Below are 72,089 nucleotides of genomic sequence, written 5' to 3' on the forward strand. Positions count from 1 at the left end.
TTTTCATGGTGAGAACAGAAACACACTGGGAAATAATGTTACGGAAGTCCTAAGTCAGAGATCTGACTCCAGGGGTCTCAACAAATCAGGTCTGGCCACTCACCCCACCCCCAAATCAACCAAAAAGTAATGGTGAAAAGCACTAAAGGAACTTTAATTGATATGGCCACATCTCAGTCTTGTCTTTGGGGTACTGGCATAAGCTTCAGTTTCAAATAGAAGACTCAGTAAAGGAGCAAGAGCTATGTCCAAGTACTCTTGGTCAAACTGTAGTCCGTTTGATCATGATCTCAGTTCTGATTCTGTGAGTTGCCTCCAGAGAAGTTCTTATTGCTTCAAGAGGAAATGCAGAGTAAATCTGCATTTACGGCTCAGGATATTTATCTCTCAGACCTGTGGTCCTGGAAGGGGGCGCTTTGGTTCCTATGAGATGATTGCTCCTGCTTAGGAGGGCAGTCTCATTATGGATCAATCTGCTCCTGGGAGATGTAGGACATGACTGGAGACTTCTAGGTGCCCCTATGGGGGAATAGGACATTGTTAAAGTTGGCAGCGTAATGTCCTTGGAAATATTTTAGTTACTCTTATCTTGGTGTCCTCAGACTAGAAGGGGGAGGATATAGGTTAGATAAATTTAGGGTTAATAAACTTTGTATTACCCATTTTTGGATGAACACTCCCTGATTCACCATGACTATGTGCAGACTATAGCAAGAATCTGATTCAAGGTTTAAGGTACTAAAGGAGATAGATAGAAAATGAAGGCAGAGATGCTAAGGTTGATCCTGCTTTTAGTTACATATCTGGCATTTACTCTTACTAGTAAAAAGAATCAGTGCTTCTGGCAAATGAATCTTTTAATTTTATGTTATAATGATGATAGGATTTTGGCTTCTGGTCAATGCATTGAAAACATTCTTTAGAAAAGCAGCAATACGTGGGGCACCATAATATGCCTGTAATCCCAGTGGTTCGGGAGGCTGAAGAGGATTGCAAGTTCAAGGGCAGCCTCAGCACTATCCAGGCCCTGCCTCAAAATAAAAAATAAAAAAGGGATGGGTATTTGGCTCAGTCATAAGTGTCCCTGGGTTCAATCCCTGGTACACACACACACACACACACACACACACACACACACACATGAGCACCAATAAAGGTGATAAAAATATTTAAGAATGAAAATGGGAAATATTCATTTAAATTCACTGGTGAGATTTCAACACAGTAAGGACTTGCTAGTGGCTGACATCCAAGATGAGAAAGGAAATTGAGCAATAGCATGTGTCACAAACCTCTGGGGTGGGAATTGTCAATAGAATAAAAAGGATTGCGTTGGAAGCATGCTGACAATGGGACCAGAGCTTTGAGCATGAAAAGACAGAAGCTGGATATGAACAGAGGCATGTAAGGGGTGGCGTGAAGACTGTTTCACCTTCAATGAAAGTGCACCAGGACCAGAAGGATGCCATGAATATTTTCGGCATCAGCCTCAGCTCTGATTGGAACAAATAAATATATGAGATTTATTTTTCTGTGCTTCATTTTAAAATATCTACCTGTGGCCAGGACATCCAGGCTATACAATCATGTTTAATGATAATGTGAGGCTCACTGTTAGGATGACTAATGTAAAAAAGACAAGAGAAAATAAGTGTTGGTAAAGTGTGGATGCCACACAATTGGTTCTTTTGGGAATAAGTCCCCATTCTGAGGCTGTCCAAGGACTCTTAGTCATTGGTCATCTTATTAGCATAAAAAGGGACACTTTGGAGATTCTGAGTGTTTTAGGAGCTGTGTACCAGGAAATGGGATGAGAAAACCAAACACACAATTATCACACAATTATCATGAATTCCAGGTATCACAGTATATATGTGTCTGTGTGCACGTGTATGTGTAAATATGTTGACATGTGTGCTTGCACACACAAATATGTTAATACATTCATAGAAACATCTCTGGGAGGACACATGCAAAACTAGTAGTGGCTGTCTGGGGGTGAAGGACTATATCTAAGTCACTATAAACTTCATTATTTGAATTGTATGCCATTTATAAATTTTACCTCTTTGCATTTATTACCTTTTCTGCCCTCTTTAAATAGAAGTATAAACATTCTTTCTATGTGACTGCTTTTCCATATTATTCTATGATGGACTGAGACACATTCTGTATGCTTGCATTCTGGACCACAGCCTAGCAAGAGCTCTTTGATAACATTCATCCCTGGATGGATATTTTAGGCTTCTCACTAAATAAGCAAATTGAGTTGGAAAGGACCTAAGACATCTTGAATCTGGTTGCTTCTACAGGTGCCTTCTGGTCTGCTCCCAGACTAATTAAATTTCAGAAATGGGTCATCCGTGGACCTTCTGACAGTGGGACATACAGCTCCTAGAGGTGGGCCACAGGACGTGAGCTCCTGTGGATTCATGCTCAACCAGCTCTAGTCTCCACCACTGCAATGACTCCCTTCCCACATGATCAATCTAGCCGGTGCTTCACCTCTTCACATTCTTGGGTGAAATAAAGGGAACTTGAGCGGAATAGCAACCAGATGTTGGACACTCACCTGCAAATGGTTTAAAGGCACTTTCTGCTGAAGCATTTGATGGAAGATTCTAGCCTGAAACCTGAGCTCCTGTCTGTATGGGGTAAGGAAAACCTAACGTAAAGCTGTCAATATTCAGGGAAAATTCTGTTGTATTTCTTCATATAGGAGAAACTAGATGTTTCATGTATAAATAGGATCAGATTTTTTAAAACCATGTTGCCTACTAAACGTATTTAATAGGAATGTATTTAATAAATTCATTTAAAATTTATTTACTAAATCAATTTTATTTACTACATTTATTTACTGTTTATTTCCTAGTAAATTATGTTGCTGGTACCAATGTAACATTTTCTCTAAGAAGAAAATATACATTTTCTGACCATTAAAAACATAGCAGTTTGTCATTTAAGGTAGTTTGATTTTTTTTAAAAAAAGACATTTCTTTTATATGAAAATATTTAAACATATATGCATGATTGCCATTCTAAATAAAAAGAGTTGCCTTTCATAGGAAAATAAAAGAACATAGAACTCCAGTGAAAGAAATTCAAAGACAGGGAACACTAGAACAAAATAGTGTTTAGGATGATCAAACAACGTAGAAAAAAAAAAAAAAAAGGCTAAATCTAACAACATTAAAGCACTTACCAGAAAAAAAAGTGAGAAAACCGTAGAAATATAGCAGATAATTATTTTAACTATAAGTAATCATAGTTAAATATTGACTAGAATTCAATACTGACTTACAAACTAACAAGTAATTATTTTAACTAACAATCAATATTTTCAACATAAATCTAACAGAGCTCTTTTTAAATCAAGAAAATACATTTTAAGTTAAAACTAGACTGAATGTATCTCTAAAGACAACAACAACAACAAACAACAACAAAATGAGGGAATGTCATAGAATTCCAAATAATCTGGGTTAACTGTGGCAGAATGAGATGTCCTGGCTGCTCCACAGACCATTTAGCAGGAAAACATTAATGAGAACCCAGAGGGAAATGAAGGAGAGGGAGAGGGGGAGGGGATGGGAAGGAGTGGGGGACAGGTTGGGGAGGGGTGGGGGAGGGAGAGTTAAGAATAGTGACTGACAGAGCAGAGATGCTGAATGGTGCCTGAGCATTGTCATTATTTATAAAGCTAAGCAGGGGTCTTTGGTAACACACAGGGTCAGAGAGGATCCCATTTAACCCCTACAGCTGACTGCCCTTAGGCTTCAACACAGAAATGATGCTGACTTGCTGTGACAAGAGCTGTGTGTGACCCAGGAGGGTGGTTCCTGTGTCTGCCTCATTTGTAACCTCTTCTTCTCGGCATCTTGTTCTGTTCAGGCTCTGGGGCACCAGCAACCTGCAGGGTAGGAGGAAAGAAGTCAGGAATGATCTGTGGTCCTTCTGGCCAGGTCTTGTTTTGGCTGTGCCTACTTTTCTCTGTTTTAGGGGTCCCCCACGGCTACTATCAGAGCCCTCTTTTTTTTAATATTTATTTTTTAGTTGTGGTTGGACACAATACTTTTATTTGTTTATTTATTTATTTTTATATGGTGCTGAGGATTGAACCCAGGGCCTCGCACATGCTAGGCGAGTGCTTTACCCCTGAGCCACCACCCCAGCCCCCTCTTGGGGTTTTGAGGTCTAGGGTAACAATAGCTTCCTGCTTTTCCAGAGGATAAGGAATGCCTACTAAATGTATTTAATAGGAATGTATTTAATAAACCAGGGGGAGGGAACATTTATCAACAAGTAGGGAAGATTGGAATTAGAGGGGGGAGGATTGCCTGCCACATGCTGCGTCCCTGTGCACAGTCTCACCAGAATCTGTGGGATTCTCTTCTACCAGGGTCCCATCAAGGCATGGCCATCCAGTCCAAGACAGTGGCCGCTAGCCATATGCATCTCTTTATATACGAATTTAGCCAAAATTAGATAAAACCCAAAGTTCAATTATCCAATCTTCTGGCCACATTCCAACTGCTTAATAGCCACACGCAGACAACAAAGTTACAAAATATTTCCATCATTGCAGAAATGGACACATTGTCATAGAGAATGTCTCAGAAAGGGTCTCTATGTCAAGTGATAATAAGGCGGTGCTGGTGGGGGCCAGTAATAATCTTTAAATGCTATTCTTTCTGAGACAAAAGGGGCTACAGTGCTTAAAAAACAAAACTTCTTGTGACAAAGCTTTGGTTTATTAGTTCTATGAGCACAGAAAACTTACTAGACTTCCCTAAGGTTCAAGTTTCTTAGTCATAAATTAAGTAATGTTTTCCGAAGTGACTTTATCATTATACCAGCTCATGTCTGAAAAACAGAATAAGTAGATTATAAAAAAAAAAAGTTAGCTAAATAGATTGCGTCCACTGGAAATGGACAACTATACTGTGGCATCACTCTGGGAAGATGAAAAAAGACGAAAGCTCTGGCCCGCAATCCAGTTTACATACACAACATGTCTATCCCCCATTTAATCTCACAGTCAATTAAATGAGATCAGCCAGCAAGGAGTTGGGAGGCCCCGCGAGCCCTAGGCCCTGTCCAGGAATTGCATGGCGAGTACATTAGTCTCCGCTACTACAACTAATTATCACAAATTGGCTTGAAACTATACAGATCTGTGTTACAACAACTCTGGAAGGAGAAACCCCAAATAGGTCTCATTGACTGCAATCAAGCTGTCTGCTGGCCTGCCTTCCTCTCCAGAGGCTCCAGGGGAGAAGGCATGCCTTATCTGTCCAGCTTCTAGAAGCCCGCCACTTCTCTACCTCATGGCTGTATCACTCCAACCTCTACATCTGTCCTTGGGTCTCTTCCCAAGACTCTGACCTTCCTGCCTCCTCTCATAAGGGACCATTTGTGGTTATGTTGGACCCGCCCATATCCGAGAAAATTTTCCTATCTCAAGAGCCTCACCTTAATCTCATCACCCAATCCCACGAGGAACATCATCACTAGCCCCTTCCTCGTGATTCCTGGTCATGATGGGAGCAGTTGCTTCATCTCATGCTCCTGCCATCGGCATTCAGTGACCCTGGCCGCCCTGCAGAAGCCTAAAGGAGTCAGCCCACGGATCATGGATGGGAACCTCTAAAACCATGAACTAAAACGAACCTTTCTGCTTTGTAAGTAAATCACTATGTTTTAGTGATGAAAATTTTTGACGAGCACACCTTCCAAATAATTCACAATCCTACCTGGGAGACAAAGGCAGTTATCAAAGTCACTCATGGTGTTTGCTTAGCACCCAAACCAAGGAGAGGCAAAATTCTGCCTTGGAGTGCGTCTCTGTGTTAAGGATTCATTTTGGGCTGGGGATGTGGCTCAAGCGGTGGCGCGCTCACCTGGCATGAGTGCGGCCCGGGTTTCATCCTCAGCACCACATACAAACAAAGATGTTGTGTCGGCCCATAACTGAAAACTAAATATTAAAAAAAAAAAGGGATTCATTTAGTGTTTTAAAGGATCTGATGACTGGGAAGCAGAGAAGCAGAAGGCTCAATGATAGCCTAGTCATAAACCCTGGTTGAGATATATCTGTTAATTTCTTCAGGCTTTGGTTTCCTCTATGGTTAAATGAAAAGTTAACACTCCACACACTCTAAGGTCAACTGAACCCTCAAATCCTTGTGAATTCACAGTTATCCAGAGAGTCAGGAAGAAGGAAAGTAAGAAAACCAAATACCTTAGGGAGCATAGTTCTCCCCACTACCACCATCATCACAATCACCACCACCACCACCACCACAATAATAATTGTAGTAATAATAATAATAATGATAAATAATGTGGTGTCCTAAGCAAAATCCCTAGGCCTTCTGTCCATGGTGGGCATATTATATCCAGACTCCATCCAAGGAGGACTGCTGCTCTTTTCTGTGCTAAGAAAGGGGTGAACCATCTCCTGCAGTAACTTGCCTCTCATCTTCTCGGCTGCCTCTTCTGAGGAGGAGCTCTGTGTATGCTGAGGGCCTGGGGTTTTGTTTTTCAAGGCTGTAATGTCCTCCCTGTAGTACAGCAAGGCACTGAAGATTTCAACACGTACTGGCCTTTGAGTAGGGCCACTTGAGGTTGGTATGTAACAGTCCACTGGTTGGGCCAGGGCTGATTAGCGCCTCCTGGCTGAGTAAATATCCAAAAAAGTAGACCCAATATTAACTCTATAAGGGACAAAGTCCTTGCTTCAAACCAAAAGAAGAAAAAAACACATCAAACTAGGACTTACGTTCAATTTTTTTTGGTGTGGGGGGGTACTGGGAATTGAATCAAGGGGAGTTCTACCACTGAGCTGCTCCCCCAATTCTATTTTGTTTTGTTTTGAGGGAGGGTTTCTCTAAGGTGCCCAGGTTGGCCTTGAACTTTCAATTCGTCTGCCTTAGCCTCCCGAGTTGCTGGGATGATGGGTATGTGCCACCATGTCCAGAATTATGATCAATTTTTGTTGTGGATTATCTTTATTGTTACATGATTGATTTCAACGAAATAAAAAGTTTTATAAGATCTCTCAAGTTCAAGGGTTATGAAACAAATTAAGCCCCAGACAAGGGATAAATACATAAAATGAATTACAGGAGGCCAGCCATGCTGGAGTCCCCACAAGGATCTGGGCCATCACTTGGTGGCCCCATCTCTCCCAAAGCAACCAGCATGGACCAGCAGAAGAGGTCATCTGCCCACAACTGCATCCTGCGCAAAGCCTAGGTTTGGTTCTGCTCACCCTAGAGAGAGGGGCACCCCTGAGGTTCCAGTTCTCAGTCTTGCCCTGCAATCAGCCCTACTCCTCCTCTCTGATCACCTTCTGACAGCTTTGGGCTGGTAATATCTTACCCCCTAATCCTAGCATAAAAGGCCACTCTGGAACCACCACACTGAGCCTCGCAGGTGAACACAGAAACTTTCCAGATATCAGGATGCACAGGCAAATGAGACCCAGACTGGGCTGCAGCCAGATGAGGCATCTGTTTCAGTCAAGCCTCCCCATCAAAGGTCTTATCTTGTGCTTCTGAGTATCTCATTTGAGATACCCCCCGTCTTCCACAGTGACCTCTCTTCCTGTGTCCTCCAACCCTCGTCCTTGCCACGTGCTCAGGCTTGATCCATCAATCACCTCTCCCTCTCCTTTATATTAAATCCACTCCTTATTTATCCACTTTCCCCTTGGCCTTTACAAGGGATCAATTCTCATACACACATAAATTGAATGCTTCTATACACTGCTGAAATTAGCAGTTGTTAGAGTATGAGATCAGGACAGGTGGATTGGTTTTCACCTCCAAATAGATGATTGTGTTGGTTGACTTTCTGTTACTGTGACAAAATACCTGGAAAAAACTACTTAAAAAGAGGAAAGTTTCATCTTGGCTCATGGTTTCAGAGGTTTTAGTCCTGGTCACTTATCTCCATTGCTTTGGGCCTGTGGTGGCACAATACATCATGGTGGGAACATGTGGAAGAAGAAGCCTGTTTGCCTCATGGCAGCCGGGAGGAGACTAGGCTTCCAATATCCCTTTAAAGGACACGGCCCAGTGACCTAACTTCCTAAAATTTGATCCACCTCCTAATGGTTCTATCACCTTTTGATAGCACCAAGGGCTGGGGATCAAGACTTCCACACATGGGCCTTTGGAGGGGGGACATTCAAGATCCAAACTATGGCAGTGGTAATTATTCAGTGCCTCTTCCATTATCAATTTTTAAACTATAAGAATAGATTAGATGCACCCTATAGGATACAAGACATATCTCTTAGCAATAAGAAATAAACAAAACAAAACAAGACAAGATGATAAGCATGAGTATTTAAGCTTGCTTGGGTTTGAATTCCAGCCAACTAGTTAAGAGTGGTGTGATTCTGGACAATTACTTACCTTCACTGAGCCTGCTTCCTGACTATAGAATCCAGCACCTTCTTCCAAATAAAGAAGATGTCAGAGCTGGAATTCAACTCTAATCCTTTCCATGTCGAGAGTACTCTTTAGTGCACCCTACAATGATATCCCAATGAATAAACACAATTAATGTTTTATTATCATGTGATCTTTAGGGCAGTCATGTGATGTTATTTGACATACACAAACTATAGAATACCAAGTCCTATAATAGTTGACAAATAGGCCAGTCTCGGTTTCCCACTTTGTGTAAAAGAACAACCATAGATAATTGGGAGATTCATCCTAAATAAGAAGCAAACATTCCCGAACACCAACAAGTAATTTGAAAGTTGGCATTGTGGCATTTTTATCCTTCATGTTTTTTTGGAATAAGTAACAAATATTCCAAGCCACAGGGACCTGACCAGTCACTCCTTGCTTGTTAAAGCAAATCTTCCCTCACCTCACTAGTTGTCAGCAAATTCATTCACCTCTTAGCATTAGGCATAAACACATTGGCCCAGAGATGCTAATCTGCACCATGCAGTCCCTGAGTCCATGCCCCGTGGACGCACAGGGCCAGCTCCCTCTAGTGCTTCTCATTTTCTTTCCAGATAGTTACCTCCTAGTGATCTAGAAAAGCAAACAGAAACACACCAAATGTAGCATGTTCACAAATCCTAGAAAGTGTAGGTGGAAAACACAGGCTGAATCTGGGCTCAAGAGGATGGAACTTGCTCTGCATTTTAGACCTTTCCAGAGGAATATTGGTGCCCCAAGCAGATGATTCCTGAGAAAAAAACAAAACAAAACAAAACAAAACAGAAGCCCTGATAGTATTTACTGCAGGGTGATTCTCTGGGTGGTATTGGACCAATTCAGTTCTTCCTTTTCTCACTTGTAGTTCTTAGATTAACTGGCAATGCAACATCCTGAATTAGGGAGCAATTTGGAAACTTTGTTCCTGTCTGGCCTGGGAGCAGAATGTCCTTCAAAGCTAACAAAGTGAGTCATGTTGCCCCTGAGTTATATAGCCCATGCAGGCTGAGTTATGAGACTCCATTCACACTACGCAGATTCCTTTGGGCTTTAGGGACTGGCTCACAATGGATCTTAGGCATCTGATGCCTTTATGCTGCCTATCAGTTAGTGGTAGATCTTACTCGGTTGCATGTGTCTTTTCTCCCAACAGACTCATGCACTGGTAACCCTGCAGTCCTGGTGGCTGGCATGAAGGTGATCTGCTGTCCTCCACACAGTGGGAGGCCTCTCGTGGACTGGTTATTAGTGAACTCACTTCACAACCTCTGTAGCTCTTCTTTCAGTCTTTTGAGACCCCCCAGACTTACCTGTCTCCTCTCATATGAATGGCCTGTGTGCTGTTGGTGCTGCGGGTGCAGGTGAGGAGCTGCTTGGGGTATTTGCTGTGGTCTGCATCTTTCCTTGGATTGGACGTAGAAGAGCATCTTCCGATAAGCTTATCCTATGTATCTGTCCCCCTAGTGGCTCCGCTGATTAATGGAGGGCTGATGTGTTCTGGACAAGACACCCACCAGTATGAGTGCATCTCTTTTCTCATTCAATTGTGTGATAGCGGCATTGGGTGGGCCAGGGATGCAAGGTTGGTTCAACATATGGAAATCAATAAATGTAATTCATCACATCAATAGACTTAAAGATAAGAATCATATGATTATCTCAATAGATGCTGAGAAAGCATTCGACAAAATACAGCACCCCTTCATGTTAAGAAAACTAGAAAAACCAGGGATAGTAGGAACATACCTCAACATTGTAAAAGTTATCTATGCTAAGCCCAAGGCCAACATTATTCTAAATGGCAAAAAATTGAAAGCAGGGGCTGGGGATGTGGCTCAAGCGGTAGCACGCTCGCCTGGCATGCGTGCGGCCCGGGTTCGATCCTCAGCACCACATACAAACAAAGATGTTGTGAACTAAAAAATAAATATTAAAATTCTCTCTCTCTCTCTTAAAAAAAATTAAAAAAAAAAGAAACAGCATTGATGCTGACATTTAAAAAAAAAATTGAAAGCATTCCCTCTAAAAACTGGAACAATACAGGAAAGTCCTCTTTCACCATTTCTATTCAACGTACCCCAAGGACTTAAAATTAGCAGCCACCTCAATGTTTATAGCCGCTCAATTCACAACAGCTAAACGATGGAACCAACCTAGAATGCCCTTCAACAGATGAAGGAAATGATGGCATTTGCAAGTAAATGGATGGAAGTAGAGAATATCATGCTAAGTGAAATAAGCCAATCCCCCCAACCCAAAAGCTGAACGTTTTCTCTGAAGTAGAGGCTGATGCATAGTGGGGTGGGGAGATAGGGAAGAATGAAGGAAATTTGGTTTGTGTAGAGGGGAGTGAGGGGAAGGGAAGGATGGTAGAATGAGCAGATATTATTACAGGTATGATTACACCACTGGAGTGACTCTGCACCGTGTACAGTAATTTAGTTATTTAGTAAAAAAATTAGCTATTTAGTAAAATAACTGAATAAATAAGTGAATAAATAAATAGAAATGGCAACAGCATCACTGTTACCTGGTCCCTTTACCACTGAACAGTACATCTCTTCTCTGATGCAAGGCACTGATGGGAAGATCCATGGCTTTGTGTCGCTGTCTTCTCAAATATCTGTTTTGAAAAATCATAAAAGAAAGAGGACCGGGTGAGTCAGGAGAGGTTGAAGCAGGAGGATCGCAAGTTTGAGACCAGCCTTGTCAACTCAGTGAGACACTGGATGAAGGCATGGAAAAACTTCAGAATGGAAAAAAGAGACTGCCCTGGTGTGTCCTGATCAGAGGCTGCTGTCCTGGGGGAGTTGGAGGTGGCAGATTAGAAGCAGGATACTCTGTATGGTTGGTTAGGGAGACATATTTGGCCCCTTTTTTTTGGGGGGGGGCGGGGGTGTCCAAAGTTAGAAGCCTATGTAGAAATTACGGCAGCTGGGCTGGTTGTGAAGCTCAGTGGTAGAGAACTGGCCTGCATGTATGAGGCCCTGGTTCCCATCCTGAGCACTGTAGATAGATGGATCGATAGATGAAAGAAGCTGGCAGTTTTAGTCAAGTCCTGGATATTTCAGGCAGATGGTTACAAGGGGCTTTGCTAGTTGGCTTCCTGAGTCAGTTACTGTCTATTGTGGTTTGCTTTCTGGGCTGGTTGCTGCAGATTCTGCGCCAGGTAGAGCAGAGTTCTACCTTAATAAATGTCCTGCCTGTGGGTATTCCGTCTCTCCCAGGTGAGCTTGTTGGCCCCCGTTGGACCTCTCCAGAATGTGGCTTCTTAAATAAAGTGATTGATTTTACAGATATACCTCTCTAGCTCCCATTTTGGATGTGACACCTGAGTCCTAACGAACAAAGGGACGCATATGTGGTCAGAGCTAATGACATAAGATCTGTCCTCTGTGAGAATAGGATCCAAGGACATAAGAAAGATAATAAAATTCGTACCTCCTTGAAAACAGGAAGCCATGGTTTTCTGTTCTGTTCCAACCCCAAATAAAATCTCAACCATCGGGCATTGTTCAAAAATGATAATAAAGACGAAAATTCATTAGTGGGAAAACGTGGGTTGGAGTTGTAGCTCAGTGGTACAGTGGGGTTACACAGGGCCTCAGGTTGCAGCCTCAACACTGCCAAAAATAAAAATAAATAAATAAATAAATAGATAGATACATAAATGAGAATAAAAGAGAGACAGAAAGCCCTCAAGGATATGATTTGTGAAGATTAAGTTCTGAGTAACCAGAAAAATTAGAGGAAAGATGAGCAAATCTGAATCCTAGAGTTGAGACTTTAAGAAGCCCTTCCAGAATCACCATCCACTCAGTCACCCGCCTCAAGGCTGGCCCTTTCTCAACGACTTGGGTGCATGGCTCCTCAGGTAATAGACCCAGCCTGGCAGGGCAGCCCAGTCTGTGCTTTCTATTTCGCCCCTGTCTCTGTCCATGTGAGCATGGTTGGTTGGTTGGGGGGCAGGGAGAGAAATCCACAGACATACAAAGACTCATGGGCTGCTACCTCCCGTGAGAAGGTACAGAAGGAGGCTCCGAGAAAGAAGGTGCCACGCTTTGGAGCCCGCCTGCCCACTGTGCCAGACCTCCCTCACCCACTGGACTGACTCCACACAGTGCCTTTCCTGAAGATCCCCACTCTCCGATAAAAGTTCCTAAAGAAAGCCTATCTGTTAAATTCCTGGGTCTTGCCGCAGTCTGGCTGGGCACAATTCAGGAGCCACTTATCAAGCAGAAACGAACTTTATTTTTAGAACACACACACTACACCACACCACACAGATCCTCAGGAAAACCTTCAGAGCCCAACTGTCACCACCGGCTTCCCATGAGCCTCTCAACCCCCCTGCCCACTCCTCCTGCTCTTGAGGCCGATTGGCTGGGTCGTGTGGGCGGAGCCAAAAGAGTCCCCCAATGAGCAGCTCCGTGGTCTGAAAGGGCGGGGAAACAGCCCAATGGGCATCACCGCAGAGGAGCCAATCAGCTGGCAGCTAGAAGTTTGCTGGGGCCACAGTGAGCCGATCATCAGCTGGCAGCTGGAAGTTTGCTGGGGCCCCTTTGGCTGTGTCTCTCAGTAGGGTCTGTGATCATGTATTTTTTTTTTTTAATTTGAATTCAAGCAATAGGGGTTTGTGTGGCACTTGAGGTAGGGGAACAAGGTTAAAATGACAATAGCTGTGGTTGGAACCTTGGATCAACTGAGGGTATCCTCTAGAAGATGTTCAGTTGTGAATTTCTCCTCCAGAGCCCTCATCAACCAGCAGAGAGATTGATGTGGAACTGCAGGAAGGAAGATTAATCAGGACCAATAAAATGTGTCTAATTCGAAAGGGGGGGGGTAGATTTGTGAGGTTGGCTTACATGATAGGCCACTAAGAAGTCACAAAATGGTCTCTGCAGGTTGGTGAGTCAGGGAAATCTGTAGCTGCTTAGTTCAAGGAGCTAGAAACCTCAGAATGAGAGAGAAGTGGGGGGTGGGGGGCGAGGGAGGGATGCGCAGGCCAGTGATTCAGCCATGGTCTGAGGCCAAAGGCCTGACATCTCTCTGGAGAGCTGACATAAGACTTCATTTGAAGGCGGAAGAGCCTGCCGTCTGTTGTCCCTTGGGCCACAGCAGCAGAAGCATGCACCCACCTGAGAAGGGTAAGCATGAGCGACAGAGCTGGTTTCCCAATTCTCCATCTGGACCCCCAGCCTATTGGATGGTGCCACCTGCATTCAGAGTGGGTCTTCCCCACTCAGAGTTCACTGATTCAATTGTCTTCTTCTCTGGAAATACCCTCACAGATATGTGTGTTTTACCGATTTTCTAGGCATCCCTCAAATCCAGTCCAGTTGACAACCAAGATTGATCATCACAGACTAGAGTTGCCACCATACCGGGACCAAACCGGCCCAGATTATTGTCCATTTTCAGGCCCATTCATCTCCTCTGAAAATCGTTTACTCTTCTTCTAAAATTGCCTTTACCCCCTACTTTCCTCTCCATGTTGAAAATGAGAGGTAAGCTTCAATCATCGGGTGCTTCTTTGGGTTTCATGTTTTGTGTGGCTCCCATTCCCATGTATATGTTAACCTATTTTTTTTATTGATTTGTTAAGATATTTATATGTGTTTTTTCCTCCTGTTAATCTGTTCATTGCCGCTTTATTTCAGCAGACTCAGTTATCAACTTTCAGACAGAAGGTTTGAATTTACCCCTTATGTTGAACTCACTGTAGTTTGCCACCACCAACAAGTGTTTTAGTATTCAGGGCTGACACTTGTCCTCTGACATGCACTGTGTAGACAAGACCTCCTGTTCTGATGTCACCTTTAGCAAACCTGGCCCTCTGTGGTGTGCTGGCATTAAACCTCTGTCAAGGACCAGCTGATATACCTCACTTGAAATCTGAGGTTTCTTGGCCAAGTAACTCTTTGAGGAGGAATCAGTAGAAAGATTTGCAATGTACAATCTCTCTGGCTGTCAAAGCATATGGTTCCTTTGCTCCCTTTCACCTTTACCCCCAGACAGAGGGAGGCCCAGCATCTCATTGCATGCTTGGGCATCAGAGTCCTGGTGTGACTGGCTGGCATTCAAGACTGCAGTTGGCCCAGCCTCAACAGCACCTCAAGTTCACATCGAGACGTGGCAGCTGTGATTTGGATAAGACCTTCCAGCCCACATCATACCTGTAGCAGAGCTACTGGCTTGTGAGGACCTCAGTTCGCAGACATTGCCTGAGTGCCTGGCTGCTGTAGCATCCTCAGAGCCAGCAATACACATGCAAACACAGACACGGCTGCTCTGCTACTGCACAGAGCTCCAGGCTGCTGCCACGTTCTGGCCAATAGTCATCTCCAAGTTCCAACTCTCAGACTTGTCCATGACCTGGGTGTCTGGTCTGCCATTTAGAAGGGTGTGGTCTGACAGATTAACTTCTTGTAAGGTACATGAAATTCTTAAAATTCTTCTCCAGAGTTTTATAGTTTTACGTGGAATTATGTGATGCATTTGGGGTTAAGGATTTTTATGCAGCATGAGGTGAGATAAGGCTGAGATGAGGTAAAGCTTAGAAGTCTGGGGCCGGGTGGGCAGGGTGTGGATCAGGTGTCCATCTGCATCTTAGAGGATACTTTGGCAGCTCCACTACCTTTACCTGGATCCCTCTCCTTGTTCTCCAGAAGACTTTCTCCCTACCCCACCCAGGCTTTGCCCACACCCTCAGCTATGATTTGGAAGTGGTTTGTCTCTCAGTGGTTTGTGCTGGAAGGTTGCTATCCAGTCTGGTCATATTAAGGTGGCAAAGCCTATAAGAGGCAAGGCCCAGTGGAAGGTAATTAGGTCATGTCCTCATGAATGGATTAATGCTATCTTGTGGGAGTGGGATAAGTCTCATGGAACTGGATTATTTCCTGTGAGAATGGGTTGTTATAAGCAAACCTGGAACTTCCCCCTGAATCCCTCTTTTCCATTATTACAGTCCTCGCCAGCACCCAGCAGATACAGCTTTTCAACTTGTAGAACTAGGATCTAAATAAACCTCTTTTCTTTGTAAAGTTTGCAGCCTCAGCTATTTCATCATAGCCACACAAAAACAGAATAAAACATTCTCCTGGGAATGATTTTCCTTCCTTCCTCCCTTCTTTCTACTTCTCCTTCATCTTCATGGTACATGTTTCATTGAAGAAAACCTGAAACTCTGAATCCAAACCACCGGTAGGATCTTGGTAGGTACATGGTCACTCTCTGGGGGAGTGTGGCAAAGTCTTTACCCTTCCCTTCCATCTCCTCAGATTAGTAACAAGGATGCTAATAATTTTAGTTGGCGTTGTTTTTGCCAAATAGAATTATTCATCATCATTACTGTCAATATTACCATTATTATTTGTGATTGTCATAAAAACACTGAATAAGTTTCTCTACCCAGGAAGAGTATCTGATTGGCTAAAGATATCAAAGGAAGGGATCTCTATTGAGGAATATTCTAAATTCAACAGACGCTCAGAGACCTTTCACCCATCCATGGCCAAGGGGAAGTTCCTGGCCCCAGACCTGCGGAATCAACCCATTTCGTCACGGTAAGTTTCCCAGGGGTCGAGTGGCTGAGTTGTATGGTATATATAGGGGAAGCAGAAAGTGACATCTATTCTATCCTCTTAGTATTTCTGGCCTGGCCTGAGAATTCAATTGACATAAAACATTAATCACAGAAAATCATAAAGATATTTTTCACAATTCATTCATTCGATAAATATTTATTAAGCCTACTATACACAAGCCCGAGGAGAGGGCAGTGATGGAAATACTTCAACTTGCTTTCATTGAGCAAAGATCCCAGCGTTGTGAAACAGACCATAAACAAAAAAAAATATGCTCTAGATTTAGGATTTTGGAATATTTGTGTATACAAAAATTCGATAACATGGGAGATAGGATCTGTTATGGTTTGGATTTGAGGTGTCCCTCTTTTTTACATTGTGAAACAATGTAAAAACATTCAGAGGTGAAGCGATTGGGTTACGAGAGCCTAAACCCAATCAGTGAATTAATCCCCTAATAGGGAATAAACAAGTGATAGGGTGTGTCTGGAGGAGGTGGGTAATTGGGAGCGTGCTCATATATTTGATGAGCTGAATTTAGTGTCTTCCTGCTTCCTGACCACCATGTGAGCTGCTTCCCTCTGCCACATTCTTCTGCCCTGATGAATGGAGCTGGCTGTCTATGGACTGAGACTTCTGAAATCTGGAGCCCTCAATTAAATTTTTTCTCCTCTACAGTTGTTCTGGTCAGATCTTTTAGTCACAAGTGGGGGAAAAGCTGACGGAAACAGACCTGCAGGCTAAACATGAATTTCACTTATGCTTCATATAAACTTCACGCACCCAGAGTGAAGGTAGATTTATTAATATTTTTTTTTAGTGTGCCTGCATTTTGACAGCAACATATCATTTGAGGTCAGCGGTGGGTCCATGTTGATTGCTCCAAAACTTTTGGAGCATATTGGATTTTGAATTTTTGGATTAGGGATGCTCCTTACTTAACCTGCTAGGCGAAGACCAGCCCAGTCTATTCCTTAGGTCTCTCTGGCTTCATGGGAAGAAGACTCTATTTTGGCTCATGGTTTCAGGGGTCCAGTCTGGGCTGGGCCAACTCCACAGCTCTGGACCAAAGGTGAGGCACAACATTTTGGTGAAAGGATGTGGTAGACGGAAACAGCTCCGGAAGCCCAGAGAGCAAAGATACAGATTTTTACGTGTTATCGGAGAGCACCCATAGGAAGACTCAAAGAAGCAGTTAGTTACATATTAAGCAGGACAAAGAGTAGTAAATTGTTCAAACCTGACAAGGCCAAGGGCAATTGATGGTGGAGAAACAACTAGGCCGATATGAGTTAGCCTTGATTTCCTCCTGTCTCTGATGATAAAAATGTCTTCCTGGATTGGAAGTGGTGGCACAGGCCTGTCATCCCAATAACTCCAGAGGCTGAGGCAGGAGGATTACAAATTCCAGGCCAGACTCCGCAGCTTAGTGAGACCCTGTCTCAAAAATACAAAGGGTTGGGGATGTGACTCAGTGGGTAGAATGCCCCTGCTTTTAATCCCCATTAAAGAAAAAAAATGAGGACAGATAAAGGACAGATAAACGAAGACAGATAAAGGCCATCTCTATAGTGGAGAGAGGCAAAACAGGTTTGGGTTCTGGGACTTTTATGGGACAAGCTCAGGAATCAGAGCCGGGTGGATCCTGATGCCAGTGGTTAGGGGTTGGGTTGGTATGAGGGTCTGGGGATCAGAGCATACTTCTTGTGTCAGCTCTTTTTAAGCATCTTTAACTCAAAAATAGTCCTTATACCAAGAAATATTTTGGGATTGTATATTTGATCACCTCTCACGTGTAACTTTTTGTTTTCTTTTTGAAATGGCCACGCTGTTCCAGAGCATCCACGCTGCAATGTGTGAGGGGACCCAGCTTCTCCATGACCCAACCAGCATTTGACTTTGGTCCTCTACTTTGTTTAAGGCATTCGAATGTATGTCTAGGTATTTCATTTTGTTTTGATTTGCATTATGGAAGGGGTAACATCTTTTCCTGTGGTTACTTGCCACCCACAGATCCTGCAGCAGTGAAATTGGTGATTTGTGTATTTTATCTATTTTACAATGAGGTTTTCTAGTTGTGGTTCTGAGACGTCTTTATGCACTCCTGTCCATTAAGTGGTTTGCAACTATCTTCTCCCTGTCTGTACTTTGTTACCCCATTCTCTTAAGACGGTCTTTCACCATTTAATTTTGGTGATTTTTGATGTATCTGTTTCTTTCCCCGTGGATCACACACTTTTAGTTTTGTCTAAATAAAACCTTTTGGCGGAGTCTTAGATCTCAAATGTTTTCCCTAAAATTTTATAGCTTTACATTTTACACTAGACTGTGATCCATTTGGAGTTGATGTTTGTTTGGTGGGTGAGGCTCTTGTGTCCAGGTCTAGGGATTTTTGTTTGCTGCCTGCTTTGCCTAAGGATATCCTATTGATATATACCCACTCAATGGAGAGGATGATTTTCCTCTAGTAAATTAATTTTTCACATTTTAAATCTTATTTATCTTTTTAAAAATTAGTTCTGATCAGTGATACACGACAGCAGAAAGCTCTTTGATTCATTGTACATGAATGGAGTAGAATTTTTCACTTTTCAGGTTGTTTATGAAGTAGAGTCATACCATTTGTGCAATCCTACATGTACCTAGGATAATGATGTCCATCTCATTCCATCATTTTTTCCTACCCCCATACCATCCAAAATTGTGCCATCCAAAATTCTTCCACTCATCCCAAATGCCCCCTTCCCCCATTATGGATTAGCATCCACTTATCAGCGAGAACATTTGGCCCCTGGTTTTTTGGGATTAACTTATTTTGCTTAGCAAGATATTCTCCAACTTCAACCCTGTACCTCAAATGCCATAATTTTATTCTATTTTATAAATTTTATTTATCTTTGGTGCTGTAGATCAAACCCAGGGCCTTGTACATGTTAGGCAAGTACTCAGTCACTGAGCCACACCCCATCCCTTGCATATTTAAAAAATGTATTTGGGCATATTTGTTTGGGTCTCTATTCTGTTCCATTGATCAATGTGTCTTCCTCTGCCCATACCACATGATATTTACTAACTATTTAATAGATTGAAATAGAGTGACTTAATTTTTGTTTTCCAAAATTGCTTTAGGGATTCTAACTCCCTTGGCTGTCCAAGATTTGAAAAAAAAAAAAAAAAAAAGGTCATACTTTTTTTTAACACCAATAGAATTTTTATAAATAGCTTTTTCCACTTAACATTTCTCATCAATATTTACCTTTTTTTAAAAAAAAAACAACTCCAAACAAAATAATTTCATATTGCATTGTATGGATATGCTGCAATATATTTAACCTGGTTCCTTAATGCCTATAATTTCCCACCCATTTTTTTTTGTTGTTATTTTAGGAAGTAATGCTGAAATCAATTTTTTTGTGTCAAATTTTATTTTTAACTGACAAATAGTAATTGCACAATAGCGTCTATTGTGACATTTGGTTATACGTGTGCATTGTAGAAGGATTAAATCAAGCTAATTAACATATCCATAATCTCACATACCTATATTTTTATGTTGAGAATACTTAAAATCTATTTTTTAACAATTTTGAAATACAGATTAGCATTGACTACAGTCACTACACCATGTGGATTACTAAGACATTCCTCCGTGTTACGTACCAATAATATCTCCCCAATTCCCAGTCTCTGGTTACCATGACCTTGCTTTCTCCTGTGAATTCAACTGTTATAGATTCCACATATGAGCTCATGTGGTATCTGTCCTTCTGTGCCTGTCTTATTCCCCTTAGTATAATTTCCTCCAGGTTCAGTTACGTTGTCAAAAACGACTACCCCTTTTTCCCGTCTAAAAAGAGGTTGGATAGTATTCTCTTCTGCATATACACCACATTTCCTTTTTGCATTCTTCTTAGGTGGACACTTAGGTAGCCTTCATGTCTTAACTCTTGTGTATCAAATCAACATTCTTACCATACTAGTATCTGCACAAATGTTTCCCAGTCATTTGGTGTTTTTTGGCTTTGTTTGTGGATTTTGTTTAAACTTTATGTATTCAAGTTCATCAGGAATTTCCTGGTTGGCTTCTGGGTTTTTTTTTTATGCTTTAGAAAGAACTTCTCCACTATGAAATGATGGAGTAACAATGATTCATCCATGTTATTTATGAGTTTTTTTCATGGTTGCTGTTTCACAGCTACCCACTTCCAAGACCCTGCAGAAATGTCCAGGTCCATTGGGCCTGGGAACTGCTCCAGCTGCTCTGGGAGGTGCCAGTGTCCACCAGGGAAATTTTCCATGTCTCACCCGCGGGTCTCCCAATGGCCCCAGAGCGGCCCTGAGACTCTGGGAGTGTCTGTTCCCTTCTTGGCAGCCGTCCTTAGGGGTGGGCCTCAAGGAAAACTTTTCCAAGATCCCCTTCTATGGGAGGGGAGGGAAGGGGAAGACGGGGAAAGGAAGGATGGCAGAATAAAATAGACTTTATTATTGCTGTATGTGTTTGCATGACCAATGTGACTCTGCAACCTGTACACTCAGAAAAATGAGAAATTGTACCCCATCTGATTCAAATGTATGATATGTCAAGATCATTGTACTGTCATGTGTAACTAATTAAAATAAATAAACTTTAGACATTAAATTATATTTAAAAAAAAAGTAGAACACTTAGAGGTGTGTCCCCTAAAGAGTAAACCAACATTAGTCCTAGGCCAAAGGCTACCCTGACCATGTCATCACAAAGCCTGAGCAAGGCTCACCAGGTATAAGTAGTATCCATGGAAAAGCAATGCACCCCAGAACAAAATTAAGAACATTTACATGAATATCTGTAGTACCAAAATATCTGTATTCCAAAATTCATACCCTTTGTTATTTGATCAAAACAATCATCATGGAAAGAAAAATTGAAAAATACAATCAATCAATAAAACAGATTGGTTCAAATGTAAATCAGGACAGCTAATATGAAAAACTGTAGAGAGATTCCTAAAAAAAAAAAAAAAAAAAAAAAAAAAAGTAAGATCATATGTTCCAACAATCAACTTCTGAATTCTTCCCAAAAGAAAAGAAAAGAAAAGAAAAAGATCCCCTTCTATAGCGATGCCTGACTAGACCTGTCGGGAATTCCGAGGCAGACACCCTGGGGAGGTGCCAGATGCTCTTTGCCTCTGGGGCCCAGAAATGAGACCCAAGGAACACAGGACAAGGCCGGGCATCGGGGCAGCGACTGCAAGCGCTCAAGGAAGCTGACCCACCTGGGTCATTGGTGCTGATCACCGGGCGCCACCTGGCGGTCACTTTTCTCCTGTCTCGGAGGGTCGACCAGATGCCAGAAAGAATTTGAAGGCTGAAAAGTAAGTTGGGAGTACTTCTGCGATTTGTAATAATATATCGTTACATCATATAATTGTGGTTGTCCATCAGTCTTGCCATTATTATCGTTCTCCAGAATTCACTGGTGGTTATAGTTACGTGTGACTCCTGTAGAGCTGGATCTCAAAAGGCTGGGGGGGAGGAGGGACCCCTGGCTGCAGTCCTGAGTCCTGTTGCATCCTGAATGATGGCGGTGGCCTTCTTGGAGGGGGTGGGACTGAGAGAGGGTGGTGTGTGGGAGTGTTCGGCCTCAGAAATAAACGCACAGGCGGGGCACAGGCTCCTAGGGACCCCAGTAAGGCTTGCTCATTTTCTTGGTCCACACTCTTCTGAACACCCTCTTAGGGCTTAGGTTACCTCCTACTTCCAGAAGTAGAAAAACACTGGGAGGCAACTCAAAGGCGGATCACCTGGTTGCACCAGAGATGGCCCTGGTGGGAGCCTACTCTCCCTTTTACCAGGAGGCTAACTTCGCCCCTCTAGGTTGGGCAGTCAGACCCAGGAGAGCAGGGCCCCCACACAGGTGTACACACAGGTCTAGACTGCTGCAAGGGTGACTCTTACTGTTCACGCTACTTTTGTTTTTATCTTCTTTGGACAGAGCTTTTCTATGTTGGTGATAATGTGGCAATTTTCCAAACAGGATGCTGCTTGCCCGTCTACTTTGCAACTGCCACCTGTAAACAGAAAACCTTTCCTCCCTACATGTCCTGTTTTATTGCTTTGCAGAATGCTCAACAGCACATAAATGTAAACATTCACCTGTGCAGAAGAGGAGCTAGAGCTTAAGTACAAATAGGAGCCATGATTCTTTTGTTTTAAATAAATAGGAGGGTCCCATGTACCTCTGGACTCAAGCCAATTGAGAGCTATTCATAGGGCACCACCCTGTGAAGAGTCAGGGTTCTCTTGGCAATCCTACTTCTGATGCCAGTGTGTCAGGAGTCCCTAAGACCACTCCAGGCTCAGTATTCTCCAAGACTTACAGAGCCCACAAAGCTCATTAGACTTGTGGTCAGTCTGTCCCAGCATTTGTGTTAAATGTCCAGCACTGTGATAAAATACCTAAGATAATTTAAAAGAGGAAGGGTTTATCTTGCTGTTTCAAAGATTACTTTTTTAAAAAAAAATATGTTTAGTTGTAGATGAGCACAATACCTTTATTTTATTTATCTATTTTTTTTAATGTGGTGCTAAAGATCAAACCCAGTGCCTCACATGTGCTAGACAAGTGCTCTCCCACTGAGCTACAACTCCAGCCCTATTTCAGACATTTCTGTCTGAGGTCATTTGGAACCACGGTGTCTGTCTCACATCATGATGAGAAAACATGGCGGAGAAAGATGCAGCTGTGAATCAGAGAAAGACAGGAAGGGACTAGAGTCCCAGTATGCCCATCAAAGGCATACTTCCAGTGACTTAGCTTCTTTCCACTAGGTCCCACCTGTTACAGGTGCTATCACCTTCCAGTAGTGCCTCAAGCTGGGAACTAAGCCTTTAACACAGGCCTTTGGTGGTGGTGGGGGCTTTCAATATCCAAACCACAGGATAATGAAAGGACAAAAATTCAAATAAGCAAAGAGTGTGAAATAGTGTGAAATCAGGAGAGAGCCGAGTTAGGCTCCCAAGTGCGCCCCTTCTAGTGGGATTGCATGGAGACATGCCTAATTCTCCCAGCAGCAATGTATGACACCAAGGAAGAATATCCCAGAAATAAGTCCTGAAGACAGGCCCATGCTGGGAATGTGCTAGGTTTGTATAAACTAGGCTGCTGACTTAGACCTTTTACTATATACGGTTATGTAAGGGGGGGAGACCATTGGAAGTCATCTTAAAATTTTGTTTATTATATTCTGAAAGAACTTGGTAAAGAATATGCTATATTTCCTCCCAAAGATCAGTACAGGAAAGAAGCTACTTTTTGGTCTCCCTTACCCCCACCACATCCACAACAGAAGTGCAGATAAGCGCATGTGTCACATTCATCATAAGTATAATGTTCCATACATATGTTTTTTTACTAAATGCGTTTGCATAGAAAATAAACATTTGAGCCTGGCTTGGTGGTGTACTCCTGAAATTCCAGTTACTTGGGAGGTTGAGGCAGAAAGATTGCAAATTAGAAGCCAGCTTCTGAGGATGTGTGTAGATCAGGGAGGCAAATATAGATAGGATTGTCCCCTGGATTAAACATTCTATATTACCTTTAACAATGTGTTGCAACAAGGGTTTTTCTTTCTACACCTACCCAGGTTTGTTTTCAGTAAATGAAAGCCTTATCTACATCCCTGGCCTGCAACAGAATTGTATTTGCTTGGTCCTCCTGAATGGATTTGGGAAGACATGTGGTTATCCACAGTTCTCTGCAAGTTTGTTCTGAAGAACATCTTCCAATAACATGACTTCCAATGTCCTTAGGGAAAGATAAAATTTTGGAAAATTGAAGCTTTTGCATCCATGGGCAGAAAAAGAAGAATTCTTTTTTTTTTATTAGTTGTTCAAAACATTACAAAGCTCTTGACATATCATATTTTATACATTTGATTCAAGTGGGTTATGAACTCCTATTTTTCCCCCCGTATACAGATTGCAGAATCACATCGGTTACACATCCACGTTTTTACATACTGCCATACTAGTGTCTGTTGCCTTTCCTATCCTCTACTATCCCCCCTGCCCTCCCCTCCCATCTTCTCTCTCTACCCCATCTACTGTACTTCATTTCTCTCCCTTGTTTTTTTCCCCCTTTCCCTTCACCTCCTCTTATATGTAATTTTGTATAACGATGAGGGTCTCCTTCCATTTCCATGCAATTTCCCTTTTCTCTCCCTTTCTCTCCCACCTCTCGTCCCTGTTTAATGTTAATCTTCTTCTCATGCTAAAAGAAGAATTCTTGAAAGGCCACAAGTTCTCAAACTCCAACAGGACCTAAGATTTTCCCTTCTAAGACCAGGACTGTTTCTATTACAAAACACAGCCCTTGAATCCACATGACCAGTCATGATCAGGCATGACCAGAGCTTCCACCTCATAAGGGAATGTTTGGTACCACACGCTTAACAGTTTGTTACAAGATTCCTTGAGTTTGCCTCTTGGTGGGAAGCAAACACCAAGAATGCCTATTGCACAAAAGTTTATTTGCAGCAAATAAGGAGACCATGAGGAATCTATTTCAAAGCCATGACCCCCTGAATTTAGGTAAGGTGGGTAAATTCATCTGAACAGAGAATGCTTATTCAAAGTGGTAGAAACATGATCACATACACAGGTGCACAGGTAGGAGGGTACATTTGCTCAGCTGCATTTCAACAACATGCTATAGTTTGATGTTACAGAAGTGAGGCATTGGCCCTCCTTGGCTGAAGATTTTAGCACTAAAATGAGGTTAACTTTATCATATATGTAGCCTGCTCTCTGATGTCTTCTGCCTGGTGGAATGGTTCATACTAGTTTGAAGGTGCATGATGCTTACCCCCCCTGCTCTCTCTCCCAGGAACTTCCAAGAAAATCTTAAGAAGTTAATTGGAAAACAACTTTATATGAAAAACAACATTAAAGCTGGACACCATGATGCAGACCTATAATCCCAGAGACTCAGGAGGCTGTAAATCCAAAGCCAGCCTCAGCAAATTAGTGAAGCCCTAAGCAATTTAGCAGGACCCTGTCTCAAAATTAAAAATAAATTTAAAAAAAAAGGGTTAGGGAGGTTGTTCAGTGGTTAAGCACCCCTGGGTTCAGTTCCTGGTACCAAAATCAAAACCAAAATCAAAACAACAACTTTAAAGAAAGTTACCTAGGTATGGCAGCTGCAGTTAGGCTTCTCCTGTAATTCTGAATCTCCTGCTGACAACTGAGTACTGTCTACCCTTGACTCCCCGTGAGTTGTCATTTAATTGAAGGCTGCAGACATAATCACTATATAGTGGAGCAGAAGTAGGTGCCCAGCATCCTGCTTGTGATGCCGTGTTCAGAAAGCTCCCTGGATGCATCTGAGAACCATCCTCTGTCAGCAGAGGTAAAGTTCAGACCAAAGAAGCAGATTGCTCCAGGTTGGTAGGTGTTCAAAGATTTATTCAGGGGAGACTATCTATGAGGGTAGCTCTCTGGATAGAGCTTTTAGACCATGCAGAAAGCATGGGAGGGCGAGGATTCACTAAGGACATGTGTAGCCATCTGGTTGTTTCTCAGTCTGGTCACTCTCTGCTTAAAGAGATTGTGTGAGTCAGAGCTGGAGCAGTTATCTTGGTCATCTGCCTCCTGAAACCATTTCACCATCATACACACACAGCACCCAAGCTGCTCTCAGCCTGTGTCCGCAGCCCCATCATGGACTCTTCCCGAGGATGCAGTTCTTGTCTACTTGTGCAGGCTGATTTCTCTGCCTTTCCTGTGAGAGAACCCAGTTTCAGTGTCAGCCCAGTGTCAGTGGGAGTACACCACCAAGCCAGGCTCAGATGTTTATTTTCTATGCAAATACAAATGCAGATCTCAAAGCATGGTACCACCCTGGGTGTTATCTCAGTTCTTACCATGTAACTGCAGCCGGGAGAAGGGATAATTGAGACCAGAGCTGAGAGTCCTTGTCCTGTCCACCCTGCTCCATTCTGAGACTTGTACTTCTTCCTCTTACGTCAAAGACATTAGTCTCAAGTGGTGTTTTCTCCTTTTCATTAAAAAAAAATTCATTTCTTCTAAAAGTACCCTTTCAGAATTCCAATATATGCAACAGATAAATTTGGCCGAAGGTGAGCAGGCATATGGTTGGGGGAATGGAGTGAGAATCATATTGCTTAGGTCTGCTTTCTCTTTTCTCTATGTGACCTCTTCACATTCTACTCCCTCAGGACTGGGAACTTAACTCAGGGGCGTTGTACCACTGAGTTGTATCTCCGGTCCTTTTTACTTTTCATTTTGGGACAGGGTCTTTCTGAGTTCCCACGCTGGCCTTGAACTTGCCATACTTCTGCCTCAGCCTCCTGAGTCACTAGGATTACAGGTGTGCACCACCATACCTGGCCCTGGCTCTTTTCTTTTTTCTTTTTCTTTTCTTTTTTTTTTTTTTTTTTACACAGATCTCTCTGTGGTGGCCTTTTTATACACAGTTGAGCAGAGACATAAAGATGTGTGTGTTTTCATTTTTTGTATGTGGATGAAATGGCTTTAGTATGGCAGGAATCATGTCACTGGTTTCCTGTTCATTTGTAACTCATCTAGTCCAATGTGCTATTTGTTATATCCTGAGGTCTCTTCCTTTCTTCCTTCTGAGGTCATTCTCCCTCTCTCTCTCTCTCTCTCTCTCTTTTAATTTAGGGGTGTGTTGTGGTTTGGATATGAGGTGTTCCCTAAAGGCTCCTGGGTAAATGCAGGAACACCCAGGGGTTAAATGAGTATGAGAGCTGTGACCTAATCAGTCCATCCTAGTTTGAATGGACTAACTCGAGGTTAACTGTAGGCATGTGGGTCATGATTGAAGGAGGTGGCTCATTTGGGGGGTGCCCTGGATCTTCCCTAAAACCCTTTAACCCCTCTCTCTGCTTCCTAGATGCCAGGAACAGAGCAGATCTCCTCCACCATACCCTTCGGTCATGATGTTCTGCCTCATCTTGGGCCTGGAGCAGTGGAGTTGGTTGACATGGACTGAATTTCTGAAATGGTGAGCCCAAGTAAACTTTTCCTCCTCTAAGTTGTTCTTGTCAGGTGTTTTGGTCACAGTGACAGAAAGCTAACAGAGGGAGAAACCCTACAGCTCTCATTTGGTAATTTTTCTCTCAGTGCTGAATGGCATAGCCATTACCCCCCGAGTTAGGCAACATTAAAGAATCATAGATCTTTATTTCTTCAGGATATCGTTACACCATTGGATATGAATGCAATTGGAAAAACCATGTCTTCTTTATTTAGAATTCACAGTGAATTTATCCTATGAAAGGCTTTAGGAGATCTAGCAGTAAACGTATTTACCTTGTTTCATTTAAATTTCCATAAACAGGTTACTTACAAGTTTACAAATCACATATAAAGGAGACACCAGTGTTCCCGTCCACATAGTTTGAGAAGAATTGACTCGTTTTCCAAAAGGCTATTGAAATAAAATTCTAAGTCTGTCATAAATGATCATTTAGTTTTTGCATGAGTTCTTTCCATGAGATGAGCTCTTTCTCAGCAAGACCCACCCAACTCACCAACTTGAGTGAAATATTGTTGGGAGGCACATCCAAAATCCAGGTCCCATAGAGGACCAGGCCAGTCCAGGCCCTTCCTAGGACCTCTCCTTCCAGTCTCTGGAAGGAGATTTACATACCTGTTGGGAGGTCTCTCAATAGTGGGAATCCCTGCAGGATCATGGCCATCCCTAAGCGTGGGGAGCACTGTTCAAAAGGATGATGGCTTGGATGGAATAAAAGGTTGGTAGAACAAGAAAGCAGCAGCAGATGTAAGCTCAATTCTTCTTGAACAAGTTCTTGATTGCTGCTGCCATCATCTGAGGATATTGGACTCTTGCTTCTTCACTCTTCTGGAGTGGATTCTGACAAGTGATTCTCCAGAAGAGTCTTGGACTAGGGTAGCACCATTGATCCCTTTTGTTTTGGCCTTCATCTCTTCTTAGACAGCACAGCTACTGGTTCTTTCAGCTCTCTAGCCTGCAATCAGCCATTGTGGACTCTTTAGCTTCTGGTTGTGTTAAAAAAAAAACAAAAAACAAAAAACAATACCTATTCAAAATAGAATTCCACATTTGGATAAGTATTTTGAATAAGGTATATCATCTCATTAGGTTGGAGGATGGTTTAGAGTTGGGGGACCAATTATAGTGGTTGATCAGGGAGGGATTTCCTCCTTGATGATGTGTGTGACAGCTGGCACTCAGGTAGAGGAAAGTACAAAATTAATACAAGGGCCCCTAGCTGTCTAAGACATTAATGGATTGTACTTTTATTCAATTCCAGTAGTACCATAATCCTGCCTTACCCCAGCGGATTTGTTCCAAGACCCTCAATGGGTGCCACAAACTGGACATTACTGAATCATGTTTATATCTCATGTTTTCTTCCCCCAATCCAACTTCATTATATGATTCCCCACCCCCCACCTTGTTGAGAACATCCAACTCTTCCCTTAAAGGAAGCATTTTATGGCTTCTCGGTGGCACATCTGGATCGCCAACATCACTACTTCTATGATTTGGGACCATTGATAAATAAAATTAGGGTTAGTTGAACACAAGGCCTGCAATATTGCAACAGATGATTTGATAGTGGAGACAGCTACTAAGTGATTAATGGGAGAGTAACACACACATTTTAGTGTGCTGGACAAAAGAATGCCTCCTATCCCAGGTAGGATGGTGTGATGTTTCATCACACTACTTAGAAGTGCATGCCATTTAAAACTCATGAATTATTTCTGGAATTTTCTATTTAATATTTTCAGACTTGCAGTTCACTTCAACTAACTGAAATGGTGGAAATTGAAACCTGGGATGAGGGAGACTACTGTCCATAAAATGCTTCCATTGATATCAACCTACAAATCAGATAAAGCTCTTTGCCACGTTCTTAGTACTTTGGCCACCTCTTGCTCAGAATTCAGGGTGAGATGGGGATAGAAAATTCTTAACTTTCTTCTGGTACAAATTTTTCCTTCAGTGATTTCAATGAGAGTCTGCAGTCTGATGAGTAATGCATAAAGCATTTAACATCTGCTATGGTTTGAATATGAGGTGTCTCTCAAACCGCTGTGTGAATGCAGAAATATTCAGAGGTACAATGATTGGATCACGAGAGTTGTAACCTAAATGGTCCACCCTAGTTTGGATGGAATGACTTGTCCAACTGTAGGCAGGCGGAGCATGGCTGGAGGCAGTGGGTCACTGGGGTTGTTCCCTGGAAGGGTTCATCTTCCCTGTAGCCCCTTTCCCCTGCCTCTCTACTTCCCTGTTGCCATGTCCTGAGCAGCTTCTGTCCACCATGCCCTTCTTCCATGATGTTCTGCCTCATCTTGGGCCCAGAACAATGGATTTAGCCCACCATGGACTACGTTTCTGAAACCACAAGATGAAATAAACTTTCCCTTCCCTAAATTTGTTTTTCTATTTTTGGTGTTAGGAATTGAATCCAGGGGCACTTTACCACTGAGATATATCCCTAGTCCTTTTAATTAATTTTTTTTTGTGTGTGTTGAGACAGAATCTTGCTAAGTTAGTTGCTTAAGGTCTTGCAAAGTTGCTGAGGCTGGCCTCAAACCTGCAATCCTCCTGTTTCAGCCTCCTGATTTGTTGGGTTTGACAAGTGTGCACCACCACCATGCCTGGCCTCTAAGTTTTCTTGTATTTTGATCACCACAATAGAAAGCAGACTAACACAACATCTATTTACTCAACTTCTCTATCTTCCTTGTTCTAGGCACAGATGGTATGTTAATTAGGTTTCCATTGCTATGACAAAATACCTGAGAAAAACCAAAAGAGGAAAGGTCATTTGGCTCCATTGTTTCTGGGCCTGTGGTGAGGATGAACATCAGAGCTAGGATCCTATTGGGAAATGAAGATGCTCATATTATGGCAGCCAGGGAAGCAGGAACAGAAAGAGCATGATTTTTGAACACCCCCCCCCACATCCCATCCATCTACTGATGAGGTCAGCACTCCATCACCTAATCACCTTTAAAGGCCTCCCTTGTGAACACTCCTGCATTGAGGACCAAACCCTATGAACTTCTGGGAACATTTCAGATCCATACCAGAGCAGATGGAGTTTACAAACAATTGGTCCTATCTGCAGATTATTTTTATAAAATCCCAAATATTTGGGAACATTTACGTGATCACATTAGATTTTTTTCTCATGGATTTTATATTGTGTGATTACATCATTACTTTTTAATAGTATTTTAAACCCTTCTAAGGATGCTATTGTTCTTTACTCCTAACATACACAAAATCATACTGAATCAGAGACAAGTTTTTGTGTAGAAAGTATCAATATTAGTTGAAATGTCATTTTCCATGTTATAATTTAGATAGAACTCCAACAAAAATATCAATGAATTTAATTTTTTTTTCCTGAAACCTGGCAGGGTAATTACGAGGCCCATATAGAATAACACAGCAGCAAGTATGGCTAGAAAAACCCTGAAAACAATGTGAATATGGTCTGGTTAGTCCTAAAAGAAGTCCCCTTTATCTCAAGTGTAGTGTTGATGCTTACTTAGACAAATAGAGAAAAAAAAATCAAGAAATTAACCCAAATGAAAATGTAAATGCAGTACAATGTATTATTGTACGGCTGGAAACTTAAATGAATGGGCAAAAGGCTGTTGTTAAAATTAATTAGTTCAGAAAATTGATAAAAATGTGGAAGTTAAAATTGAATCTATACTTACACTATATGCCTAGAAAGAATAAAAAAACCATTGAGGGATTTAAATGTGAAAAAAACACAAAACCTAGAAGAAACAGTGTGAGAGTAAAATTTCCCAACTAGGACTCAAAAAGGTCACTTAGTTAAAAAACAAAAAAAGGCAAAAACAAAAACAAAAAATCCCACATTAAGCTACATAAAAATGAAAAGTTCTACATACAAAAAAAAAAAAAAAAAAAGAAAAAGAAAAAAAGAAAAAAGCAGCCAGAGCGGGGTGGCTCATTCCTGCAGCGACTAGGGAGGAATTCAAGGTGAACTTCAGGAATTTAGCGAGACCCTCTCTCAAAAAAAATCAAAAGGACGTAGTTCAGTAAGTAGAGTGTCTCCGGGTTCAATCTGCCCCAGAAACACAAAACAAAAGAAATGACCAAAGTCAAAAGGCAATCTTATAAGATGTTCCCAGCGTCTGTACAGAACCGCAGTCTAGGAGAGGACGCAATCGGACCTACGACCCCGGGTCTCGCAGCCACCTCCTCAGTGACAGCACCCAGGGTAGAGTAGGCGGAGCGGAGGGCTACAGGGGATTCTGGGTAGAAAGGGGCGGAGGCCGCGCGGAGGCCTCTGGGTAGTGTAGTCCAGGGAGGAGACGCACCGCGGAGGATTCTGGGTGTCGCGGTCTCAGACCACGCCCAACTCCCTGAGTCTCTGTGGGGTTGATGGGCGGTGCTCAGCGTCTTCTGCTCCTGATGTTCGCGTCATCGTTCACGTCATTCGCTCCGGTAAGCGAGATTCCTGCCTTTCTTCTGTCGCGAGTGTTCTTCCTTCTCGGAAAGGAGGGCGGCGGGGATAGGACTGGCCCCGCGCTTGGGCGGGAAGGGGGCTTTGTGTCGTGAAGCGCTGGTGGGACTCAGGTCTAGAGTTGGCGTGTTCTTAGCTGGGGGGACGAGGCTCCAGATGAGCCTTTGGAGGCATCTTGGGCGCCTCTGACCCGACAGCCCCTGGTTAGGGACGCCACTCCCGTCTTTGTCCCTGGGCGCGTGAAGGGACAGTAAATATCTGCGCGGGATCTTGGAGGGGTGGCCAGGTCACCGAGGTCCTAGTGTGTATGGGTCACTGCTCCTCGGGTGGGTGTGGGGCAGGTGGCCAGTGAATTTGAGGAGTGAATTTTTGAAGGGGAGGGGGCTTATGATGTGTTGGGGGCAGAATACGGTCTGTCCTGCCTTTAGTTCTGGGTGAGAGTGCGAGCGCTTTGCTGTCGACAAAAAAGGTTAAAATAAAAAAAAAATAGAAAAAGTAAAACTCTTATTCATCCAAGGTATGATTCCAAGTATGTGAAAAAAATCCTAAGGCGGAATCTGTGATCAACAAGAAGAAGTAACAAGTGATGAGTTTAGGAACGAGGATAGTGTAAGTGCACGGTTCACAAATGAGATGGGAAGCAAACCTCCCAACAGCAAGCTTTTCATTTATTCTGCAGCCAAGTCAGTGGATCAGGCTCCTGAGGGCTCATTTTCAGGGCAGGGGAAATGCCTTCTCCTTACAGAAGGAATATGGGTTTTATAGTTTACAATGAGGATGAATTTGATCATTGGAGACTGCAGGCGTGCAGTTTGGACAGACTGGGACCTAGTTGTGCAGGTTAAGATTTTAACTCAGGAAGGCAGTTTAAAAAGTTTGGAGCTCCTTGTCACTGGGTGACAACTCAAGTGTTCACTGCTTATCTTCCTTCCTCTGGGACCCATTGTCACCTAGAGCTTCACTAATAGCTTTTTTGTTTTCCAGGACTCATCTGCAGTGGGAATGGGTAAGAGTCCAGGGCCCAGCATTTCAGGATTTGCTTCCTTCCTTCAGGACCCATTGGAGTTGGGAAGGGCTAAATGTTTGCTTTTGGTGGAGATGCTGGGGGCAACCTGGGAAGGATGAAAGTTTGCTTTTTGCCTCAGGGCCCATTGTTACTGGGAAAGGATGTACTGGGAGAGGTTCAGTGTTTGGCTAATTTTCTACCTTCCTTTGGAGCCACACTGCCCCTCCATTTTTCTTGGGGGGCTGATTGTAGGAATATTATTTTCCAGAAGACTTCAGATAGTATTTTTTAAAAAGCACCTGTAATTACAAGGTGAAGCAAATGCTATCAAAACCATCACATTACTATCAAATCAAAATATTTTGGGGGCTGGGGATGTAGCTTAGTGGTAGAGCTCTTGCTTAGCACATAAAGGCCCTGAGTTTGATCTTGTGCAACACACACACCAAAAATAAAAATAAAATATAGGAAATATCTTTGTGATTTTGAATAGGTGATGATAGAACAGTTGGTACCTGAAAGGATGTTATTTTTTTAAATACAAAGAAATCATAGCAGTAATAAATTTCTTTAAAATGCCTTTCAACTTAGAGAAGATATGGAATTCACTGTTTTTCTTCCTCAACTGGTTGTTCTCCAGTGTTTATTAACTTTCTTCAAGATGGTATTTCTCATATCTCAAAATGACTGATTTGTTACTGCTGGGCATATATTTTCATCATGGTCACCACATACTAACTTCTTTGTTCCTGCATGTGTCACTCTTAATTTCCTATATTTTTCCTGTCCTTTATCATTTTGTTTTTAATGAAAAAATTAATTTAAAATACTCTCAAATGACAAAAATACAATTTATAGATTTTTTTTTTTTTTGGTACTAGGAGGTGAATCTTGGGATACCTTACAACTGATCTACATTCCTAATTCTTATTTTTAATTTTTAGACAAGTTGCAGAAGCTGACTTTGAAATTATGATTGTCCTGACTTAGTCTCCCAAGTTGCTGGAATTACAGGCCTGTACCACTATGCCTAGCTAGTTATAGATCCTAATTGGTTTTGTTTTCTACTCTAGAATTAGGCAATGCTTTAAAATAAAATTATTGTTCCTGTTTGGGGTTGTGGCTCAGTGGCAGAGCACTTGCCTAGCACAAGTGAGTCACTGGGTTTGATCCTCAGCACCACATAAAAATAAATAAAGGTATTATGTCAATCTACAACTAAAAAATTAAAAAATATTGTTCCAATTATCTAAGCAGAGGTTAGTCTTATAGCTGGAAAGAGCTAAAGAAAACAGAAGAATAACAGATTGGTTTTCAGGTTAGTTCAAGTTACCTGTTTTTGCTTAAGGATTAAGGCATTGGAACTCAATTATCATACCATTTGAAACTGTCCTGTTTAGGTAATGCATCTCTCTCATCCTGATTTCTTTTCCATGAAAATAAGAGGAAAATTGTAACGGAAACAACAGTGAAAAATCTTCTCAAAAATGGAGTGGTAGGAAGCAATACTAATGGAAGCAGGACTTGTGCAGTATTCCAGCTGCTATCTGGAATGTGAACCTTGGTCCTCTTTTTCACAGGAAAGCAGAGAGTTGAAACTCTAGACCTCATTCTGGTGTTCTGAGAAAGATTTAAAGTCACACATCAAAGTCATGCAAGAGAACTTTATGAGAAGTGAAAGTGAGGTGAAAATAAAAGTGACACTCAAACAGAAAAGCACACTCAAGGGAGAGAGTGGTCCATCTCCAAGCAGAGAACAACATAGAAGATAAAGCTGTCCCCAATTTTATTACTGTTTGATGTTTAGCAGACCTGGGGACAACCTTCTTTGCCAGTCAGTTATTCAGTTCCTCCTTCATGTCAAGCAGTGGAGTTTCTGACCTCAGTTGGTCCTCTCTGGAACTGTCACGGTGGCCATCCTCTTTAAGGGGGGCTTCATCCACAAGTCAATCCCATGTTAATGTGGGCACTGGGGTCAGTTGCTGGTCAAAAGTTACCTTAGTGCGCCCATGCTACTAAAGGAATCTTCTTTCCCAGATAAATGAAGACACCTTTAGCCATAATTCCTAGCTTTATGTCAACATCAATAGACCCTAACAATAGTTATCCCATTAATCCTTTTCTCTTGACATATTTCCCAATTAGCTCCTTTTGCTTCTGTTTCTTTTCTACAAGGTAACTACCACACTTTGCTTTCTTGTTTACTTTGGAAGTAGTTTAACGCAGACCCTAAAGTAATGTAAAGAACACCTGTGACCTTGCCTGCATTTCACTGCTCATTGCTATCTACTATCTAACAATCTCTACCCTTTGACTGTGGACATCCGGAATGACTTAAGTGACTGGACAATTATACTCAGCTCCATAGGGTCAATATGCATGTCAAGAGATTATAGAACTCTGGGTTGGAGTTGTGGCTCAGCCTTAGAGCGCTTGCCTAGCACTTGTGAGGCGTGAGGCCCTGGATTCGATCCTCAGCACCAAATAAAAAAATAAGTAAAATAAAGGTATTGTGTACAACTACAACTACAAAATAAATATTTAAAAAAGAGATTATAGAACTCTTTGTTTTATGGTTTCTGTTCTTTTTACACATTCTGGCCCATGTTCCTTCTCAACATTCAAAAGCCACTAGAAGTTCCCACTTTCCTGCCTTCCTTGAAACAATGATTCAGAGCAATCACAACCTGTATCTCTAATTGCAATTTCTAATGTAACAGTGGTCCACGTTATGCTTTGAATATCGCCCTCACTGCTGTGCTACTGAGACTTATTTTTAAAAGGACGCATTTCTTTCTCTCTCCCTCCTCCTCCCTAATCTCTCTCACTCCCTAATCTCAGGAGAAATAATATTAATTTTCTTCCCCATCCCAGGCAGAGTTATCTGTCTTTGAACACACACACACCCCACAAAAATAGTTGAACTGATTTCAGGGATGGTACCAGAAAATCTCAGAAATGATTAATCCCAAATTAACAAGTGAATTACAACTCCAACAGAGAACACAACAGAGAATGCAGTCTTTGAATCATCTCTTTAAAAATCCCATTTCCCTGGATGGGCAGAACCACAGCCTCTGGGATAGCAGTCCCCTGTGTTTCTCCTTTGTTAGCAAAGTAATTCAACTTTTTTTCTTTTTTTCTCTCCAAACTCTGTCCTCATTATTGGATTGGCATTGGGGACAAGAACTGAGCTTTCAAAAACACTAAGACCCCCAAATCCTTTTTTGCTTTTGCAGTTTTTGAGTTTGGTTTGATCAGCCTGGTGATACGGAACTTTAGTATGAGTGACTCTATTTTGATGGTTAGCCTGGGCTTCTGGGGCTAGTGCAGGAACTTAGTGCAAAACACTGGCTTCTTATAATTTTTATTTAACAGTTAGCTTGTTAAACTTAGGATATTAGTACTATTCTCAGTTACCATCATTTTGGTCTTGTTGCCAAAACCTCAGACCTTGCCCAAATGCCAATCTAATAATGACATGGTTTTGAGAAAAAGGAAGAAGATTTATTGCTTTGTTAACAAAGGAGAAACACAGGGGACTCCTGTCCCAGAGGCTGTGATTCTCCCCATCAGCAGGAACAGGGGGCTTTTAAAGAGGTGACTCTTAGGCTACTTCCACAGGTTCTCTATCTGGAGTTGTAATTCACTTGTTAATTTGGGAGATAGTTATTTCTGAGATCTTCTGGTACCATCCCCAAAGTCTGTATTACTTTGTTCCTATGGTAGGTGTGGTCTCAGGGACAGCAGGGAGAGAGGAATAGGAAGACACATGTTCTTTTTTTTTTTTTTTTAATTTTTTTTCTTAGTTGTAGTTGGACACAATACCTTTATTTTATTTATTTATTTTTATGTGGTGCTGAGGATCGAACCCAGGGCCTCACACATGCTAGGTGAGCGCTCTACCGCAGAGCCACAACCCCAGCCCGCCCCCCCCCGCCCTTTATGGACACAAACATAATATATTTATTTGTATTTATTTATTTTTATAATGTAATGTGGTGCTGAAGATTGAACCCAGGGCCTCACACATGGGAGGCAAGTGCTCTACCACTGAGCTACAACCCCAAACTGAAGCATCTCTATTTTAAAAGTAAGTTGGAGTGGCAGAGCAACGAGGGTTATAGTGTCAGCACCTCATTCACGCACCAGGAGGACTATCGCAGCTATCAGGAGGCTAATACCAAGATTTGGAGCATGCTTCCTAACTAAGGTCTCCATTGATTCAGACCAACTAAAATCAAGGAGTCAGGGCTGGAGTGTGGCTCAGTGGTAGAGAACTTGCCTAGCATGTGTGAGGCCCTGGGTTTGATTCTCAGCACTGCATATAAATAAATAAAATAAAGGTCCATTGACAAATAAAAAATATTTAAAAAATTAAAAAAAGAGCCAGTTGATGAGTATATTTATTTTAACCAAGTAGTCTGTTCATCAGCTAGGTCTGTTCAAAACCCAATATTTGTCTATTGCAATATCTGCTCAGATTCTTACTGGTCTAGACAGTAGGTAGAAATTCTGAAGTTAACCACTAGATGGACTAAATGATCTCCTAGGACAGTAAGGATTTGTGTTTGACTCAGCCATCACTACTTCAGGTTACACATAGAAGCTGCCGATTGTGAAATTCTAACCTACAACATTGTCTGGTCAAGTGAAAGAGTCTTATTATGATAGGGAGTCTTATACTGATGGTCTCTGGAAAATCTGCCCACAGCATGAAGTCAGCAACTTCTTGTCCTGGTTTCTAGTTTTGAATGTTGCCAGCTATGGTATCAGATATTTTGGTGAACGCTGTGTGGTCCATACATCAAACATAGAATTTGTCACTTGGAATTTATATCAAGCCATGCAGCTTCAGTGTTTAGAGCTTCAGGAACCAATGAGTTTTTGTTCTTGGTTGGAGAGTTGTAGTCAGATGTTGTGAGCCAGCTGTGGGCTATGTGTGTGAGCCATGAACATTTGAGCACGAGGGGACTGGACTGACATTGCTACTCTGACTGGGCTGTGCGATGTATGTGTCCTTTTTGCTCACTCTGCCTTTGATCCCACACAGCACCTGAGATTGGTGTGGCTTTCCAAGATGTCAGTCAAATCTGCTGACTGCAAAACATCACCAAGCAGCCCCCTGAAACCCAATCCCTTGCCTTATTTGGGTTGAACTTTCTCAAATGTCTTTCTCCCCAATAAATAGAGGGTTTTCAGGTGGCACTCTCTCTTTCCAATGGACCCTTAAAGTCAAGAGCCATCCCTGATTTCTGCAAACAAAAGGTATTTCTGTGTGTTATGTGCTTCCTTTGCTGTTTTCTTAGTTATTGATGTAGCCAGCTCTTGTGAACCTGGCTCAGGTCGCCAGCCCAGCTAGCTGGTGATAGTCAATATTAAAGCAAACTAGAAGGATTCAGAATCCAGTCATCCTATGGGTAGATCATAAAACTACAAATAATGAAGAGGGCTACATTTCAATACTGGGTATACTATTTTTTTTCTCTATAATCACCCCAATTTTACCATAGATAATCAAAGTAAGACTGGTTTGTTTGCAAAATAGGGTCTAGTCTTCTGATAATAGACTTACCTTGGAGATATTATAAGGCAAATTCTAGGTCATGGTAGTAAAGCTAGTATCACAGTAAAACTAGCTACAAGTTTTTTGGTCCCAGTGCCATATCTGTGTATTTATAGTATATTTATACCATACTGTAGTCTATTTAGCATGTAAAACATGTTTAACAAATAATATATGTGCCTGTTTTAGTCAGCTTTTTCTCTGCTGTGACTAAAAGACCTGACAAGAACAGTTGTATAGGAGGAAAACTTTATTTGGAGGCTCATGGTTCCAGAGGTCTTAATCTGTAGATGGTAGGCCTAATTAATTATTCAGGGCTCAAGGTAAGGCAGATCATCACTGCAGAGGGAAGCAGCTCAAGACATGAGCCAGGAATCAGAGAGAGACACTAAGGTCAGCTCACAAAATATACACCCCAAGGCATGCCCTCCCTCAATGACCCACCTCCTCCAGCCACACCCACCCTCCAGCCACAGTTACCACTCAGTCAATCCTAATTCACTGATTGGGATAAGGCTCTCAAAACCTAATCATTTCACTTCCAAATATTCTTGCGTTATCTCACACATGAGCTTCTGAAGGACACCCCCCATCTAAACCATAATAGTGCCTTAATGAAAAAGACTTAAAAATGCTCATGGTCATCTGAGTCACCAGGAGTCATATCTTTTTGTTGGTGGTTAGAGTTGTCTTGGTGTTGTTGATGGCTACTGCTGGATCAGGTAGTGACTGCTGCATCTTGGGATTACTGTGACAATTTCTTAAAATAAGACAGAATGAAATCTGCTGCATTAATCAATTCTTCCTTTCATGAAAGAGTTCTCTGATAGCATTTTGTCCATAATAGAGAACATCTTTCAAAATTGGAGCCAATCCCCTCAAATCTGCTGCTGCTTTTATAATCTAAGTTCTTGTAACATTCTAGATCCTTTGTTATCATTTCACAGTGTCCAGAGCATCTGCATCAGTAGACTCCATCTCAAAAAGTTACTTTCTTTGATCATCCATGACTGTTGGAATCAACCTCTTCCAAACTCTTGTTAATATTGATATTTTTACTTCCTCTCATGAATCACAGACGTTATTAATAGTATCTAGATGATGAATCCTTTCCAGAAGGTTTTCAGTTTACTTTGCCCAAATCCATCCTAGGAATACCTGTGGCAGCTAGAGCCTTACAAAATAATACATTTTGATAATAATAATAATAATACTAATGATAATACATCAAAATTACTCCTTGATCCAATGACCACGGAAAGGATGCTATGTTAGCAACCACAAAAACAGCATTAATCTCATTGCACATCTCCATCAGATCCCTTGGGTGACCAGGTGTGTCATCAATGAGCAGTTATATTTTGGAAGGAATCTTTTTTTCTGAGCAGTAGTTCTCACCTGTCAGCTTGATAGACTCAGTAAACCATGCTGCACACATATGTGCTCTCACCCAGGCTTTGTGGTCCATTCCCAGAGCACAGGCAGAGTGGCAAGCAAGCATTCCCTTGGGGCCCAGGATGGCCAGAGTGGTAAGGGAGCATTGGCTTCAACTCAGGTCACCGGTTGCATCAGCCCCTACCAAGGAGTCAGCCTATCCTTTGAAGCTAGTCTTTGACTTCTCTCTGGCTATGAAGACCTAGTGGTATCTTCTTCTAACCTGAGGCTGTTCCATCTACTTTGGAAATCTGTTGTTCAGAGCAGCCTCTTTCACCAGTTGTCTGAGCTGGATACTCTGCGTAACTGGCTGCAGCTTTTCTATCAGCACTTGGTGCTTTTCCTGGGACTTGGGTGTCATGGAGACAACTCCTCTTCTTAAACCTCATGAACCCTTCTCTGTCTGCTTTCTTCTGCAGCTTTTTTTCCTTTTTAACTTCATAAAATTAAAGTGGGTTAGGCCTTTTGCTCTTGATTAGGCTTAAGAGATTGTTGTGGCTGGTTTGATTCAGACCTCTAAAACTTTCTCCATATCAGGCTGTTTCCCTTATCATTCCTGTTTTCACTGGAGTGATGCTCTTAATTTCCTCTGAATTTTTTTCCTTTGCATTCACAACTTGAATGGCTTAAGAGCCATAGCTTTTGGCCTATCTTAGCTTTCCGTGTGCCATTCTCACTAAGCTTAATCAGTTTTAGCTTTTGATTTAAAGTGAGATGTTGAACATTTTTTTTTCCCATATATTTGTTGACCATTTGTATTTTTTCTGTGAAGTGCCTGTTCAGTTCCTTTGCTCATTTATTGATTGGGTTATTTATGTTTTGGTGTTAAGTTTTTTGAGTTATTTTTATATCCTGGAGATGTGCAGTTGTTTCACTAAACACATAGGCACTATTGTAGGGGATATTAATTGGCTTCTTTTTGACATTTTGTTGTTATTGTTGTTTGTTTCAAGGAACAGGGAGTCCTGAGGAGAGGGAGCCATATAGAGAATGGCCAGTTGATGCAGCAGTTACAACATTTACTGATTCAATTCTCTGTCTTACATGGGCATGGTTCATGGTTCCCCAAGAGTTAAAATAGTTAACATCCAAGATGACTGATCACAAATCACTGTGACATATAATTATGGAAAAGCTTGAAATAATACCGAAAATTGTCAAAATGTGACACAGGGACATGAAGTAAGCATATACCATTAGAAAAAAAGTACTGAGCCAGGTGTGGGGCACACACCTATAATCCAGCAATTTGTGAGGCTGAAGCAGGAGGATTCTAAGTTTGAGACCAGCCTGGGTAATATAATGAGAAATTCTCAAAATAAAAATATAAAAATGTCTGGGAAGTTAGAGAGAAAATAATACTGATAAACTTTCTGGTTGCCATGAATCTTTAACTTATAAAATAACAGTATCTGTGAAGCACATTAAAATGAATTATAATGAATCATAGTATGTCCATATTTGAGCAGTTGTAGCCAGAATAACCCTACAAACTCCTAAATTTGTTTTATTAGAAATTTTCAAAGAATCTGTTTTTGAAATTTAAAGACCTTAAGGCTAAGAAGCTAAACCCAAGGCAGACGTCAGACTTTACCAGAAATACTTTATATGTTGATCTTGGGAAAGTTATATGTTGATGTTGGGAAAGAGCTGTTTTTTTTAAAAATTTTTTTAAAAAAGGTTTCTGCCTGTTAGCCTTGGTTTTTGAGATCTTTCCTGGTTGTCTGTTTCTGTGTTTCTTTTTTGTACAGTCTTGCAGTTGGAGTTTGTCAGAGGTAAAGTGGAAGAGATTTGTATTTTCAGGTCTGTCTGTTTTAAAGGTTCCTGTCTGTCAGCCATGGTTTTTGGGATCCTCTCTTGTTTGTCTCTGTTTGTTATCTGTTACTGGCCCTTTAAAACATGGGCCATGCTATGTCCATCTTACTAGTAGCCTCTTGGGAAGAAAGATCTTGGCTAGGTGGGCCATCTATAGATATAAACCTGTCTAAGAGAAAGATGATTTATTGTAAACAATCTGCCTTTGAATGGTTTTCTGGATTATTATGCAATCATACAAATGGAGTTGGCCTGTCAGAAGTAAATTATCTTCTGACAGGCCAACTCCATTTGTTGAAGAGATCTCTATACAGGCATTTATGCACTTGCATGATAAGGAGTCTGAATAGTCAGAAACTAAGTTGAAGGTGCAAAAAGGCACTTCTTCTGATCTGCAAGGATAGCAGAACTCCAGAAGAAAGTGTTAAAAAAAATTTTAAATCCTTCAATCCAGTTCTGGCACTTCTAGTACTATTTCTCAGCTTGGCTCCAGGCAGCTGCAGATAATCTCACTGTGGGTGAAGGACACCAGCCCTGGGCGGGGAAAAAAATCCCAGGAAACTGTCCGAGCTTTAGAAAAATGGGCAATGAGAACCTGGCCTCTACCTGCCTTCTAGCCCCTTTTGCCCATGGGGGATGGAGGCTGCTGGCCACAAATAATGAGGCAGTAAGTTCCAACATTGTTAGTTTATGACTCAGGGACCAGAATAGTCTCCTCTGTTAAGATCTGACAGGACACCCCCCTTGACCAGGAGATATCCATCACTGGGGCAGAGTAATTCTTGCTATAACAGTATCCCATCAAATTAAATGCCTGGATACACACTCATACATTGCTGGTGGGACTGCAAAAACCAAATACCAAATGTTTTCTCTGCCAATATGGAAAGCAGTATGGAGATTCCTTGGAAAACTGGGAATGGAACCACCTTTTGACCCAGCTATCCCATTCCTCGGTCTATACCCAAATGACTTAAAAACAGCACGTTACAGGGACACAGCCACATCAGTGTTTATTGCAGCACAATTCACAATCGCCAAACTGTGGAACCAGCCTAGATGCCCTTCAGTAGATGAATGGATAAAGAAAATGTGGCATATATACACAATGGAATATTACTCAGCAATGAAAGAGAATAAAATCATGGCGTTTGCAGGTAGATGGATGAAGTTGGAGAATATAATGCTAAGTGAAGTTAGCCAATCCCCCAAAACCAAATACCAAATGTTTTCTCTGATATAAAGAGGCTGATTCATAGTGGGGTTGGGAGGGGGAGCATGGGAGGATTAGATGAACTGTAGAGAGGGAAAAGGGGAAGGAGGGGGAGGGAGGGGGTAAAGGGGTAAAAAAAGATGTACGAAAAAGACATGAATGGTGTGAGTATATTTGGCATACAAGCAGAGATATGAAAAATTGTGCTCTATATATGTAATATGAATTTCAATGCATTCTGCTGTCATATATGATAAATTAGAATTAAAAAAAAAATTCCTGGGGCGACTGGCAGGACAAACAACTGCACCCAGAAAAGGAAAAAAAAAAAAAAAAAAGCAAACAAGCCAACCTCTGTTTTGTTGGCAGCTTCTGCAAAGGGATTTTCAAGAAAGCTTAAAAAAAAAGATGGAAAGGGTCTCTTCTATTGAATATCAATATGCCTGTGTAAGACCCAAAGAAGGTTCTGGGTACATGTGAGAGTATACCTAGAGTCACTTTATGTTTAACTCACTTAAAGTTGATGACATTGTTTAATGATAAGGAATGCAGATGAGGCTCAAATTATCCTGTTCTCCAACCCCTTGAATGCAACCTGGGAGAAAAAAGGCACAATTTTTGTATATGCCAGATTGTTTGACCCTCTTCTGAGATGAAATTTGTTATGTAAATTAAATGTACAGATAACATTCATAAGGATTGTTTCAGAATATGAATTTAAGAAAGGGTCTGAGACTAGAAAAGAGATATAAGAAAGTTGTAGGTATGGAAATATATTTTATTTCGGAAAATTAGAGGGTAAAAGAAATGTTTCTGGATGAAGTATTTTTGTATGGTAAAGTAAGATTCTTCTAAAGTCTAAGATGAAAGAGAAGCCAAAATTAGGAAAGTAAACAAGTTGTAGAATGTCTTAAGTTGCAGAAGGTGTGTGGAAGGTAAATCTCAAAAGTTTGGATTATTTACATTGGTTATAGTTAGAACAAAGTTATTCAAATTTTAAAGTACTGATATGAAGCAAAGTCTGAAACTTTCCTTTCTCTTAGGTAAAGATAGTCTTAAAGGAATTATGATTTGTACCTGTTTTAAAGTCTTTTAAATGATGACTTTGTAACTGGTTAAATAAACCACTATTATTTTAGGTTATAAGCATATAATCAATAACCTAAGTATATATGACTAGATATATGTGTACATCTGAGAACTATATTTGTCTGAGCCTTGTCTAAGTGTAAAAGTTTCTAAAATAAGCTGTTTGCTGGCAAGGTAACCAATAAGTGCTCTTTATACGTTGTATCTGATGTAGAAGGGCCACACTGCCATTTGAAGACCTATTAAGATATAAGTATCTGTTTGCTTTGACTAAATCTATTTCTGATCATTAACACTGTTTCTCAAATATATAAGAGATTTAAGGCTATCCTTTTACTTTTTCTGGTACTGCTAATCCATGCAGACCTGTGATTATTGTTACCATAAGCTATGAATTCTAAATTTTACTTTAAAAGTTAAAATTAGTTAATATAAGTACATCTGTGTAATTGTGATGCTAACCATTTCTGGCCTCTTTGTATATTAGATGTATTCATGTTCTTCAAGTATACAAGCCTTTTAAAATATAAAGTTGAAAAAAATTTACCAAATTGTTGTTCTCCAAATCAAAATTGTTTGTAGTAATAATCTCCTTCAGATTTATATGGAAATAACTAATTTGGCTTGCATTTATTTATGTCATTTAATGTTTTCTATTTGGATAAGGTAACCTATCATCAATATTTACAAATAAAAGTTTGTGTTACTCTTAACACTGGAATGGGACTTTAAATGTACTTTTGGAAGATAATAAGAGGATCCTGATTTGTTCAAAGGTTGACATGGTGGAACATGAGAACATTCTGCTACCTTTTCCATGAAAGGGAAGTTAAGAGTTCTCTTAGTCTCTCTGTTTGATTATGTTTCAGATGTAATATTGTATTTTGTTAACTGATATCCAGATAGACTCAGGAAATAAGACATGATAACTTCATAGAATGATATTTTAAAAGTGGGGAGGGTAAAGATCAGATTCAGAAATAATACACATTTCAAGATTTGACAAGAGACCAGCCTTAGCTGAGTTAAGGCTCTGCCTCTTATTCTTTTTCATGTTAGGATGGCTCTGAAGTAGGCTAGAATTAAGCTTATCTAAAGTTGTGTTCAAAAGATACATATATATTTTCCTTTAAAGATTACTGTGATCTCAAAGTAAATGGTATATAATACAAAACTTAAGTAAAATTTTGGGTAAATTGTAAAAGGTATTTAGGTTTACAAGAGTTTTTTTAAAAGTAATATGTATATGTAATTGAGATGGAAAATATATAGGTTTTTTTAGAGGCTAAACAGACCCCAAAGAAACATTAGTGTTCGATTTGTATTTTCCTTTTAAAGCTTTATAACTATTACCTGTTAGTGTTTTGCAGAAGTACTACTTCTAACAGAACAACCTGAATTAATTTGAGATAATAAGCCATCATCTATAGGACAAATAGGATATAATACTACTTCTAGTACCAATACTGACCCCAATTAAAAGAAAGGGATGACTAAAATTATAGATACTGAGGTTATAACCCATTACCCCCACTTTAAGACTGGTGAAACTAGTCTGCTGGATGTTTAAAGCCAAAAATGTGGAGAACAAAGTCAAGAAAATAAAAGGGCCAAGGAAAGAGCAGCCAGTATTTTGGTCCTTCCCCTCAAAGGTCAGCCAGGACCCATAGAATGACAGGACCCCTCTAAAGTATCCTTTAATGCTGGTGAGTCATCTGACCTCCTTATCAGGGGAAGCTGGAGGACCCTAGAGAACAGGCAGCTAACCAGTGTACATTCTGCAGAGAGGAGGGTCATTGAAGAGGGAGATGCCTCTGATGCTTCCAAAGGAAGCCATGTGTGGTTGGCAAGACTCTGACTCATCCTGCAGATGGCATGACTGGTAGAGGAAGGCTAAAGGATCCAAGAGGCTTTTCAAATGTTCCTAAGGGTGGTCTCTGAGGAATCCCAGCTGACTCTTAACAGTAGACAGGAACAAGATCAATTTTGACCAACTTGGTCTTAAACACCTGGTAGGAGAGTATAACCAAAGCATAGCCATATATGAACATTTACAAGGAAAGACAATGTTTTTTTTTTTTTGTAAAAATGTAACTTAAGATGTACACTTGTGTTAGCCCTACCAAAAGCAAGTAAAGCTGGAGGCTATAAAGCAAGTGTTCTTGTGTCTGAATGCCTAATAATAATGATCACAAAGGACTCCAGAGTCACAAGTTTGTCCTCAGTCAATTTGAGCCTGATCTCATAGACCTACAAATCTTCCTAACCTCCTACATAGATAAACTTTGTCCTAGAGCACACCACACCACCAATGATTATGAATTTCTGTTTTCAGAGATGGGCTGAAATACTAATTCCTTTTGTGTAATTATTTACAAAAAAAGATAATGTTTTGCTCTTTTGTTTGTTGTTGTCTTATATAATCCCTGCCCTATGTGTGCCTTGTCCAGTTACCCACCAGCTGCCACCATGGACCTCTGGATTGTCCTGATGCTGAATTTAACTGTTCATTTCCCACCTGATAGAGGAAAAGGACTTCAGGTTACTTCCCCCACAACTTCACCCCCCGCTTAGCAGGAAGCAACTTGGAGATGTCATTGCTCATTTTTTCCCCATAGATATGGCATGCAGAAATTGATGGTGGGGAAATGTAACAGTGGCCCACTTTATGCTTTGAATGTAGTCCTTGCTGCTCTGCCACTCAACTTATTTTTAAAAGAACATTCTTCTTTCTCTTCCTCTCTCCCTCCTCCTCGCTGATCTTTCCACCTCTCTAATCTCACAGGAAACAGGGTTACCTTTTTCCCTATCCTAGGCAGAGTTGTTAGAGCACACCTACCACAGGAATATAGTAATTCAGACTTTGGGGATGGCACCAGAAGATCTCAAAAATGACTATCTCCCAAATTAAAAAGTGAATTATAACTCCAATAGAGAACATGTAGAATGTGGCCTTTGAATCACCTCTTAAAAAAACCCTGTTTCCCAAATAGGGAGAGTCACATCCTCTGGGATAGGAATCCCCTGTGTTTCTCCTTTGTTAGCAAAGTAGAAATCCTTCTTTTTTCTTTTACTCCAAACTGTTCTTGTTATTGGATTTGCATTGGGGACATGGACTGAGCTTTTGATTACGAGACAACAACAGAAAAATAACTGATTAGTTAACATCATGTTACTTCAGGTAATTTTTATTTTTTATTTTTGGCAATGGTGAAGGCAGAGGAAACTTCATTACCATGCCAAATGAAATTGGCCTATTAGGAAAATGTGGTTATTTTTGCTCTAATTCTGATTGGTTTTGCCTGGGTTGCTTGGAACTCTATTGTTGAATAACTCCATTTTAAGTTTTAACATGGTCTGTTGGGTCTTAGTACAGGAGCATAGTTCAAAACATTGTCCTCCTTAATTTTACAGAGAATAGACTAGTGAAATCTTTGTACTTATCATTTCCATTTATAGTCAGTCCATTACTATATATTCTATATTAAAAATAAACAGAATCATTTTAATTTATAGTTAGCCTTTTTACCTATATTCTGTATTAATTAAAATAAACATTAGAGAGAATAGTATGAGCCCCATGTAAATATTACCCAGTTCTAAAAATTATCAAGTGTGGCCAATATTGTTTCATTAGCTTCATAGGGTTAAAAGTGATGTTTTAAGCACAATTCAGACATTATTTTTAGTTATAAAGAGTTAGTGGGTTTCTGTTTTAAAAAATAAAACGGTTTTAACATACAACAAAATTGATGACTCTTTAGTATTATCTAATAATTGATTATTGTTCACATTTATTTGGTTGGCTTAAAAGTATAAAGTTTGTTGAAATCAGGATCCTGATATCATCAGGTCATTCTTTGCATTATTAAGTTGTGTGTTATGACTCTTTACTCATGACTACTCATTCCCTCATGTGACTAATTTGTGGAAGGTTTGGTATTTTCTTTTTAAAATAGATGGACACAATACCTTTATTTTATTTATTTATTTTTATGTGCCTCACACATGCTAGGCAAGGGTTTTACAACTGAGCCACAACCATACCCCCAGGTTTGGTATTTTCAAATTCCAAATATCAAATAACTGCATGGGGTATTATAAGAAGTATATTTGGTCTTTGTCTAAAATTATTGAGACTGGTTTTCTGTGTAATAGAAGTGTCTTGTTTTAATGAGCCCTTTTAATTAAATCTGAGTTTACAATAATGAAGTAACTTAGGGTGGGCCTCATAGATAGTCTGGGGTGGGCTAGCCAGCAGAGAGACCAAGTAATTAGGGTCTGGGACTCAGCCTCACCCATCAACTAACTGCTGAGAAGACTGGTGAGGGAATGGGTTGAATATTAAGCTCAATAAAATTTGAACAGCTATGGGAATATTGGCACAGGCCTGTAATCTCAGCTACTCTAGAGACTCAGGGAGGATTCCGAATTCTAGGCCAGCTTGGGTGGCATAGTGAGATCCCATCTCAAAAGCAAAACTAAATAAAGCAACCCTTGAACAATAAAATTCCATGAGCCTTCTGGGTTAATAGTATGCAGAGGTGCTAGGAGGGTGGCAGACCTAGAAAGGGCATGGAAACTCCATGTCCCTTCCCTACCCCAGTACATTTCAGTATCTAGATATTCATCTCTATCCTTTATTTATTTTTTTACAGTACTGGGGATAAAATCCAAGGACACTGTACCACTGAGTTCCATCCCCAGCTCTTTTTATTTTTTATTATGAGACAGGACATCACAAGGCTGGCCTTGAACTTGGGATCCTCTTGACTCAGCCTCATGAGTAGCTGCAGTGACACCCACTTGTATCCAACTAGTTGGGTTGGGTATGCTTGGGTTATGCATTTGTGGATTCATTCATTTTGGATAGAAAAATATAACTGTGTAGTTAGACCTACAGTGGTTGTGTCTGTACTGAATGTATATAGACTTTTCCCTTGTCATTATTTCCTAAACAATACTTAACTATTGACAATAGTGTTTGCATAATATCAAAACCAGATTTTCAAACTCTGCTGCTGTGGTCTTGCAGCAGACCCCAGCTGCCTGCCAGTGACTTCTTTCTGGCTTCTTATCTCATAAATTTGAAGAATGAAATCCATAGATGAGGAAGAGTGAATGTAAAAAAAGCAGGATTTATTCAAGTTAGAATAAAAGAGACACAGCTCTTATAGAGCGAGAGGGGAACCAGTAGGGGTTACCACTTAAACGCACTGGTCTAGGGGCTTATATAGCTACTAGGTAGAGGCATTGTTCAATATCCATGGTAATCAGGTCTTAGAAAAGTAACAAGACTATTGGTTCAGCCTGCAACATTCTGATTGGTTAGCTCTTGAGTCTATAGCCTTCACTCAGGTCTGTCTTGCTTCCCTTTTCCTGCTGCTTTGGGACAAAAGAGTGGCTAGGTTGTTTGAAATGTTTCTACAGGTTAATGTCATGGAACAGCCTTTAATTTAGAGAACCTGTTTGGGAAGGGGGAGGCCTATTTCCTTAACTGTCTGCCTGTTTTACTATCTGTCCATTCTACTTTATTCAATATTATGTATTATAAATCATCTAGGGATGATTTAAAGTATAGAGGGGAATAGTGGTTTTGTGTCGGATGGTTGTAAGTACACCATTTTATTCAAGGTGCTTGACATCCTTGAGTTTTGTATCTTCAGGGCATCATGGAACCAATTCCCCCATGGATACTGAGAAAAGACTGAATTGTTATTCCTGAGTTCTGTGAGCCATCCTAGCAAATTATTGAACATAAGAAAGCAGGCCTTGGGAACTTGTGTATAGCCAGTAGGTAGAAGCATAGGTCTGAACATAGGGATTGGGTTTGGTGTCTGAAGTGGGGACTCAAGAGACTGATTTACCTCTGGGACCTGAAACTCTCTCCAGGAAGACAGTGTCAGAATTGAATTATAGGAAGCCCAGTGGGTTTCTGCTGAATAATTTCTTGCAGTGTGGGAACCCTCCCTACCTCCTGCCATATGTTAGAGGGTGGAAAGACAGGGTGTTTCATCAGACTGCTCCTAAACACTGACCCAGCTCTAGGGACACAAGGCCCTTAGTCCCAGATCAGAGTGTGGAGCTGAGTTTGCAGATAGTTGAGCTCTCTAGACCTTGATCAGGCTTCTGGGTGAGAATTGTGCTGGTGCCCCAGAACTTGCTGATTGGTGTTAGAATCAGGCTTGTTCCCACATGGGGGACAGTTGCATGCAAGTACATTGGCTTCTCTCACTTCCCACAGGCTAGCCATCTTCAGGTTACCCTTCTACACGGGGAGCAGAAAAATGTCAGTGGGACTCCAGAGAGCTGGGAGAGAGGTCAGACTTCCCAGAAATTTCATCCTTGTTGTCACAGGATGGATGTTTTTCTTTCACTGGCCCTTGCAGCTGCAGGGTGAATGCCAGTGCAGGTCCTGGGGAAGTGATCTGGTTTATCTGGCATCCTCCCTGTGGGTGATTGGCCTGTGGGTGCATTACCCATCAAGTAGTGAACCATGAGCAACACTCCAGAGCAAGTAGAGCAAAAGGTAGGAATGTCCCTGCTCAAGTGCCTGGTGATGATGTGTCAGGGAAGGGTAGGAGCAATAAAGGTCACAGATGGTTCCAGAAGGAAGGACTTAGCTGGGTGTGGTGGTGCATGTGAGTACTCCCAGCACCTTGAGGGGCTGATACAGGAGGATTACAAGTTCAAGGCCAGCTTAGCAAGACTCTCAGCAAATTAGTGAAACCTTTTCAAAAAATAAGTACTGAAAAGGCTGGGAGTGTAGCTTAGTGGTAAAATGCCACTGAGTTCAATTCCCAATCTATAAAGGAAAATAAGAAAACAGAGGGGCAGCAACTCCTGGGGATTTGGCAAATCCAGGATTTGGGGAACAGGGCAGCAATGTGATCCCCCATCAGGCTGCCATTGTGCAGATGGCCCAGCTGCATGGTGGAGAGTTTGTTACAGCCAAGATTCTCATGTAGGCTGGTGGATGAATCAGATGAATCATGAATGGGATTGGGTTATATCAAAGGAAATAACCTGTGCGAGAAAATGGGGGTAGTCTGGGTGCTTTGTCATACCCCAAGTGAAGAAGCAAAGAAAACTGTGGATCCCTGAAACTGTGCAGTTCAAGGGAGATTTGAAAAGGCTAGCAGAGTCTTCATATCAAAGTGGTCTGTCAGAAGAACACTGTATTTTCTGGAAATGGCATGGGCTGGCCTCAGTGTCCCTATCACACTCAGTTTCTGCTTGGAGTAGCTATGGGCAGCATGGCCAAGATATGGACTCAGCAGTGGGATGTGGACATTTAGATTCCCAACCTGAGGATAATGGCTGCCACACCTGATGTTCTGTGTGTTCTGGGGAAGGTGCAGAGTCACACAAGATGTCTGGATATATTTGGCTTGGCAGACAGCACATTTTATATTTGGATGGGCCTTCAGCATTACACAACTAGGAGACGCATTTACAGCTCTGGTTAGTGTCCCTGGGAGAAGAGCCACTGCTCTGGGCTGAGCCTGCACTGTCAGTTGGCCACAGGTGCTTGAGCTCCCTGTGTGCGTGCATTTTAGCTGGGGCAGGCACTGCCATCTGCATGCCTCTGCTGCTTCCTGCTGTCCTCTCACAGGGTGACCGAGACTGGAGATAATTCACAACTGCCTCCTTCACTTGTCAGCATCATCCCTCTGTTCTGAAAGGCTCTATGTTGTTCACCTCTGAATTGAATCATTATGAATCATTAAATGTTTGTAATGCGTTTTTATTTACTATTCCTATGCCCTGAGGAAACACTGTAGTTTAATTGATGAGTTTTTCTCTTCCTCTTGCCTATGTTTGAAGCTCCAGGTGGGTTGGAACTGGGTTTTTCTTGTAAGCCCCATGAAGAACTGCCTAGCTGCTTCACACAGCAGGTTTATAATTACTGGGGAGGGGTGGCAGAGACTTGGGACCCAGGACACCAGGTGGTAGGACCTGGAATATCCCCAGCTGCTTGATGAGCAGGGCTGGGCTTTGTGTTGCAGGATATTGTGGCCTTTATAGATGTGACTGAATTTCCCTCAGAAGGATTGGGGGCTGCTTGAGTCCTGCTCAGAAGACCTTGTACAAGGAGGTGATGAGAACTATGACAACCTGGTCTCTCTAGGTAAGCCTGGCTGCTCTAAGGATTGGCTCTTGCCTCCTGTGGCTCTGACTTTGCTATAGGTTTAAGCTCAGAAACAAGGACATGGTTTCCTCTATTTTCCTGGGGAAAATCTGACTTTAGTAGAATTTTACACTGGCAGACACTGCATTCATAGGCCCTTTTCTCCAAGCTGGGACTCTCTTGCTAAGGCAGTAGACTCTTATCAGGGTGCTCCCAGATTCACACACTCCACACGCCCTGTGTGGGTCCACCAAATAGCCCGTTAAGCCTATAGTCAAGAGTCACCTCCTTATTTTTTTCTAGAAGCAGGAGTTCCCCATTGTAAGCTGGAACTCATCATTCAATTAGAGCAAAGGGAGGAGCCCCGGGGAAAAGAGCCAAGTTGTCTGCCAGGCACCTCTCTAGGTGAAGGGGAAGGACAGGGCCTTAGAACCCAGTGTAATCAGTAGTGCATTAATTCATTTAAAAAATTTTTATTCTTCTTATTACTTTTGCATTAATTCATTTTAAAGTTAGTATAATGAAATACCTGAGTCAGCATACTTATACAGAAAAGAGGTTTATTTAACTCACAGTTTAAGTCCAAGTTGAGGGCCCATATCTGGTGATGGCCTTCTTGCTTGGAGAGACACTAGACAGCACAGGGCATTCACATGGTGAGACAGGAAACATAGGTGACTGTGTCTCTCCCTCCTCTTCTAACACGATCAGTATTCAATTATGGAGTCTCTGGCTTGGTAACCGCGCATCTAATTCTAATCATATCCCAAAGGCTCTGCCTTAAAACACCCTAGTCAGACTAAGTTTTCATCATTTTATTATTATTATTTTCACAATATTGGGGATTAGACTGCCCCACTGGGGCACTCTACAGCAAGCTACATCTCATCCCTTCATGTTTTTGTTTTGAGGCAGGGTCTCCTTAATTTGTTGAGACTGACTTTGAACTTACAATCCTTCTGCCTCAGCCTCCTAAGTTGCTGAGATCAGAGGTGTGTCCCCCACACCTAGCAAATTTCTACCCTTTTAGTACCTCATAATGAGTACCAGATTTCAACTCGTGAACCCTTAGGAAATACATAAGAATCATATCTACATTGTAGTGAGGAGGAGACTTCTCTGAGGCCTGAGAAGGAGGCAGTTTTCCTGGCCTCCTTGGCTGCTCTTCAGCCTGCCTGGCTCTTCTTCCTTTCCAGATCTTTGTCTTTGCCTGAGGAAAGGGCTACTTTGGTATCCCTGGACTCATCTTCCTAAGATTCCTCCTTTTCTCCATTTAGCTCTCCTTTCTCCTGTCTTTCACCTTTTGCCGACTTCTTGTGACTGCCTTACTCTGCGAGCTTAAGTGCCTCTGCCCTTCTCGATACCATTTGGTGTTTCCTATTTTTGGCCTTTTGGTCTGCGCATCACTCTCCTACATCAGTTTCTGTCTGTCACTTTTTTCTCTTCTCATTTATTGTATTATGCAGTACTTGAGAAATACAATACAGTATGGAAGACACAGAAATAAGCATCTGTTTGCTGTGTTCCCATCTTAAGAAACTAACCACTTTCAAGGTCCTACTTCTCCTTCCTAGATTGTATTTCTTTGTGTTTCCCCCAGAGATAGCCATTACTTTTCAACTGGTCACTATTGTTCCCAGGTGTGACTTTGTTCTATTTCATATGTTCATGTTCCTAAACTATATGGTGGTGATGTCCATGTTTCTTCACTTGGTGTGACTGACACTGTGCTGCAATATTTTCTGCTGTTTGCTTTGCTTTATGATGATGAACGAGGGATATTTTCTCTATTGTGGGTTTTGCGATTCATTTATTCTCTCTTGGGCTTTATATAATTTCAGTGTCTAAAGAGAACACAGTTTGCCCATTTCCTTGTAGATGGACAGGTAATTAGTTACTGACTTGGGCTTCGTAACAGAGCAGCTGTAGTTAGGCCTGTTTGTTAGATACCTGTGTACAGTTTTCTCTAAGATGCAAATGAGAAGGAGAGTTGCCACACCACAGCTGTACATATATATCTTCAGCTCCTCTGAGGAATACAGATTGTTCTCCAATGAGGTCACACCAGTTTCTCCTCCTGTATATCCTCACCATCAATTAGAAATATCAAACTTTATTGATGTTTAATGGATATGACATTGTTCCCCACAGGTTTCAGCTTAATCAGCAGTGAGTTTGTAGGTAATTGGCATACATCTGTCAGTCACTCATATGTTTTCTGTTATGAGATATTTGCTTATATCTTTGGCCTACTTTTCTCTTGAATTATTGCATTGCATTATTCTCTTATTGATTTGTAGAAATTCTTTATAAATCCTGGAATTTAATACCTGATTAAGATGTTTTCCTAGATTACCCACTTAATAGATTTTTCCTAGATTACCCACTTAATTGCTTTTTGTAATTTTATAAAGATGGATTTCACTTGAATTCGACAGTCTATTTCCTGTATGGTTGTGCTTCGTGTCTTATTTTGTGTATTTCTATTCTTAATTTTTGTATTTCTAATTGAAAGCATTTTTTCCTATTCCTAATTGCTTGTTTGAGGATAGTTGATTTCACTGAGAATGATGTGACAGTTGTCTTTTGCTTTGCTGTTGGTATCTATCAGCAGAAATTTTTGAGTGTCATTTCCTGTTTTCCTAGACTATTTTTGTAGAGATGGAGATTCTCATTTTGTTTCAAAGTGGTGCTATTTGACAGGATTCCCAACTCAAGAGCACCATCTCCTGTCAGTGGAGGGAAGTGCAGCTTCCTTACAGGATGGTTTTCAATTTGGCTTCTTGAGGGAGGAGTTGCATCTTCCATGTTTTTTTTCTTTTCTTTTCTTTTTTTTTTTTTAAATCTTGTAGGATTCAGAAATTCCCTTCCTCTGCTACTTACTCCCTTCCCTCCTGGTATCAGAGGTCTTTATTTCTTTCCTCTCTACCCTTTAACCTAGATGTTTGCCTTCGTAGGATTCTCTCTTCTTTTGTGTACTCTTTAAAGTCCCTGTAGTCACTGCTTTGCTTTATTAGGACTACATTTATGACTATGTTGATAATAATTATTTTTATTTACTTTAGAATAGACATGTGCTATTTTGGAACAATGTTAGTTTAACTTGAGATCCTTTGTTCCCCTCTTTTCACACTATTTTTCTGATCTCCTTCACTCCCCACAGTGGGATCACAGGAGAACTCTGCTGAACACTGGTGTTAATTCTTATCCTTATCCATAATTGATCATTTGTAGTTTTCTTTATTTTGTTATTCTTAGGGAGTCAATTAGGGGTTTATCTGTTCTTACTGATCTTTACGGCCTTTTGGAAGATTGTGTAGATCCAGATTTAGTTGACTGCCATTATCCATGGATATTCGATATCTTCCTCTATTTATTTCTGGTACTGAGGGAACCCGGGGTGCTGGGTTCCCTGCCCCTCCCCTCCCCTTTTTTGGGGAGAGTATCTTGCTAAGTTGCCCAGGCTGATCTTGAACTTATAATCCTCCTGCATCCTCAGCCTCCTGAATTGCTGGGATTATAGGTGTGCACCTATAAAATGTACATTTTACATTGCACCTTGCAAAATGTGCAAATCTTAAGTATAACTTTCTGTGATATCTTATATGTACACAGACCTGTGTAATCTGAGGCTCTGTCACAATACAGATTAATTACTGTTACTTAGCAAAGTTCCTCCATATATAGTCACTATATAAAGTCCTCTATATTTAGCCACTATATATAGTCATTTTCCCCTATGTCCATCAGAAGCAGCCTTTGTTCTGATTTTGTTCAGTATGCATTGATTTTTCCTTTTCTAAAAACCGCATGTAAATGGATTGTATGAAAAAGATTAGCAGATTGCTTGTTTATAGTTATTGACTTTGTCAAAAACATTCTCTGTGTGAAGCAGTTTCATTCAGACTATGGAATATTTTCTCAATTCTTGCCTCTACCTACCTGTACACTCTACTCCCTCCAGGGGAAAAAAAAAAACAACAACAAACAACAACTACAACAAAAAACACCCAATAAGAGACCTGGAGCTGGTTGTACTGAGTTCTCACCTGCATGAGGTCTCTTTTTTTTCTCTGATATATGGTTGGTTCCAGGGGTTAGAAAAAATACCTCTCTTGGCCAGGTCAGGCTGCTATATAAGCAGACTGGGTGGCTTAAACACCACACTGCCGCAGTCTAGCTGGGCACAATTCAGGAGCCACTTGTCAAAAGAAACTAACTTTATTTTTAGAACCACACACACCAAACAAAACAGCTCCTCAGGAAAAAACCCTCAGAGCCCAACTGCCACCACTGGCTTGCCACTAGCCACTCCCACACCCACCAGCCTCTTCACCTCCCACAATCCTCCTGCTCTTGAGGCTGATTGGCTGGGTCGCATGGGCGGAGCCAAAAAAGTCCCCCAATGAGCAGCTCCGTAGTCTGAAAGGGTAGGGAAACAGCCCAATGAGCATCACCGCAGAGGAGCCAATCAGCTAGATGTTGCTAGATGTTGCTGGGGCCGCTGTGAGCCAATCATCAGCTGGTAGTCTGAAAGGGCAGGGAAACAGCTCAATGAGCATCTCCAATGAGCATCACCGCAGAGGAGCCAATCAGCTAGATGTTGCTAGATGTTGCTGGGGCTGCTGTGAGCCAATCATCAGCCGGCAGTCTGGAAGTTTGCTGGCAGCTGGAAGTTTGCTGGGGCCCCTTTGGCTGTGGCTCTCAACACCACACATTTATTTCCCACAGATCTGGATACTGGGAAGTCCAAGGTCAGGGTTCTGGACATTTGATTCCTGGTGAGGATCCTCATCCTGGCTTGCAGATGGCTGAGTTTTTTCTGTGATCTCAAGGGTATGTATTTGGTGGTGGTGGTGGTGGTAATGGGTCAGTGAACAAACAACATAAGCGTGAATGCAATCTGGTCTGTTTTCCTCTTCCTATAAGGACATGTAGACATCCTATCTCAAGAGTTCCACTGTAAATCTTCTTTAAATCTATTTTTTTTGGGTGTTGGAGATTGAAACCAAGGTTCTTCACAAGCTAAGCGTGTGTTCTGTCCCTGACACCCCAGCCCTCCTCTAAGACTGTGACCTCCTAAAGGCCTTCCTTCCATATCCTCTGTAGGGCTTCAATTTGTAAATTTTTGAGAAGACACAAAGATCCTATCTGTAGCACTCCCTTCTCACATCCCCCAATTAGTCACTTGTTGAATTGTCTGGCAGTGAATCAAAAAAGAGGGTCTTCCCTGCCACCAGTCTCCCAGAATATGACTACTTAATGTAATATCAGTGTCAAAATGTTAAAACACAATTCTCATCTTGATGAGATCAATCAAGATTGTTTAATTCATAAATGAGGGTATTGGCAGAGGGAAAAAACTGTATCAGTGCAGTCTAGGGTTTATTTGAATAGCATGGAAATAGAGTGCTGTAATTTCACCTATATAACTTTACAAGATTGGCAGACTTAAAAACAGCTGCATTCTCTGAATAATCAGAGAATTAGAAATGCTGTGGATGACATGAAATTTATACACTTACACATCTTACAAATTTTGGAATGTTTTTCTTAATACTCCAAATAATTAGTGTATTTATAGTCACATGTTCCAGTGGTGTTTTCTGTTTGTTATTTCTCTTTTCACTTTGGTTTTTCATTTAGTCAGCAGTAGTAGGTTTTAATTGTTTAATTGTTTCTGCCATCTAAATGGAGCTATCAGAGAGTAGCTCAGTCAGTATAGGTTCAAGTGAGTCAAAGGTGGAGGGAATTGAGGTCATAGTAATGAAGGGAGTATGCAGGGCTGTACTTGCTAAGATATCTGGTAATAAATATGAAGGGGACCAGTGGAGTATCCGAGCTGGAAAGTTGCACCATATGGCTTACATTTTAGACATATTCCAGCTGCTTATAGAAAGAACTGTAGTAGAAATCCGTTTGTAGTGTGTATCCTCTGTTTTCCAAAAGCAGATGTAATGTTTAGAATTGGAATGGAAAGGTAAATCAGGTAAGGAAATTCTTTTTGGGAGTTGAAGTGTTTGCTGTATGTGGTTGCTTTGGTTTGGATATGGTTTCTCTCCCAAGGTCCATGTATTGAAAGTTGGTCCTCAGTGTGACATTATAGGAGGTGATGGATCCTCTAAGAGGTGGAGCCTATTAGAAGATGCTGAGGTCACCTGAGGGTTGCTTTTTTTTGTGTGTGAGCAGCTTCTGAGGGCCCTGCCCTCAGAAGGAAAGAGTGGTCTCCTGAAGTGAGTTCTTAGAAGGATGAGTTGTTACAGGAGCCTGAATGTGAACTCTAAATTGCCCTATGGCTTCCTATCTTGCAGTGTGATCTCTCCCTTTTATAGTCCTGCTCTTATGTGCCATGTGCCATGAAGTCTTCATCAGAGCCACAATGATGCCAGGCTATGCCCTCAAACCTCCAAAATGGTTAGCCAAATAAACCTCTTTTCTTTATGGAATTACTCAGCCTCAAGTATATTGTTGTAGTAATGGAAAATGAAGCTGACAGAGTCACACTAACACAGGCTGAAGGTCCTGCTATTCCAACTCTTTTAGACTATTCTGATTAAAACCTTTTTCTCTTTACAGAATCACAGTTGTCAATCCAGAACATAAAAGAAATTGATGCTAATTTTAAAGCAAAGAACTTCCCTGAAAAAGCTAAGGATATTTTCATAGAAGCTCACCTTTGTCTAAGCAACTTAGACCATGACTGGCTTCATGCCTTGGTAACTAAACACTGTTTTCTGGATGTGGTCTGTAATATCAGGTATAAGACTGTCTGCTGAGGCTTTGTGGAATCTTTAGAGCCGGCCCAGGTGCTGCAGGTTCACTGTTCAAGTATGGTGAACCAGAGCAACATGTGTGGCCAGGTTACTGTACGCATGCACACCCGGCCATCTGTGATTGGATTAGGCAGTTGATATATGGAAAAGAAGGTGTGCCCAAGGATGTCTTGGAGTATGCTATGTTTGAAAAACACCTGGTGAAACCCTGTGGGAGCTGGAGAATGCATGGCAAGATTGGCCCCTCCATGGGCGCCCTCTATGCAGTCCATCCTTAAAATGGTGATGATTCCTGGCCCCCAGTTGGAACCATGGGGAAAATGTGAAGAGGCACAAAAAGAGGCCCATATGTCTCAGCTAGCCTGAGGACAAAAACGACTCTTGGGGTAAAGCATGGGTGATGATGCTACTGGAAGTTGAGAAGTCATCTGTCTCCTTCTGACCACCCATTTCCTCCTGCCCTGCTTGGATGTTTTCAGCAGATTCATCTTCACAACCATGTCAGATGGCTGGGCCCGGGTGGTTGGCTAGTATGCATAGGCATGGACCCTTTTTCTTTTTAAAATCGTATGTCTAGCTTCTGAGTCTAGATGAAAGACAATATGTTTCAGTGAACAATCATCTGATATACTTTTTTTTTTTTCACAGCAGAGACTATGGGAACTAATAGGCAACATTCTTTTGTAATCACTGAGCAGAGATCAGAATTTTGGATATCAGAGTGTTGGATAAATTTTGCTATTGTGCCTTGTGTGGTGACACACATCTGTATACCCAGTGACTTGGGAGGCAGGAAGATTGTAAGTTTGAGGCCAGTCTGGGCAACTTACCAAGATCCTGTCTCAAAACAAAAAATAGTAAAAAGGACTGGGGATGTAGCTCAATGGTAGAGCACCCATGGTTTCAATTTTTTTTTGTGTGTGTGTGTTCTATACATTCCCCCAGTTGAGACTGGGAATAGGTCAACCTTTTAAGTGGAAAAGTGGAAGACAAGACTAGTTGTGAGTGATCTGACTTCCAGGAAATCCAGACCTGGGAGAATAATTAGTGTTTATAAAATAGGGTATCACTTGAGATGGTCTTTTTCTCATACAATGATTTACTGAATTAGCATTTGTACTTCATAGGAAAATATAAATCTAAAGAAGTAATTTTTTTCCTCAGCTTTTGGATTGTGTTCTTAATTAGAAGCTGCTTCTTGGTATGGCCCCAGGAAGTTTGGCAGGAGGCAAGGGTTAATACATTTGGGGAGTTCATCATCAAGACGTGGTTCCCTAATTTCTGTCACCTCCTAGAGATGGCAGCTATTCTTTCCAGCCCAGAATTGGGACAGTGAATGCACCAGAAAACAAACCTGTGTCAAATAAAACAGCCCCACCCCTCCTTTTTTTCTTTTAGCTTCAGTTGGGCTGTTAGGAGAAGGATGTGGGACTTCATAAGCTCTGCGTCCTGGATCATCTGAGTAATGACAAGGTAAAACCTCACTTGCCCAGAAAAAGAAAAAAAAAATCAAAAACAAAACCAAAACCCAAAAAACAAACAAAAAAACCCAAATCTTGTAAAGGAGGAAGAGTTTATTTGGGAGCTTATGGTTTCAGAGGTCTCGGTCCATAGACAGCTGGCTTCATTCCTCAGGGCTCGAGGTGAGGCTGAACATCATGGCAGAAGAGTGAGGTGGAGGGAAGTGGCTCCCATGATGATTAGGAAGCAGAGAGAGACTCCACTTGCTAGATACAAAATACATACCCCCAAAGGATGCCCCACTGACCCACCTCCTCTAGCCACACCTTATGTGCTTCAGTTACTACTCAGTTAATCCTGTAAGGGGATTAATTCACTGATTGGGTTAAGGCTGTCACAACCTAATCATTTCTCCTCTAAAACTTTTTGCATTGTTCATACATGAGCTTCTAGAGGACATATCACATTCAAATCATAACGAGCCCTTTGTGTGCAAAGAGTATGGGCGAGGCTTCAGCATGAAGGCAGATCTCCTCAGACATAAGAGGACACACTCAAGGGGAGAAGCCGTTTGTGTGCAAGGAGTGTGGGAGAGTCTACACCTATAAGTCAAACTTCACTTTGCTTGAGAGAACACATTGGGAGAGAGGCTACATGGAAGTCAGGAGTGCAGACAAACCTTTAGCAATCAGTCACACCTTGTTACAAACCAGAGGACACACTCAGATGAGAAGCCTTTTGTGTGTCAGCATTGTGGGCAAAGTTTTAGTTTGGAGGAAAATCTCCTTAGACACCAGAGGACACAGTCTGGGGAGAAGCCCTTTGTGATGAAAGTGGGCAAGGATTTATCTAGAAGTCAAACGTTGTGAAACACCAGGGGACACACTCAGGGGATAAATGTTTTGTGAGCAATGTGTTGGTAACCCTATGCCAGTAATTCAGGCCATATCATACACTAAAGAACACGCTCAAGAGAAATGTCTTATGTGTGCCCGGAGTGTGAGCAAAGGTTTAGCAGCAAGTCCACCTATAATCAGCACTTGAAGGCATACTTAATCAGAGGAGCGTTTTTTTTTTTTGTTGTTGTTGTTCAAGGAGTGTGGTATTGCTTCAGCTTGAAGTGATATCTCACTATACACCAGAAGACTCATTCAAGGGAATAACTGCTTCATTACAAAGCTGTAGCTGATATATAGACCACTTGTTCATGGGTCTATCATGAAGGTAAAACAGACCTACACTGCTACAGACAATTTAAATATGACTCAAGCCTCCCCAAGAAATTCTAAGAGGTCAAGGTTTGGAGAACAGAGGTGCCAGGGAATTACCTGACTTCATGGGGAAATATGGTCTCTTTCTTACTGAGAACAATCTTTAAAACTTTTGCTAGAATAAAAAACAGAACAAAACTAAACTAACAACAACAACAAAAACAGAGAGAAGACCCAAATGAAATCAGAGAAAATACTCAAAAGATCATTAGGGACATTATCACGAATAAGAAACCCATAAATGGAAAATCTAGAAGAAATGGATAAATTCTTGGACACATATAATGTAGCATGATATATTTTTTTCTATCCCTTCACTTTGTGTTTTTACCAGGCAGTATCTCATTGGCTTTTATTAATTTTTGATTTTTAATCCACTTGGCTAGTCTATGTCTTTCAGTTGGGGGGTTTAGTGTTCACATTCAAGATTATTACCAATAGGTAACAATGTACTGCATTCTGTTTTCACTTATTTTGTATATCCTTTGTTCCTTCATTCTTTTCAATGAGCCAGGAAGAAATAGGTCAATGATGAGCAACAAAATAGAATATGAAAATATCTTTCTACAAAGAAAAGCCCAGGAACAGATGGTTTTGCTGCTGAATTACATCAAACTTTTAAGAAGAAGTAATATCAGTTCTTCAAGAAAATTGACTGGCCCTCCAGATTCAAGAGTTGACTCCTTCAGACTCATTCTAGAACAACATTACTGTGATTTCAAAACCAGGTGTTATGGTTTAGTATGAGGTGACCCCCAAAACTTGTGTGAGATAACATAAGAGTTTTCAGAGGTGAAATGATTAGGTTATCAGAGACATAACCTAATCAGTGGATTTATTCACTGATATGGATTACCTGGGTGGTAAACATAGGCAGATAAGGTGTGGGCTGGAGGAAGTAGGTCATGATTTTGGGATTTGTATTTTGACCCCAGTGAGCAGACCTCTCTTTCTGTTTCCTGGTTGCCATGCCCTGAGCTGCTGTCCTCCACCATACTCTTCTGCCCTGATGTTCGGTCTCATCTTGGGCTCAGAGCTATGGAGTAAGCCGTCCATGGATTGAACCTAGAAACCTTGAAACAAAATAACTTCTTCTTCTGTTAGTGTCTATTTATATAGTTTTATATATGTTTATATGTGTTCTGTAAATATACATCTTTGTATATGTACATATGTGTAAATATTGATCAAACACGGCTTCTTTTGTTGAGGCCATACAGGTCTCAGCCTAGCACTGAAGACCTAAGAGACTTCTCAGGAGTCTACCATCCTACTAGGGATTCACTTTCATGATACCCCCTTGAATATTCCAAATATATTCTCATCCAGAAGGACAGTTCTGGGAAGAGAAGCCAGTTCTCCACCCACAGTTATAACTTGGGACTGCTTAAAAGGAACCATTCTGATGTTTGCCCTCAGCCAAATACCACCTATAACAGGTAATGAAGCATAATATCTGTTGGCCAGAAAGTCTGGCTTACTGAAAACAAACCCATGTTTTTGGTGTTCCTACAAAAAGTGGAAGAAGAAGCTAAGGCACCTGGATCCCCTGTTGTCTCTAATCAAGGTCATATTCAGGTCTGCTAGGTAATAAGGGTTTTCTAGGTCCAGCAAGGGATGACAAGAATCAGTTTTCCTAGGAATGTTTGGTCTTCAGAATTTGGGATCTTTTCCCAGACCCTGAGATATTTCCAGACAATCACAGAGCAGTCCAGTCATGCAGAGCTCTCCCTCCAGTTTGGTGCTATCTTAACTCATGCATGTTCTTGGAGCCTTCAGCATGACCCAAGGGCTCAGAATTGAGTAATGTACAACGAAGCTAATATTCTCCTGCTGTACACATCCACATGGGAAACTCACTGTATGGGACCACCATGGATGTTTCAAAGACTTTTTTTTTTTAACCCTGCTCAATAGTTTGGGGAAGTGAAGTAGGCTCCTTATTGAGAATGACAGGACTTGGGTTGGTCCTGGTAAAAGGGTACTGCCTAGTGTATTGCCAACAGATGAAGCCCTCCCTAAGGCTCAGGTAAGGGACTCTTCTAGAATTTGCTGCCAGTATTCCATGAGGGGCCCTGCTGTACCTTGGTATGAATGGAGAAATGTGGTCATGTCAGATTGTATGTGTTTTCCTTGGGTTATATTTACATCACATATTTACACAACTATGAATTTATATATTTCTTAATAAATTGATGTTTTTATATGTACATTTACTTACATGTTAGAAAGATTCATTTGTTTTTCCATGCATGCATGATTCCATAATAAAGTGTATTGATGGCCTTTCTTGTAATTGCTATGTTAAAACACTCCAGACTGCCAAGGAAAGGTATACATATTTATCTGGTTATATATATGCTTATTATGTTCCTAAATGTATCTTTGCATATAGATTTATATAAACATTTGTACAACATTTATATGAATATTTATGATTTTTGTGGAGACCAGTGAGGTTTCAGCTGAGAGACACCTCTAAACTTTGCAGTGCTATTAAAGTTTCTTGACTGACTATGTTCTTGGCCTATACCCAGTTCTCACCTTGTATGTGCAGTTTGCCTCCTTCCCCACATCATTTTTGCCACATGTTCCTTGCCCATCTGAATTAGCCACACTTATCATCTACCTACTTGTGGGGGTAGCCTCAATACTCTTCCTCTCATCTGGTATTATTTTTATGGAATTATATTTGATTGTTCAATGATCAAATATAATTCCAGAAAAATTTTGGTGGAGGGGATTTTCTTGGTTAAAAACTTGTGAAACCTCTGTGTAGTCTAAGAATATGGAACAAAAAGTACAAATAAACCTGCTTTGGCTTACTGAACCCATCTCTTGTTTTCAGTGGTCTTCCAGAAGGTAGAGGAGGAGACTAAAACATCTGGTTCCCAGATGTATCTACTAGAGGTCATTTACAGGTCCACCAATCAGGCAGGGCTTTTTAGATCCAGCAAAGGGTAGACATCTGGCTTGCTCAGGAATTTGTAGCTTTCAGTAACTGGGTCCTATGCCTGGGCCCACAGTAAACTTCAAATGTATACATTTAGTCCAATCCTCACAGGGCTATGCAAGTAGCCTGCTGACATCTTAACTCAAGCATATTTCCATTGCTTTCAGTGCAACCTGAGGGCTCAGAGTGCTGAAGTTTGACTTGGGGAAGAGTTCCCCTACCACATTCCCATGGGTGTCATGTCAAATGGGATACCCAAGGTTGTCCCCAAATTGGGTTTTACCTTGAGCCACAGTTTTATATGTAGGGTCCAATGGGTGTCTGTCTCTGTCTCTCTGTCTCTCTCTTCCTTTAATGGAACCTACCCATCTTTTGCATAAAAGTCAAAGAAATATACAAAAACAAAACAGATAAGCAAAACCATTTCAAATCATAAGCCCTAGATTTAAATTGCTTTACTTTTCTTACAACTTCTAGAGTCCTCCCCACACCAAAATGTTTTGGACACTGCACAGATCCATTTAGCCCAAAGAAAGTTACTCTGAACTATGGCTCTTTTATTTTAATCTTCTTTGCTTACATAGAGCTGTAATCACAGACAAGGCTGAAATCACAGTGGATTTCAGAGAAAGTCAGAATTAAAACACAATGCAAAATTAAAAACTACTTCATAGACATTTATTATTTACATTAGGGGATTTTTTTTAGTATAAAGAGCTTTTATACAAATTAATGAAATGTACAAGCAGTGAGAAGAGATTTCAGTTTAAAGGGCAAAATTAGAACATTAGCAACAGAGATATAAAAATATCTTAAACAAAACATATTGGACGCCTGTAGTCCCAGGGGCTTGAGAGGCTGAGACAGGAGGATCACGAGTTCAAAGACAGCCTCAGCAAAAGCGAGGTGCTAAACAACTCAGTGAGATCCTGCCTCTAAATAAAATACAAAAATAGGCCTGGAGTTGTGGCTCATGGTTGAGTGCCCCTGAGTTCAATCCCCAGTGCCCTCCACCCACAAAACATAAGGTATTTTACAAAAGCCTGAACACTTTACATGTTGATTTAGGACAGATGAGGCTGGGCACCTGAGGAATTTTCAGGAAACAGGTTTATTTGTACTTCCGTATTCTTAGGCTACACAGAGATTTCATAAGTTTTTACCAAGAAGACAGAATAGTAACTTTTGTATAGCAAAAGGTTTGATGGCAGACTTGGCTTTTAAAAGAAAGAGGAACCTGGTCTTTACAAGTAAGAAGAAGCTTCAAACCACATTGAGCTGTTTGCAGAGAACTGTGAAATACTGTTTGTACTGTTTGTAAAATCTTGCTGACAAGAAGCTTAATTATGAGGAAGGTTCCTGGAGAAGCTTAATTATGACTTTGGTAGAGGGGATTTTCTGGTAGCTGCATCAGTGTTAGCAATAAAAATGGGGTTTGGGGGGAAGGCTTCATCTATTCTCATCACAAAAATGTGATGGAGTTATTATTATTAAGGGAAAGGAAAACTGTATACAGACTAATGGTAACATCCTTCAATTATAGTCAAGGTAGTCTACCCATTATCATCTAATACCTTAATCAAAAGGCCCTGGAGTTAATGAAGAAAATCAAAAGGGAGGATGTATGGTCTTTTGTTTTTTAAATTAATAATACTTGTCACTGGTGATTGAAAAATGGAGGTGGGCAGCTCTTAGGACCTGCCTCTACTAGGGTTTTTGTCAATCACACCACCGTGGGATCATAGGCCAGTGGATTTCGGAAGAGAAAATCCAGAGTGGATGGTGTGTTCCTGTCTTCAGTCCTCCCAGATTCACTGTCCACATGACTCAGGGGAGACGTGATGCAGAACCACACCAGCTCCCCTCTAGAGGTGCCAGGGGAGAGGCCCAGGCCAACACTGCTTACTCCAGCTCACGTGGAGATGTCAGGGTGCTTAGTGCTTCTTCTTTCTTCTTGCTGGAACACATCAGGCAGAGCCATTATTCCAACACAGGGTCCGTGGTACTAGTCCTCATGGCCGATCATTGGACTCCCATCAGGTTTGTTACATCAGGACAGATCCAGATCTGAGTGCCCCACTCATCTGGGATCACTCAAGTGCTGTCTCAGTCATCAGTCACTATACTCTGCACAGGGGCTTTGGAGCTTCCAGCTCCAGGGATGGAAGGGGATGGAGATGGCATCAGAACTGGTAATGCTCTGACCTGGGAGAGGAATGGCAGTGTCCGGGCTGTAGGGCTCGCTTGCAAGGGTATGGAGGCTGGGGTTGGCAGTGGGGACTTTAGATCTTTTCAGAGAATGGACTGACTTAGCCTTGGGGCTGGAACCACTCTGCTGTTGACAATCTTGTCTTGGTCAGGACCAGCTCTCAGAGTCAGTCTGGGGATAACTGGACTTGTGGCTGAAACAACTGGTTCTCTTTTTATTTTTTTTTTTCTGCTTGCTTCTTTTGTTTTCTCTCACCTCTGTCTCCCCTTCCTTCTCATTTTCTTCCTTTTCTTTCTCTTTTTGTCTTTTTAAAAAGTTTTAAAAAAATCTTTTCTTTCTCTTTAGGCTTTTCTTTCTCCACAGTTGTTTTTGGAGCACTAGTGACAAGGAAGACAGAATGGGTGGGACCCATACTCAGTGGGGCTGATTTGGGCGGTCATTTCTTTTGGGGGGCAATACCATCAGTTTTGATGGATCCTTCATCTTTTCTTCTCTACCTTTAATTTTTTTCTTTTTCTCTCTTATCTTTATTGCCCTTTTCTCTACTTTTCTTCTCATCTTTGTGCTTCTCTTTCTCCTTCCTCACAATTTTATCTTTCAATCTCGTGTTTGCATCTGCGTCTTCTCATTCTTTTGTTTTAAACTTACAGGTCCTCTCCTTAGCTTTCTGCTTTTCTGTCTTTTTTTTTTTTCAATTTAGTCTTCTGTTCTTTTATCAACTTCTTTACCTCCACGGATGAAGGCCGCTTGGTTTTCCTCATACACATGGTGGAGTGGTTTAGAAGTGGGAGGAGAAAACTGAAGGAGAAGCGATGGAAGGAAAGGTGGGAGGCATATTGAAACATCTTCCCAGTTTCACCTTCTGTGGAAGGCATTCACTGTCTATATGAGTTACCAGGACTGTGGCAGTGTAGATCCCACTCATGCTGCCTTCCTTGTCTCCTGAAAGTAGCAAAGGAGTGGACCCTGACTTTGTGAAATTGTTTGAATGAGTGAAACCTTTTGGAGTGCTGTATTCCAAACCTGAAATTCTCTTAGGGATTGTTTGGAATTCTGATCCAGAATAAAATCTGAAAGGATTCGGCTCCCATTCAACACAGACTTGTGCAATCGCAGCATCAATGTGATCATTTTATGTGTTAGGACAGCCTTTCTTGGCTGAGTCCCATTGTTCAGCATCAAGGGGAGACTGTATTTGTTCCACCTGGAATATCTCTTTACTAATTTTTTCACTTATTGGAGCCGAAGTAGTCCTATTTGGTGTTTTAGGTCTGACAGATGCTTAGGGAATATGAGACATAATCTTGGGGCTTTTGAGGATCTTAGAACATCCAGGTGATTTCTTTCTTTGGATATGGTTTTTGGTGACTGAATAGTACTTTCAACCATCGCTGGTGACTGGTTAGTTTTAGGTTATTCAGTCTTCTGTCCTGGAGATCTAGTTTTAGTTGTAATTGACTTTGTTTCTAATGACTTTGCTGGTGGTCATTTGTTATTTTGTGACTGGAGCCAACATTGGTGGCTCTGGTGTTAGAGTTGTAAGGTCTGTACTATCCTGTACATGAACAGGAGAAAGCATTGTTGGAATCTTTGTGTGTCTATTGAGTTGAGTGGTTCTGCAAACTTCCAATAATACTACATTTAGGGTGTCTCCTTTAGTGCTTAACAGTTTTGTTTGCTTCATTGCAAGAATTTCTTCAGCTTCAAGATTGTCCAAGAGTCTTACCCCCAAATTTTCATAATTAATAATTTTCTCTTTCCCTAATTCATCATCTTCTTTTAAGGGTATGTGCATGGTTTCTGCTTGGTGTACCCCATCAGTGGATACCTGCTCTTCTTCTTGAGAAGACATGATGGGTGGCATGTATTCAGGAATGTATTTTCTTTCTTCTGCATCTTACTTCCAGGTTGAAGAAACTGAAGTACATTGTTCTTGCTAATAGGATATGAAGGGATTTGATGTGCAAAAGGGATAGGTTCAATACTATGAATGTAGTATTCTAGTTCATTCTAGTCCCACGAATTAGAAAACAACCAACATCATCCAAAATTGGATCTGTTTGACCATCTCAAAGCCCCAGGAGCATGGAGTATGCCAGTTGGAGAGCTGACGTTTTTCTCAATGAGATCTTTTACCAACAACTGCATGCTACAGAACTGTAAAACTTGACAGAGGAACTCTACCACCACTGACTAGAATTGCTCGGCAGAATGCCAGAGTAGAGACAGCACCATCTTTCAAGCCTAAGAAAAGTGACATGCAAGCCTGCCTCCCCATACTATCTTCTTCATGACAGACTTTTCTTCTTTGTAAGCCCTTAGTGGGCCAATAACAGGTGAGTGTTGTCCTGCTTGGGTGGAAGTAGAACTTCCTCCATGAAGAAGAAGGACTGTGAGAAAGACTCTATTGACATAAATCAAAGTGTAGACTGAATAACTGGGACTGATGGTGGGGTGTCCTGCACAGGGCCAGTCAAAAGTGAGCCTCACATAGGGTTTTGGAGCAACCAAGAATTGGACAAGAACACTGAAGACAAAATGGAAGGCGCAAGGTATTTAATTAATCTCCAGATTGAAGGAGGATGGGGTGGTCCATAAAAATCTTAGAAGGATGTAGGATCTGCAGATGTTAAGATGGCAAACTAAGAAGTCCCAGAAGTCTAGCCTAAGCCATGAATAGAGGGTCTGGAACCTTTTGGACCTAATAGACTTTAAAGTCTCCATATCCTTAGTTCTTGGGAACCCAGGTGGTTTAAACCTGGGTAGGACTAGATTAGTAGGAGACAGTGAAAGAGCAATGTTCCAGTTTGATTTGCCCTGACACAGTTTATGGATTGGCTGCTGCTGGGGCAGTTGGCAGAAGCTGAGAAAAATGGATTGATATTTCTCGTGTATGAGCCAGTAGACTAAGAGAGATTCAGGAGGCCAGTCTGTAAGTCATGAATAAATAGTCTGGATCTCTGTGGCTCCACCAAATGTCAAGAATCCCATCTCCTGGTTCTCAGAAGCTCAGTAGTGGAAGCCTGGATAACACTGGAATTGGAGACTACATAAAAGAACATGGCATCATGAATTTGGCCCTTAGGTGGGAAATTGAACCCTGGATGGGAGACAGCATGGATGGACTACCAGAATTCAGAAGGGTGGACATGTACTATATACATTCGAGCTAGAATGTAAAGAAATTTCAGGAGTCATTAATAGAGGGTCTGGAGTCCTCTTCACCAATCAAAGGGTTATATCTCCTCTGTTTTAGAAAGCTCAGTAGGTTGTGCCCTGGATTGAAATGGAATTGGAGATTCTGTGTAAGAGTTCCACTTGATTTTTTCCTGCCATAGACCATGAATTAAACCTTGAATTGGTCACAGCTGGGGTAGTCTAACTGAAGTTAAGAGGATGAATAGGAACTGTGCCTGAATGAGCCACTCGGTTAAGAAAGTTGTCAGGCCAGCCTCTAGGCCATGAAGAGCCTGGGACCCTCTGGCCCTGACAGTCTTCAAGAGTACCAAGAACATCCAGTTCTATGTCCCATATGATTTAGCTATGAATTAATCCTTGGATTGGATGCAGCTGGGACAATCTGCAGGCACTGGAGAGGATAGATTAGTATCTATCACCAGTGAGCCTGTAAATTCATTAGGAAAGTCCCAGAGGATTAGACTCTAGATCATGAAGAGAGAGTTTGGGATCATCTTGCCCCACTAATCTACCAGAGTATCATTTCTTCTATTTTCAGAAATTCAGAAGCTCAGGTGTAGGAAGCCAGTATAGAACTGAAATTGGAGGCTTCTTGAAAATACATAGTCCCATGCATGGTATCTAGCTCCTTCTTCCTGCCCAGAAATATCATAAAAAGATAGGGTCTCTAAGCATCCTCTTCTTCTCCCCTCTTTACTCATGCATAACTTCTCTAAGGAGAGCCCCAATGTCATAAATATTCTAGATTTCTCCAGACCTTTCAATTTGCAAATGTCCCATCTTCACTGTTTTCAGACAGTAGGCAGCTGAAGCCTGGATAGGAGTGACATTATAGGGTTCATGGGATTTAGCTGCCCATACCTTCCTAGAAACAATATCTCTCTTCTCTCATTAATAAAGAGATACAGGCTCCTTATAGACACCTCTTTCCTTTGCCTCTGTACCAGTGAACCCTATGCTAACACTCTCGGCTTGAAATTATCTTGTATTTCTCATTCCTAAGACCTTTGAAAGACTGGGACAGCCATGCCCCCACCTGCCTACAGTTACCACCCAGTGAGACCATTCAGATCATTAATTTATCAGATGGATTAAGCTGCTGATTAGGTTGCAGCTCTCATAATGTAATCTTTTAACCTCTGGACATTCCTGAATTAACACAGCTTTTGAAGGGCACCTTTTATCCAGACATAACTGAGGAGGACTGTCCACTGGTAGTTCTCTGCCAGAGTGTGTACATCCAGAAGGAACTGCTTGAAGTTTGTTGCATGAACCATAGGATTTCTGGGCTTTGTTACAGATGCACAGTGATTTTTGCATGGAGCTGTGATCTAATTTTGCTTTTAGGAAAAAGAAACATGGATTGGGAAGGATCTACTGAAAATGACAAATTTGGAATGCAAAAGGAGGGATCCTAGTTATTAAAAATTAGTATATTTTGAAGTGTGGTAGCACACACATGACACAAAATTTCCTATCGTTTCTGTGGTGCTGGGGATCAACCCAGTGCTTTGCTCACATGTTCTATCACCCTGAGCTCCTTAACCATTTAAAATGCACAGTTCAGTGGTATTAAGTGCTTTCCCATTGTTATGTATCCATTACTGCCATCTACCCACAGATCTTCTTTCATCTTGCAGAACTGAAACTCTGTACCCATCAAACAAGGACTTTTTAGTTTTCTTCTCTGGGCTCCTGGTAACCAGAGTTCCACTATATCTGTGAATTTGATTAATCTAGGAACTTCATAGTAGTGGAATCACATGATATTTGCCTTTATGTGGCTTGCTTCTTTCACTTAGCATGATTTCCTCAAGGTTCATTCATGTGTAGCATGTGGATTCTAATAGAATTTCTTCCTTTCTGTGGCATAAAAATATGCCATTGAATGTTTGTATCACATTTTGTTTATCCATTCTTCCATCCATGGACACTGGGGCTGCTTCTATCTTTTGGCTATTGTGAATAATTCTGCTATGAATGAGTCTTTTAAAAAAATCTTTATTTTATTCATATATTTTTATGTGGTGCAGAGGATCAAACCCCAGTGCCCCACATGTGCTAGCCAAGTGCTTTACCACTGAGTCACAACCCCAGCCCCTATGAATGAGTTTGATGACTCAAATATCAGTTCTTCTAGAGCTCTACTCAGAAGTGGAATTGCTGGATCCTATGCGAATTCTATGTTTACTTTTATGAACTACCACTATGGTTTTCCATAGTGCCTGAACTATTTTACATCTTCACCGATCATATGCAAGGGTTCTAATGTCTTCACATCCACAACACTGGTTATTTCACATTTTTTTTCCTTTGGTGCCAGACATTCTAATGAGTGTGAAGTTGTATCTCATTGTAGTTTTGATTTGTATTTCCCTAGTGATCA

At 41.3% G+C, this 72,089-nt stretch overlaps 2 pseudogenes; one reads left to right on the forward strand and one right to left on the reverse strand.

Annotated features, from left to right (window-relative positions):
- Positions 1–15,977: 15,977 nt before the first annotated feature.
- Positions 15,978–58,977, forward strand: LOC143410571 (large ribosomal subunit protein mL45 pseudogene; annotated as a pseudogene).
- Positions 58,978–66,208: 7,231 nt separating this feature from the next.
- On the reverse strand, positions 66,209–70,980 carry LOC143410572 (transcription initiation factor TFIID subunit 3 pseudogene; annotated as a pseudogene).
- Between the last annotated feature and the right edge of the window lie 1,109 nt (positions 70,981–72,089).

The sequence above is a fragment of the Callospermophilus lateralis genome, chromosome 11 (assembly GCF_048772815.1).
Source record: "Callospermophilus lateralis isolate mCalLat2 chromosome 11, mCalLat2.hap1, whole genome shotgun sequence".
Taxonomy (NCBI): Eukaryota; Metazoa; Chordata; class Mammalia; order Rodentia; family Sciuridae; genus Callospermophilus; species Callospermophilus lateralis.